This window comes from Conger conger, chromosome 13 (assembly GCF_963514075.1).
Source record: "Conger conger chromosome 13, fConCon1.1, whole genome shotgun sequence".
Taxonomy (NCBI): Eukaryota; Metazoa; Chordata; class Actinopteri; order Anguilliformes; family Congridae; genus Conger; species Conger conger.
Genome location: NC_083772.1, coordinates 32,809,997 through 32,882,085, shown reverse-complemented (window position 1 = coordinate 32,882,085; position 72,089 = coordinate 32,809,997). Strand labels below are relative to the sequence as shown.

The window sequence follows — 72,089 nt, the reverse complement described above, 5'->3', positions numbered from 1 at the left end:
ACTTACATGTGGAGATTTCCGGCAATTGGGCTGAAATATTACATGGGTGGCTGCATCCCAACTCCCTCTCTCATCGAGTTGACGAACATACCATATTCTCTTTGTTCCTTTCTTTTTTTGCTGTCCTAAATAAATTAAACTTCAAACATTCACCTGTCAAAGTTTCTGCTCCTTTACCACAGCCATTGTTGCTTTCTATATTTGGCGCAGCAAACATTGTCACGACTTTGGCTTAATTTGCCTTCTTATCAAGTATAAGCATTTATCAAGGTTTAGCATTGTTTACTGCAGTCACAAGGTTTAGATGATTTATGCTTTTCCTTCAGGGTAATCTACGTATAATGATTTCTCCTCCAGTCATATTTAATGCAACGTGTTGCATACCCTCATGCTTCTGTCACATGCAGGCTTAAAAGTGATCGGCACATTTTGAAACCCATCTAGATATTTATTATTATCTTCATGTTCATTACAGTTTTAGACTTACAGTATACTGAAGGTCATATAAATACTGCTGTCATGTAAATATGTCCTTTGTAGTAGCCTTTAATATTAGTGTCAACCAAATGTTTGGGTACATTTCAGATTACAGGAATGCAGCAATTACTATTACTCATGTGAGCCATTCAAAAGATTAAATGGATACTGGGTCATTCATAATGTGTAATTAACATAGTTACTGTCATGCAGGATTTGCAGCAGGCTTGAGACAGCAGGCTTGAACTTTATTTAAAAGTATGGTAGTTTGAGTGTCAGAGTGGCTGCCTGTTAAAGTGTATAAATTATAAGTGTTTGGCTATAAAGGGATCTCCCTGAAGGGCAGATATCTCCCTGCTGAAAATTCCAACAAAGACCAGCTGGGATTCTATGCTTGTTTAAGATTGTTTAAGCTGGTCTGTGGCTGGTTAAAGCTGGGCTCTAGCAGGGCACAGTTGGTTAAGCTGGGAAAGTAAGCTGGTGGTAAACTGGTGGACTAGCTGACTATAGTAGGCTGGACAGCTGATGTGCAATTAAAAGTTCCGAAAACACATCTTAAACCAGCTTGACCATCTTAGGTTGGTTTAAAATGGAATTTTCAGGTGGGCTGGTTCCAGTAAGATCATGGGATGAAAGGTATGATTAAGAAATGTGCCTCTCAATGGATGAAATAGTCACATTGTACTGATGGCTGTAATTCATTGAAACTTCCTTACTGTCATGAAGCAAATCTCATATCAAAGACTACAATGCTGCTAATTTGACATTCACTAGAATTCCTTTGACATCATCATCTGTCTTATCAAATGAAAAAAAAAATGTGCAAAGAAAATATCTTTTCCATAGTTTAAATCTTTATATGGTTACCATGTGTCAAATGACTGACTTTGCCAGGGTCAGAACTGCCATGGACTCGGAGTCCTGGCCATCAGTGTAATCTGATAGGAATGGGTTTATTGAGGTGGAAGCAGGAGACTCTGGAGGAGTTGCATGCTCGTGCATAATGGCCTTGGCAGTGGTGCTGCATTTTATGATCCCCATATAAACTAAATCCAGTGTTTACAAAGAGAAAAGGACAGAGCCCACGTAAGGGAATTAGGGTCCGTTTCCAGATACTTCCAGAAACAGACACAGGCCAATCAATTGAGCCTAACAGAAGAAACCTAAACCTGAATCAACTATAAATGGCAGGTATTGACACGTTGAGTACAAAACATACTTTTTTACAGCTTATCTCCTTTGACAGCTACTCGTATCAGAGGATGAGCTGAAATAGGTTCCTGGCTGAGAGATCTGGTTAACTCAAACTGCCGTTGTGCAACTTCATAATCACCAGACAGGTGTTGAAACGTTTGTAGCTAGTGGTAATTTGTACTTTTTGACTTGGCTCAGGATCATGATCGCAGTGTTCTTGACCTCAAAAAGGCTGGGATCAAGTGTTCTAAGAAGGGGATTTGAGTGTATCAACCTGCTGGTAAGAAAAGGGTAATTTTCAGAAATGCACTCACCCCTCAAATCGTTAATTGAGTGCTTTCTCAATGGTATGGCATTGCCACAACATGGCAACAACATTGTGAAAACGTGTTGTGTTAGCTGGGTACACCTATAGTACTGTGCAAAAGTTTTTTCGGCAGGTGTGAAAAAAATGCTTCAAAATAAGAATGCTTTCAAAAATAGAAATCGTTTTTTTTTTAATCAATTAACAAAATGCATGAACAGAAGAAGTGAATGAGCAGAAGAAAAGTCTAAATCAAATCAATATTTGGTGTGACCACCCTTTGCCTTCAAAACAGCATCAATTCTTCTAGGTATGCTTGCACACAGTTTTTGAACAAACTTGGCAGGTAGGTTGTTCTAAACATCTTGGAGAACTAGCCACAGTTCTGTGGATTTAGGCAGCCTGAAATGCTTGTGTTTCTTCATGTAATCCCAGACAGACTCGATGATGTTGAGATCAGGGCTCTGTGGGGGCCATACCATCACTTCCAGGACTCCTTGTTCTTCTTCATGCTGAAAATAGTTCTTAATGACATTGGCTGTATGTTTGAGGTTGTTGTCCTGCTGCAGAATAAATCTGGGGCCAATCAGATGCCTCCCTGATGGTATTGCATGATGGATAAGTATCTGCCTGTACTTCTAAGCATTGAGGAGACTGACCAAATCCCAAACTCCATTTGCAGAAATGCAGCCCCAAACTTGCAAGGAACCTCCACCATGCTTCAGTGTTGCCTGCAGACACTCATTCTTGTATCGCTCTCCAGCCCTTTGGTGAACAAACTTTGTAGCCTTCTGCTACAGCCATATATTTCAATAATATTTCAAATTTTGACTCAGTCCAGAGAACCTGCTGCCATTTTTCTGCACCCCAGTTCCTGTGTTTTTGTGCATAGTTGTGTCGCTTGGCCTTGTTTCCACGTCGGAGGTATGGCTTTTTGGCTGCAATTCTTCCATGAAGACCACTTCTGACGAGATTTCTCCGCACAGTAGATGGGTGTACCTGGATCCCACTGGTTTCTGCCAATTCTGAGCTGATGGCACTGCTGGACATCTTCTGATTGCGAAGGGAAGTAAGCATGATGTGTCTTTCATCAGCTGAACTAAGTTGCTTTGGCCAACCACTGCGTCTACGGACCTCAACGTTGCCTGTTTCTTTGTGCTTCTTCAACAGAGCTTGGACAGCACATCTGGAAACCCCTGTCTGCCTTGAAATGTTATTGCCTGGGAGAGACCTTGCTGATGCAGTATAACTATCTTGTGTCTTGTTGCTGTGCTCAGTCTTGCCATGGTGTATGACTTCTGACATTAAACTGTCTTCAGCAACCTCACCTTGGAAGCAGAGTTTAGCTGTTCATCACCCAGTTTTAACCCTCTGTAAGGCTGGAAATCTGGCATTATCACTCAGGGCTGGTCAGCTTGCTGGCTTCCTCTGGTATTGTGGAATATGTGGCTGTAAAGTAATTTAACTCAGGAGCATGCACCATTAACCCCCACTATCTCCGCACCCATACGGGCAGGAGCCTGTGGGGGAAGACTCAGGCCTCCAGCCGTAAAACTCGTTACGACGGGGCAACATCCTTTACGGCACGGGAAGGTTTCAGAGGGCACGGCCTGTTGGGCCCATTATTCCCTTCGAACCCCCCTTTATTGCTCTCTCCCTCTTTACTCAGTCACTAAATGATGTGTACAGCATTGGATGTTTCATGACAAAGTCAGTTTAGATAATATTCATGTTTGGTATTATTCTGATTGTTTCAGTGCGACTGGTGCAATGGTTTCATTTCTGCAACAGCAAACCCGGGACATCATAACCAACCAGAAGAAATGTGTGGAGCTCTGCCCCAGTGAAAGCCATGTGCCTCAACCCCCCTGCGCTTCCTGGGGAGGCGTGGCTCCAAATTACAGATGGGTGACCCATTTTTAGGGTTAACATCAAAGGCCAGATTTTGGATTTAAGGACAGCAAACTAAGCAATCTGGGAGAATGCAATCAGCCTCCCGTGCACACAGTGCACGTAATTTCTATGTACAGGGTGTCTGTAGCCAGACTCCCGTATGTAGCTTTTATTACCAGGTATTACTTTTAAGACTCCGTAATTTGGTTTCCGTTGTAATGTTTTTTGATTTGGAACTAGTATGTAATTACGTGTATGTAACCTGCCTGGTAAAATAAATTGTTAAAACTTGATCTGTGTGGTTTCGCTTACTGACACTCAAAGTTATACAGGGAATGCTTGGTGTACCCCCTCAAACTGGTCTAGGGAGGATGAATATTTCCACTTAATGTATCACGGCGTATAGCACCCGTAGACCTATGTTGGTAAATCCCTCGCCTCCGCATGGTAGTTCATTCATGTCGAGCACAGCCGTAGCTAGGTTGGTCTGCTTGGGTCCCTAGGCTGTAAACAGATATACCCAAGAGTAGCTATTCCTGCGACCTCTGATGACTACAGATAGCTAGTCAGTTCGTGAGACTTGCACATTACGCGCGATGTGACATGCGGTGGTACCAGCAGAGGACTGTTCGGAGAGTAAATCTCAGTACAGGATTCCTATAGCGATCAAGTCAAAATTATAAATCTATTGCCCCTAATTCTGGGTCAGCCCGGACCAGCGGAAGGCAGAGTGGTACTACTGCCTTTGTATCATGGTTTGTTTATTGGCTGATCTAGACTGTCTGCATAGGGGCCACTAATTTTTAACCCTATTAGTATTCTTTCAGCAAGACCAGAAGGACGAGCACGCTGATACCTTCAGCCCTCGCTAAATTCCGTCGTTGGGTTTACACCTCCTACACAGCTGTTTCTGTTTCAGTTTCAGTTAATGATTGTGTTTCAACCTACATATTAAACCGATGATCATTAGCTCCTGTTTGGTATAATTGGTTAATCACACACCTGACTATATGCCTACAAAATCCCTGACTTTGCAAGTGTACCTAGAAGAATTGATGCTGATTTTAAGGCAAAGGGTGGTCACACCGAATATTGATTTGATTTACATTTTTCTTCTGTTCACTCACTTTGCATTTTGTTAATTGATAAAAATAAACAAATAACATTTCTATTTTTGAAAGCATTCTTACTTTACAGCATTTTTTCACACCTGCCTAAAACCTTTGCACAGCACTCTATCTCCATGACACCTCTCATGTACCACACGTCCCAGCATGACCCTCTCTTTCACAATGCAGCCCATTGTGAGTTAGTGCCGGTCCATCTGTGCGGCAGTAAAATTTTACATTTCCTTTAACACTACTCCCCAACCCAAACCTTCAGAGTGAGGGCATGTTCAGATTCATGGTGCTATAGATGAATCCTCAGTTCAACTAAAACAAAAGGATAGGTGGCATTTACAAAGATATGAGTTTGTAGCCATCGGCTCCCAATGGGCCAGAACTGCTTGGCAGCCTTTACAGAATGAGGCAAAGGGAAACCAAAAGGACCTAAGTGTCCTTTCCTGAGTTCCCTCAGTACTTATTTGACTCTTCATGGTGATAACAAAATAAACACTCAGGAATTGTAAGAGAAGCAATCCAAGGTAAAATTAATACTTTTAGGCCAAAACTTTCAAAGATTCACACTCTACAAACCGCAAATGTTATGGGGAAAGCTCTGTGATTTCAGCTCAAATACAGACTTGTTGACTGTTCTCTCCAAATCAGGGGATTTCAGACTTTGTCTTGGGGACCTGCTGTGTATGCTGGTGTAGAATGGACACTCAAATGGTCCATCATCCTGCTCTCTGATTGGCTAAAACTTGTTTCCAATGGCCAAACAAGGTTCAGGAATTGACACAGTCAGCTGTGGAATGCTTCTTTTAAGGATGAGCTGGCATGGCCAACCTGGAAGGGTTTTTTTGGGCTTCATTCCTAGCCACCTGTAGTCAGCATTGCCTCTATCTGACCAAAAATGTACAGCTCGCACTGGGAAAGTCCACTGGTGTAGTTTTACTCAGGCTAACAGTGTTGTGATGAGAAAAATGACAACATCATAGTGCCCAGGCTGGGTATGAAGCTAAGCCATTCACTATGAGAAGCACTACACTGAGATTACATTCCGTCAGAGTGGGCCTTTGGCATCCTTGCAGGAGTCTGTTACTGGAAACAAACACAGAACACTCCTCAGCTCATTGCCACTTCATCCAGTCATATAAACTGTTATCACAATGGAGACAGAGTGCTTGGGAAGAAGGCTGGAGCCTGCGATTATTTGGATGGTGCTCCAGAGTGGAACGGGCAACCTTCCCGTTTCTGTTTGTTTGGTTTTTGTTTACTTTCCGTTTTTATGGCCACAACACGTTAGGCAATCAGGCCGTGTTGGGAGACATTAACCATGACATCGGCATGCCCATTGACGTTGGTGGTGTGGGCACGCCCCCCTAATAAGTCTCACCATTACGCTTGGATCTGATTGGAGGCTTTAGCCTAAATGGAATAACGCAATGACAGGAGGTATAGGTCACGGAGCTGTAAAACAGGTCTTTATGAAAGCCAGGCCTGTGTTTAAGCACATAGTGTAATTCAGGGTCTCCCATTACTGGTGCTAAATAACAGGCACCCCGCTGATTTACTGAGACTTGCCTTTCATTATCCCACTGTTTAAAGCATTGTTCACATGGCAGCAGGAACACACCATAGTTCTGCTGACGCAAACAGAACATCCAGAAACCAAGAGAGGTGAGAGTATGACATCCCCCCTGCCTCCAGGTCTCACCCAGTGTAATAATGGGGGCTCCTGCAGTGTATCCTGAGCTGTGGGTAGTGCAAGTTTAACACCACTAAAACTCATGGTCATTTCTACCTCCAAGGCTGATACAAAACTAAAATATGCACAGCTTCACACATACACAAAAGCATGCTTAGACTCACAGAAATACACACTGAAACACACCAACATTCAACACAGTCAGATAAACACAGACAGTGTGAATGGAAAGGCTATGCCTGGACTTTTACAGTCGTCTGTGTCATATTATCCTTTGCCAGAAACATTTGCAGAAAAAAGCCATAAATGACATCCATGAACAATAAAGCCTTCAGGAATTTATATTTTGTGTGTTGAAAAGTAAGAATTAGACTGGCAGAAAAGATTGAATCATTAATATGATTGCCATATGAGTAAGACAATGTATCACGTTAAAAGAACGGTGACTATAAAAATTGACCCTGTGTCAATTCCGCAAACACAAAGCTGTATAAATGTGGTCATGCCAATTGCTCCAGACAAGGGCGATCTAACACGTTCAAAAACAATAAACCATTCTGTGCAAGACCTGCTGCTTTGCCATTCAAGTACAATGAGTGAGGTGTGCAGCACCAGATGCTTTCCTCTACACAGCTGAAGAGAGAAATATTAAGTACTGGCAACCCACAGGAGGGTTTGGTTTTACAATTAATTGAGCCAATGTCTTTCTCCAGCTCCATCTGCTGAAGGTATAAAGTATAACTTTACCTGATGATAAGCATCTGATATTAAACTCTCATTACCTCGTTATGCAGCTGAAGCACAGTCAAAGTTCCACTCAGCTCCCTGCTCTAGGATGATATTGCGATCTCTCACTCTAATTTCATGTACTTCTAAAGTCTAAACTCCAGTGCAGTTGCATCCAAGTCCCTGCCATTCACATACTGTAGGTTACATTACATTGCATTAATGACATTTGGCAGACGCTCTTATCCAGAGCAACGTACAATTGATTAGCCTAAGCAGGAGACAATCCTCCACTGGAGCAATGCAGGGTTAAGGGCCTTGCTCAAGGACCCAACGGCTGTGCAGATTGTGGCTACACGGGGATCGAACCACAGACCTTGCGGGTCCCAATCATGTACCTTAACCACTATGCAAAGAATGTCTAAAGAGCTATGTACAGTTTCTGTCAATAAGTATTTGGAAATGAACATACAGTACTGTAAGAGAAAGTATTGAGTTGGCTGTGTCAACCCAGTTTTGATTGGGATGCCATGGAATATGGTACCCCCAATAATGTAGCCAATGTGCACTTGCAGAAGAAAATAATAACATTCCATCTTTAACAGCACGGATTTGCCTCATTTGAAGTAGGAAATCACACACAGACAGACGTGATCAGTCTAACTCGTTTGCCTTGGAGCCCCTTGCTGTGACATCGTGATGGAGCAGAGATGACTTATATCCTGCACTAACATTCTGTTAACCCCAACAGTAACATTCCCTTGCTGCTTTCTACTGGATTTTCTCAGTTTCAAAGTAAGCACTCTTCCAAAGCTTGCAGTTTACAGTGCAAAGAGAAGACCTGCAGAAGTAAATGTGACTTTATTTTAGTTTATAGTCTGACAACCTTGCTGAAAAACAGCTAGGTTAGGTTGACCAGTTCAGCCCAGCTCCCAGCTGAACATGGTTTTACCAGCTCAAGCTATGTGTTGCAAAGCTGGTTGACTAACTGGACCAGCGTATGATCATCTTGGCCATGCTGGTTGATCAGCTCATACCCAGCTAGACCAGCTCAAATTTCAAGCTGGTCAAGCTGGCATAGCTGGAGTTCACACCAGGAAAGCAGTTTGTTGTTTGATCAGCCAAGAATGGCACAGAAAAGCACCTATTCTTGAAGAACACAGTTTTCTAGGGTTTTCTTGAGGCATAAGAAGACAGCTCCTCCCAAACAGTTGTTCAGTCTGACGCATTTTGGTGAGGCAGACATCGTCCATTAACCTGTCAGATTACTCTTAAGGGGTTAGATCATTTTAAAGCTAATCTGATATTTGTACTTCCCTTTAGGGCCTTTCAGCGCACTTATCCCTGGTTATGGGTATGCATTTTGCACTTTGTTATACGTCGCTCTGGATAAGAGCTTCTGCCAAATGCCATTAATGTAATGTAATGTAATATTTTGTTGATAACTATGTTTATTAAGGTGTGCAGCTGTGTGATTCAGTCAAAATGATGTAATCCCATTCGAAAACTGATTAGCAGTGGCTGTATAAGGAGAAATGACGTCTGTAAATTTGTGGAAGTTTTTATCTTACTTGCTGGGAAGTATTTGACATCACATTTTAAATATGGTGCTGTAAGGTTGAGAAATTCTGCTATAATTATATCAGGATGGCAGAAATGAGACATTGCAAACAGACAGACAAAACAATGCGGAGGTTTATGAATGAAAAATTGTGTTCCTAACTCATTTTAGTCTCGTGGGCTTATTTCTTGTGGGAAAAAAAGAATCATTTCATTTGTACATTACGTTTATGACTCACTTTCTAGCAACAGGATTTGTGAAACTGTATTTGTCATCACACAAGGATTTTTCTGATGCAGTGTTGATCAAAACCATGTGTGATGTGTGACTGTGTGTTATACAGAGAGGGTGTTACTGCATATTTTTCAGTGTGACGTGCTACCATATGTCATGTACAGGGTGATATGTTTCCATATATTCTGTACAATCTTAAGAGTTACCATATACAATTTAATGTGTTGCCGTTTATGCTATAGGTCACATGCTCACTCTTTGAAGCATTTTCATTGCCTCCAAAAACTTTATTTCAAGTTAATGCAAAAGGCCTATCCCAGGTTTGTTTAAGGGCTCAATTAATTACAAATAACTTACAGAAAAACCTTTATGTGCATGTCACAAATGTGCTGCCAACAAAATTAACAGCAACTATTTGGCAAGTGATGTGAAATCCAGAGCAGATTTCAATTACAGCCAGCTGAAACAAACAAAGACCTAAACACATTCCCCTGCCTGGGAGACAATACTAGACCAGGGCAAGTGTACCCTTAGTGGCTTAATCCTAACCTCTTTAAATCAGTGTTCTCCAGCTGGATAATCTTCCATGCAGCATCAACTGAGTGTTTGGCTTCCTGATATATGCCCTTACTGGCCTTTACTGACACCCCCTTTGAGCTTCATACAGTTGTCTTTATTTCTAACACATGCACGCCGACATGTCTGTACAGAAATGTGACTCATGAGACCTCAGTCATAATCGCGCGATAAAAACAACAGAAAGAGCCAGTGGAACTGTGTCATGCTTTATACATTTTTAATAAAAGAAGTCCCCCCCACACCCAACCAGCCATCCCCCCCCCCCCCCCCGCCATCACATTCCACAGCAAAAACACAGCCTCAGATATTGCTCAACAGCAGAGCTCTAAACTTAGTGGATCTCAGAAGAAGAGGCACGGTTGAAAACTAACAGTTCATCAGACAGTGTGCCTATAAAACGCAGGGCTGGAGGGATTGGGAGCCTTATAAGGCAATAATGTGGAGCCGCGCAGAGCCCGGCCCCTGGCAGGTACAGAGAGAGGCCCCTCTGAAGGACCTGGCACGTCCACAGCTGCAGACACACAGCAGGTCGACAGGTCAGGGCCGTGCGTCTGCCTTCCCCTTATTTATATTTTTTTACGCAACGCGTCAATCCGTCCATCATGACTGTGAATATGAATGCATTTTCTTAATGCAATGACAGCAAGAGAACTTCTGGTGCTTTTTGCTACATGTACAATCATATTGTTTTGTTTTGCATATTGTATTTGCCATTATATAACTGTTTTTATACACGATTTCCAATAACTTACACATCATGAGTAGTAATACTACTATTAGTAATATTAAAGGCATTTCAGATTCCGTGGGTTGGCTTCCTTTTTTAGAATGTTTTGGATACATTCTTACAACCAGACCAGAGCTGCAGACCTTAATGCAAGGCCCAGAGGCAATCCCAGGCTAGACACTGTATCAAGGCATCAAAAAGCCAAATAAGGATGCTGGCGTATATCAAAAGAGGTTATTAGTCTTAGTCACATGTTAGCAGTATCTTATCCAGTTCTGGACAGCACACTGTAACGAGGACATACGACCGTTTCTCTCTAAAAAGCGCTGGCTTGTGTTTTGCTTTTGCCAGAACTAAAGCACATGATTCAACTGATTGATTAGTCATGGCCTTCAGTGAAGACCTTGCTGAGTTGAGTCAGATTTTTTTGTGCTTTCAATATTTTATTGCTTATTAAATCAGCACCACTTGGTGTATGACTTCCAAACTTCTAAGACAAGTGGATATTTTGGTTAGGAAAAGCCACAACCAAGTCAAATGGATAATTTATAAAAACAATTATACAATGCCGAAGTTGGGCATGGCCAGAAAATTACCAAAAAGTGTTTGATATTTCAACAAAGTAGGCCTATAATACCTTTTCTACGACGTTTAATTTTGATTGGAAACGTCCTACCTTACCATTTACCTGGTTGAACACTTTTTGATGCATGTGGCTGTTCTTAACCCAGGTTTGACTAGTATTGCAAATTTGGATACTATACATCAAGTGACGCTGATGTAGGAGACCATCAAATTATGTTTTATTGTGAATTAAGCGTCTCTTTGAAATTATCAAAACATGCCAAGACATAGCAGTAACAACAATTGTTTGTACATATGTAGGCATATTATACCTTTTGAACTACATAAAACTTCATTTTGATAGAAACCTTTCTGTCCAAACCCAACTTTGGCATTGTATAATGTTTGACATTTCTTTTAGAATTTCATTTTCCTTGTAGCTGTTCCGGACCAAAATATCTACTAGGCTTAGAAGTTTGGAAGTCATACACCAAGTGGTGCTGTTATAGTAATCCATCAAATATTGAAAAAGAAATTGCCAAGTGGTAAGATTTACCATTTATGAATCCAAACATTTCTAGAAACATGTTTTCACTTTATCATGATGGGTTATTGAGTGTAGATTGATGGACAAAAATCATACTTTTATCCATTTAAAATTAAATCTACAACACAATAAATTGTGCAAAAGGTTAAGGGGTCTGAATACTTTCCGAAGCCACTGTATGTGACTTATAACAAGCTCTGGGCCAGGATGATGTATGTATTCATAAGATAATCAAAAACTGCAACAAAGATAAAGACACATTTCAACCAATATGGGAAGAAAAATGTAAAGTTGTTTCCTGATTTACCTGAACGGGAAATCAGCATCAACACCTGGAGCATAACAGAATACAATTTTGCAAAAAAAAAAAAATACAAACAAATTCTCACAACATAGAAAACAGCATCACCAAAGGCAGTTGGCTAAGTATAACCAATGATGGCACACCACCCAAAAGCACAAAAGAAAATTAGGATAATCAGCCTAAATATATTAGGCACAATTTCCAGTTGGGTAGCTTCTGCTGCTTATCGTGTTTTTACAGTTCATTTAAATGTTTGTGATGAATTTAATCTAGTGGAGTCTACCCTAAATCTAGTATTGCATAATGCGATGTCAATGAGGTGCAAAATAGGTTAGTTCATTTGAACATATCAGTTTTTGTTGGATGCCTGAAAGTGAAAATATGAGAGCAAATATGAAAATATTGACCAGCAGCTGGAGATCCAAAATATTGACCCTAACAAAGCCCAAAGCACCGTGGTTTTGTGAAAACTGTTTTATTGTGGCTCAAATCAATTCAAGGTAAAAAAAAACAGACTGGAGTTGCCTCGTCAAAAAACTTTCATAAGCAGGACAGACCCTCTGGATTGGAAGGATTTGTAGGCCTAAACCATAATAACTTCCCACATAATGAAACTTCACCTACCTCAATCCTTGGCACCATTATCCCACACTTATATCACCACCACAAATGTACTCACAGGCAGGTATGCCACCAGTAAACCAACAAATAAACAAATGGTACACTTAAAGCATTCCATATTATTATTAATAATCAATAGGTATTGCTGTTACAAATAATATCTATGCACTCTTCTCCTCACTCACTCATGTATAAGATTTGTATAAGATGATCTAATCCATTATGCCATTAATGTTACGTAATGTATGCATTTTCCGGTTGTCACTTTCAGTGAGACTACTCGTGGACTGATCAATGAAAGGAAGCAGGCGTGTGCTCCCAAGCTTCTGTCTGTGGCTCAAATGTAAAATGTAGTGATGCATCCTTCGGCCCAAAACAAATCCAGGTCATGTCATGTCATGACTGCCGTCTGTAGCCCAAGAAATGGTTGCTAATTTGCCACGACATCAGCTGAACACTGGGCATTTCATGTATCAGACTCACTACCCACTTCTCCGGTACATCAAGCCCCTGCATACAGACGTTAGGGCAGCTCAGCAGGCCATTTGGCCCATCTGAAGCTGTGACTGTGCGCGCCAGTCTCGGGTAAAGGAAGGGAAATAGATGGAAAAATATGGTGTCACTGAATAAATCAAGAAGTGAGATTAAGATGCTGTGAGACGGGTATGGTCAGAACCCTGTTCTTCCCACTCAATCTACTCTTCAGTCCTACGGTGGAGACAGGTGGAGATGCCTTGGCTGCCAGAGAAACCCAGCTGGCCATTTGAGACATCCATCAGAAACTCTGTCTCCAGTGAAAATGATCTATTATTTGGGGTACTACAGAGAAAGAGCCACACAAATCTGGACGATAGGAGGAAATTATTGAAGGCGCCTCACTTCACGTTTCCAAATAAATACCATATACATTCAGTCACACTTGCTGCCTTTATATTCCTGTGTTATTATGTTTGACGTGCGCTATGACATGATGTAAGTAATAAAATAAGATGATGTATTCCATTATCTTCATCCAAGTTTCATCATTACGCAAGTATCCAATCCAAGTTCAAAGATGTTTTCTCATAACAAATTAAATGCAAGAAAGCAGTCTCTGAAGTCTGTTTTTGACGTGGAGGTTTTTTTAAATATAATTGAGGAGCACTTGTTCTACCAGATGATGGTCTTGTGCTGGCGTATGGTACAGGGAGTGCTGGGATTTGAGTTACAGCGAGCGCTGGGATTTGAGTTACAGCAAGCGCTGGGATTTGAGTTACAGCAAGCAGTGTGAAGGCATGTTGCTCGTTACTTCACCGTAGGAAAGTAGCCGTTCAAATTTCTGCCGTTCCTCGGATGATGGAAGCACCTGACCACAAAAGCATAACAATTTATACTTCATTTTTTTAAAGTAAATATGGTCGGCGTGACTGGCGTAATGCCGGGGGAACGCACACCACCGGCGAGGGTGATGGGACAGCTCCTCAGCCAGACGTTCACACCAAAAACCTGCACCTATCCCACGGCCGCCATGTGTGGCACGTGAGGGGGCAACAGTTCAAAGCAGGAGGTATTTTACTGTCATAGAAAAAATGTTCACGTTGCAGAATCTTTTCCGCGGATGATTTTGCTGTAACTTGTTAGTTAAAATCACTTACCTCCCACCCCCCAGTGGTATGGGCGCTGGCGCCCACAGAACTTGGACTCATCACATATCCACAATTCATTAAAATAAACTGGATAAAAACACCGCAAATTAGCACGCAGAGCTTTCAGGAGAAGCTAACAAGGCAATGTTCTCTTATCTCCTCTCCCTTTAGCTCAGGGAAATGGAACCTCCGCATCCCCCAGAGTGGTATGCAGAAGAGCAATACTACAACAGTGGCATGCAGAAGAGCATCTTTGAACACACAACGCATCATACCTCTTAAGTGGATAGGCTACAGCAGCATGAGTCTAATAAATAACTTTTTGTTTGAGCAGTATTAGGAAAATCAACCTTCATAATCTGAACATAGATGATGCTCCAAAATCAACACAACTTGCAACTGACACCACTCCCTCTTTTTTGAGCCAATATCTCCATAACCTCCAATGAGGCTAATGTTTTGCTTTTCTCTATTGAATATATGAAGATCATTTACACAAAGTTTAAGCAAAATTGGAGTGGCTGGTTGATTTCCCACAGAATGATCTTGATTTATTTATTAATAAATGCAGAGAGAGAGAGGGGGGGGTAGAGAGAGCGAGCGAAAGAGAGAAAGAGAGAGAGAGAGAGAGAGAGAGAGAGCAGGTGTGGTGCATGCTGAGGAATGAGTCATAGCTCAGGCGCATTTCCTGTTAAGAGCCCACCTCTTTACCGTCAGTCTCCCTCAGCCCTGCTATTCCTGGACAGCAGACACAACACAGCTGTTCGCATTTCCACAGCATTATAGCAGGGTCATTTAGCTGTGAAACAATGACAGGAACAACTGCAGTCACACAAACTCCAGTCACAGAGAGCTTCCAATGAAAGAATTCTTTCACAATGTGATTCACAAGAATATTTGATATTCAGTACAGCGGATAAACCTAGAATGAATTGGCAAAATATTTAAAAATGAACAAAAGATGAGCATGACAGTCCTTTAGTATGGAATTTGAAGTGTGGATGGGCCCCACAATCAGGTATTGAATCCAGACCATTCTAGTGCTGAGACTGTCCACTATCTCTGCTGGTGGACTACCATAGCGTTACCCTGGGAATAGTTGCATCGAGTTAGCCATGCTAGTCATGCATTACAGTGAGTGTGCACGGGATACAAATGAATAGTTGAGACTCATTAAATAGTAATACCTTTTAGAAAGATGGTCTTTTATATCCATTTACATACGATTTTCTGAGAAAGAAGAAATCCCAGTCCATAGGGTCAACTTTGCATATAGAGCAGGTAAAATGAAGGAAAAGCCGTGATCACTGCATCTTCTTACCTCTTCTCACCTGTATAGACATGTGCACTGCGAACCCCTGCCACAGCCCAAGTGTCCTGCATCAGGCCACCAGCCAATTATGTAATATTTACGTTTGCTCACATGGTTATCCTCGCTTCCTGTTCCCGCCCCTCCGGGAATCAGATGTATGCTGAGCGGAATGCGTGCTGTTGCCTGGAAACGTGCCATCTCCTTTCCGGTTTTGGCAGAATGGAAGGTTTTCCAGGCAGAGTTTTCCACTATGGCCAAAAAACTAAATTCTGAGCTGTAGTGGAAAGAATTAAATACACAATTGAATTATTGAGCCCAACAAAAATAGGTAGAAACAAGTATGCATACTCACTTTAAACCAGAGGTACTGTATGGCAATCAGCAGGGCCAATCAACTTTCAACTTGATCCAGGGAACTGTACTGAAAATGGAAGGCATTCGACTCTCATAGCAGTATTCATTAGGACCCGCTATTGACGAATTCATATTTCAGAGGATAATAATACGATACGTGCAACATAAAAGAAAACAGCTCATATACTCTTCACAGACAGACTTCTACTGAATATGTAGGTATTTCTAGCAGCAGTTATAGCAGCTGCAGTCAGTAATAGCCACCTCAAAAAAAGAAAAGAAAAATGACCTTTTTATATGTGTGAGAATGCAATGAGGAATGCAATGTCATTATTCCGAGCTTTTATAACGTATTAAGAATGCATCATGGACATTCAGTTCCTGCGTCAAAGTGTTAAGACTCATCTCTAAAGGTTATACTGTACATGGATTTGAAGTCTGCCTCCATCAACTGACCTACATTCAGGACGTCATGGCAATTTGTGCACGCATACACGCACGCACGCACACACGCACACAAGCACACACTTTGTCTGTGCGTATTCCTCTTTATCCTTTTTTATTTTCTGTACAGCATTTCCCTCTAGAATTTGGCAATATTTTTTTGTATTCCTGTGGGTTTTTCGTAGTAATGCCAAGCTTTGGCACAAGAGCAAAGGGAAGGTTGGACTGCACAGGTCAATTTATAATTCTGATGATATGGTTCATATGTGGATCTAAGTGAGTAATAGTGTGCTGTGGGAAACTGCCATGTTTTTAACTTCAGAAGCCAAAAGGAGAAGCCATGCTTCTTTTGAAGGCTTTACTTTTATTTTGTTTTTAATCATTTTCCACTCACAGGTGGATACTGGTGGTTTTCTACCCCAAAGATAGAAGCTGGTGAACCAGCAGTTCCCATCTCTTCAGCTGTGGTCCCTTACACAGGTCTGCAAGCAAGGCAAAAATTCAGGTAAAAAAAATCATTTCAGGTTAAAAGACAAGACCAGAAAAAAATAGAACAATTTAGTGCTGAATTATCAAATCTAAGAGCATGCTTGGAGATTGAATTGGTGAGGAAATGGACTGTGATTGATGTTTGTCCTGAATTCATCATTCTGTCTGTATTTCTAATTGGAGAGAAGGAGGAGGCGAGGGTTAATATTTATAGCTGGTCTTAAAAAGGTAATCCATCTGTAAAGTAATGGCTTTAAAAAGTTAAGCTACACCAGTGGTGACCTAATTTCCATCTAAAATAAGGCTAATACAGAGTCCGGGGCCAAAGAACACTGAATCACAAGCAGGTGCATTGAGTCGGCTCAAATGCTCAATAAATCTTCCACAGTATTCCACACCTCTGCCCACAGTCCGGGCTCCATATCACACTGCCTTACAGAGCAGGCTAGACTACACCACTACACCATGCTGATCATTCTGCCATTTTGTTCAGCATTGCATTACATCTACACCATGGACATATGGCTGTCAATGTGTTCAGTGATTTACGCACCTACACTGTGTAAATGTTTCTGCTGGTCTACTGGGAAGCGCTTTAATCTTTGGGTAGTTTTGAAGGCAGAATGGGTCTGTTACAATGTTTGATACTTTGACTGTGGGTGAGGGTTTTTCAATGGGACAAAGCAACTGCCAACATTGCCGACACAACAATTTCAACAACCTTAAAAGTTGTAGTATCCATTTTATGTTGTACTCAATAATGAGTACTTAATGTTGTAGTGTACCATCTAGCCAACAAATGATAGCTAAATAGTGATGATTTATTTTTTACTAATTACACTGCTAGTGTTATACTATCATTAGCTCAGTTAATGGAGCAAACCAAGATGAACCTACATGAAAACTTACATATCTCCAGTCTGTTTCGGTGCCTCCTTGATAACACTGCACTTTCATGGTATATTGAATATATTAAGAACTTAAAATAACTACATTTTATTATTGTTTTAGTAGGGGCTGCAGATTAAGGTTTCTGGTCTCTGGCATGAGATCATTATGTAAGGTAGGCATTATTTAAGCAACAGTGGCTGACAGACACACACTTCAGACACACAGAGCGCAGGTCTGAATGGGAAAAAAACAGCACACAAGTTATTCACTCAGGTGGTAAACAAAGCAAGTGCCTGAAATTAATTTATAATAAGGTCAGACTTGTAAATGTCACGAGCCTCGGTGGCTGCAGCCTTCCAAAGAACAGGCAGCAACGTTAGCGTGAAAGGAGAGAGGTTTTACGAGCCTTTCTCCCTCAGCAGGGCCTTCACCTAAGGCTGCGTGTGTGGGCGACGTCGGTGGGAGAAGGCCTTTTCCTAAGACCCCTGTTGCAAGCACTTTATTAAAGCTGACAGCGTGGCTCTGGGACAAACCAGAGAAATGTGATCAACATCCGTCAGAGCTTTCATGAGCGGTGCGGAAAAACGTTCACCCGACGGGGGAAAATACATGGAATTTTCCAACGGAGAGGCGGAGGGGTCACGCAAGGGTGCGTGTTAGATATACATGTTTTATACGCGCATGTTACAGCCTCCGGGCCGGAGAGGGACAGAAGGCCTGAACAAAGCAGCAGACTCGTGAAGTTCATATTTAGTGAGGAAAATTACAATTTTATTTCATGGATACTGTTTGATACGGAGAACCATTGAAACATTCTTCGGCAGGAATTCCTGGGATATGTGTGTAACATTTATGTAAAGTAAGAGTTAGAATTTTATTTTATGGGTGTTTCCTATGACAATCGAGTCAGTTGGGTCTCACATTCAGCACACTATTAGCAAAGCTAATACAATTTTTTCAAGAGATATCTTCACTACTGCCAGATAAAAAAAATGCACCTGCTTAGACCACATAATGACTTCCAGAAACAGGATTGTGGGCTCACCCCACACCTCCACACCCCTAAAGCAGTCAGACGTAGTTCACTAATCAGGGCTATCATCTGACTAAGTATGGTGAGAAAACAGACAGCTTAACATTTCCCCTTTCCATTCCATTTTCCATTTATTATTTGTATTATTAACCACAACCCAAAGCAAAGCTATGCAGTGACGCATTATAAATATTGCACACTGTGCTATAATGTAAAGCAGGTTGTTATTGTTATCGATATCAGCCAATATGGCCAGACAAATTTACATTACGTTATTGGCATTTGGCAGACGCTCTTATCCAGAGCGATGTACAACAAAGTGCATACCTATAACCAGGGCTAAGTGTGCAGAAAGACCCTAGAGGGAAGTACAATTTCAATTGCTACCCGTACAACAAAGATAAGAACCAGGGTCTATTTTTATTATTATTATTTTTTTAAAACAACAAAGCAAAAGTGACCAAACTTAACTATCCAAATACTGCTTACCTAGCCAACTAAAAATACCAAAACACAAAGTAAATCACAAAGACAACAATTAAGGATCACAGGGAGGTAGGGAGGGATGGGGAGAGGTGCGTCTTCAGTTTGCGTTTGAAGGTGGGGAGAGATTCTACAGTTTTGACCTCAACAGGGAGTTCATTCCACCACCGTGGAGTCAGAACAGACAGTAGTCGTGAGCGTGAGGTGGAGGTTCGGAGAGGGGGAGGTGCCAAGCAGCCTGTGGAGGCTGAACGAAGAGGTCTGGCTGGGGTGTAGGGTCTGATGATTTTTTGTAGGTAAGCTGGGGAAGACCCCTTAACTGCTTGGAAGGCTAGCACCAATGTTTTGAATTTGAGGCGAGCCATGACAGGCAGCCAGTGGAGGGAAGTAAGCAGGGGGGTGACGTGTGAGTATTTGGGAAGGTTGAAGACCAGACGAGCTGCTGCATTCTGGATAAGTTGGAGGGGTCTGATGGCGGACGCTGGGAGGCCAGCCAAGAGGGAATTTCAGTAGTCCAGGCGGGACAGAACCATCGCTTGGACCAGGAGCTGGGTCAAGTAGGGGGTGAGAAAGGGGCGGATTCTCCGTATGTTGTATAGGAAGAACCTGCATGACCGGGTCACCGCCGCAATGTTATCGGAAAGGGACAGTCTGCTGTCCATCACCACACCGAGGTTCCTTGCACTGGGTGATGGCGTGAGTGTGGTATCCCCAAGGGAAATGGAGAGATCCAGGTGGGGAGAGGTATTAGCAGGAATGAATATTTCAGTCTTGCCTGGGTTGAGCTTTAGATAGTGGTTATCCATCCAGCTCTGGATGTCACTCAGGCAAGCAGAGATACGGGCAGAAACCAGTGTATCAGATGGTGGGAACGAGATGAAGAGTTGGGTATCATCCGCATAGCAGTGGTACGATAGCCCATGTGCAGTGATCACAGGGCCAAGGGAACGAGTGTAAAGAGAAAAAAGAAGCGGGCCTAGGACTGAGCCCTGGGGAACTCCTGTGGCAAGGGGCCGAGGTGTCGATACCGTACCAGCCCAGGCAACCTGGAAGGAGCGACCAAAGAGGTAGGACTCAATCCAGTCCAGGGCTGTGCCACGGATGCCCGTTGCTGACAGGGCGGACAGGAGGACGGAGTGATCCACAGTGTCGAAGGCAGTAGAGATCTAGAAGAATGAGGACAGAGGAGAGGGAGGCTGCTCGTGCGGCATGGAGCGACTCACTGACGGAGAGGAGCGCGGTCTCTGTCGAGTGGCCCGATCTGAAGCCAGACTGATGGGGGTCTAGCAGGTGTTGGTTATTGATATCATTCCAGAGATTCCACGTTGTGCATCCCTGATATACAGGCTCATGCTTCATTACTGACTCACTGCAGCTCAGCGCCCATGATATCTTTATTCCCATAGTTCCTATATTTGTAGAAAACTGAAAACATAAAGCTAAACTAGGTGGGCAGCAGATGTATGTCACCATCTAATACCTACTGTCTGCAAATTCTTATTTCATTTATTTGACATGGTCAATGCACATTAAATAGACAGCCGAAATGAATCCTTTTTACACAGTGGCAAGATCACAGAGAACTGAATCACAGGATTCAATTAATAACTTTATTTACATTTTTTGTACAAAACACCCCCTTTTTTAACTTGCGATTTCAAAAACACAATGGGTGGCCAAGCTTTAAAAGCATCCAACAACTTTAAAGAAAAACAAAAATATACTTATTTTCTGAATGATCACTTAAAAAATGCTCTAAAACAACACATCTAGTTCAGCAACCGTGTCCAGAATCAGTCAATATTTTCTCACAAGCTTTCATTCAATAATAATATTGTAACTGCAATACTATATTTTTTTTATAAAAAGCAATTTGAATAAACTACTGATTTAAATATCAAAAGCAACACAATGCAAACTATGTTATAAACTTCATGAATCTCTACACAATACCATACATATATACACACTAGAGTAAGGTGATCACTGTATAAGGCTCAGACATTTGACTATTTTTCTGCCATTCACATTGAGAACAAGAATGTCCAAAAATACATATTCAAACGACAAATTGAAATACAAAAGATCACAAAAATATATGGTGACAGTTGGGTTTTTTTCTTTTTCATAAACACTACAGACCAGAAAAAATGTGCATCATAGATATAAAAACCTGATAATGTACCATCTTCAGAAGAAATATGAAAAACAACTGCACACACCAGAAGCGACATCTTACAAAACCCATGGAAAGAGCAAAGCCCTCAGGCTAATCCACTGTGGAAAAAGTCAGACACTGGATAAACAGGGGTGTGATTGCAGGCTCAGAGATATTGCCTTGTCTCATCCCAGAACACCTGCTGCTTATCAGAAAACTGAAGACAGCAAAGCACGTGCGCTTAGAAGCACAAACCCAAAGCACACTTCACCATTTCAGAAAACTCCACAGTAAACATTTTGTTGTTTAGTTTTTTTTTCTTCTCTAAAGGATGTGATAAATTTCACAGGATGAGTGAATTTGCAGCAATTTTCCTATTCTCATTTTTAGTCACATCATAATATCTCACAGTACATTCTTCACCATTCATAAACAGTCGGTAACGGACCCCCTAACTTTATTTATTGCACACAAGAAAGTCCACGGAAATATTCTGGGCACTTTGACACTATTATCTTAAGTATTACCACACAGCAGCATTTTGTTATATAAAATAATAATACAACAGTAACTATAATGCCACACAACACCAGTCACACATACAAATACACATACTTATATAATTATTCATACATGTATGCATCATATATACAAACATGCATATATTTGTGAACAGTTTGCATGATAGATTGTTTCACTTGCATTTTGTTTGCAATCCCATATCGCTACAGAGAACACACAACACTTGTATTTCATTGATCATGCACTATTTCTGCATAATTAAGGATTGTTTCTGAATGACTATGGAACATTTCTAGGTTATCTGATGGATAAGTACACAAAGGTCTCTGTGACCCAGGTAATCTCCAACAGACAGTTTCACCACACTTCCTGGCTCATTTCAACATCTGTGTCGGTTTTAACACCCCCAGAACATTTCAACTCATAATCTAAGACAGAGTTGAAGATCCATTTTATCAACAAATGTAGTGAAATATTGTTCATTTTAGATTGTATTTAAGAACATATCATTATCTGCATGATTTTAAGAGTGCTGTACGCACATACACGACTAGGCTGATGTGTTTCATACATATGAAATATATAGTGGGGAGGATTTTATAAATCTTTAACCCAGATCATAAAGGTAATGATATGATAGTTTTTTTCCTCACTGTACAGCAGGATTAAACATTTCAGGGGTGGATGGCCTCAGGATCTCATAAGGAAATATTCCTTCTCCCCCAAATTAATTTCTTTGGCTTATATAAATTATCCTAATTGTGGTCTCGAGTGGTAAATATTTTAATAGAACAGCATTTGAGCATTGATGTCACACACCGTGTGAGATCCTACCGGTGTCCAGCTCTATCACACACACAGGCATACAGGACTCATCCTCCCAGAGTTCCCAGCATGTACTTAAACTACTTCCTGAAATGTCATTTGTGGTAGTGATGGGCTGTAGTCACAGTAATTCACATCACCACATCACTGGAATCACTGCACTGTGGAACCTCAAATAAATTGGGGGGGGGGGGTTATGCATACATGTTTGCCGATTTCAGACTTTTTGGTCCATTTCTAAGCCACATAATCAAAAATATATACATTATGCTCAGTCCAGTAATATCCACTATTGCTATTTTGACTGCAAGCTGATTAAAATACCCTGCTTGAGTCCTATTGGCCGAAAGCCACAGTCAGCCAGGCAACCCCTCCCTCAAAAGGTGCCAAACGCATGATAGTCAGACCATGTAATACATCATTCATACAGCCAGTATAGGACACATTTACCCAAAAAACCTGTGCCATTTCCAAGACTGTCCAAGAGTCTGGCTTTTAGATAAGACCAAATATGCTTGAGCATCCACTGCTCACCTCCCTTCCAAGATCCACACATTACAATACCCCACAGACAGCCATCCACGGACAGCACAGAGCACAGGCCAGACCTCAGCAAACCTCAATGCAGCCACCACTGTCCAACTCCGAATAAAACGAATACATTTGTGTTTTCTTACCGTATAAAGACAAGGCAGGTTCAAGTGTAACATTAAAATGAATGCTTTATACTGACATATACTTTTTAAGTAACATGATTCAGATTTATAGGGAGAACATACACACGTGAGCGCAGACATACAAACTGACGCACACTAAAACTCACATCGAACATCAGAACATCCAAGCGCATAAGCCCAGACTACAAGCTGTCACGACGGGATCAGATTCTAGTAACAGTTAACACCAACTGTTTTCAACCACGGCACTTAAAAATCAAACATCATAAGCACAGTTCGTGTTAGTTGTATAAAATACGAATGTAATTAATTTAGTACAAAGAAAAAGAAAGCTTTGTTGTTCAGAGGCTGAACGGAAAGCCGTCAGGTTGTGACCTCTTGGTGCTTGTGAAAATCGCGGAAGGGAATTCAGGCACTTTCCGTCGGTGGGGTGGGGCGGGGTCAGAGTCTACTCGATCGTAATGGAAGACAGCTCCTGATTCCTGGAATTATCCTCCTCCAAAGTGTCCGGAGACCCGCTGCTGCCGCCGGCTTTCCTCTCATCCGACAGCAGCGCCCCCGCCCCGCCCGCCCCCGCCTCCTCCTCTTCCTCCTCCTCCTCCTCCTCGCGGTCGGTCAGGGGGCCGAGCAGGAAGGCACTGTCGCAGTTCTGGGTGGAGGAGACCTGGGAGATGACGGGCATCTGGACGGAGGGGCTGCTGTGGAAGCTCTGGTCGGCCAGCTCGTACTGCCCCAGGGCCTCCTCCTGCACCTGGCTCAGGTAGTCGGGCAGGAGGAAGTCACTGAGCGGGGGAGAGAGACAGAGAGAGAGAGAGAGAGAAGGGGGTAAAACCACTTTCTGAACCGCTGCAGCACTACACACAGGCACCACCTATCTGAGGGGCCTTTCCAGGCCGCAAAAAATAGTCTTGTGATGAGACTTAAAATCTAATTTTTTATTCTCTCAGTTAGAAAATAATAGCTTGCTGTAAGTTACTTTTTGCTTGATTTTTGAGTGAATTTGTCTCACCCCATTGGCGAATCGTGAAATGAGTCAAACCGTCTCAACTCGTTGCCAATCTTTTAGTCTTATTTCGAAATACGATTTTAAGCGTGAATATAAGACTAAAACTCTTGTTAAGATTTTTTTTTGGATTTTGCTGTACAAAGTGTAAACAGGCTTCGTAAGTGTGCTTTGGAAATGAGGGTAATCTGGCCAAACGGAGGGAAAGCTGAAAACCCGTCGCTCTGCTTTCTCAATCCCACAAGAAACTCTGGAGCCGCCGTCACGTAATATCAGCTTAAATAAATCACCATGAGAAAATAAAAATGACGTGAAGAGAGAGGCTTCACGCTGCAGCGGGTTCGGCTTCTTCAAATCTAGATGGCCCAAGAAGTTTCCATACCATGTAATGGCGTCAGGCATAGACATCACACTTATAAAAATCCCAAAGTTAACAGCCCATTTCAGCCGCACCAGCTTGGGCGGCCTTGAGTTGATTAAGAAGTGGAAAAGTTGGGAATATAAAAGCAGATTTCTGTTTCATGTAGAATTAGATTAAGTGCTGTGAGAAAACATCTGAAGACTTTCCAAGAGGACAAAAAAGTTTTAAAAATCTTAACGTGGAAAGTAGGGAAAAAAACAATAATACCAATTACTCCTACCCCTCCAGCTCAAGCAAACTTTGTTAAAATGAATTATAGAAAGCCCGTCTTCCAAAATTATTACAAATTCTGCGAGCCGGTATAAACCGAGCTTGACGTTCCAACGGGGGAGTCTAAAATAGAAAAAGTAACCTTAACACTCAATTTCCCTTAATTAGGGCTAAATTACCCAATAACGTCAGCTGAAACCCAATACTGTTTTCCCAGCGATCTGGAGCACGGCATAAGTGGCAGGGCAGACAGCTGGCAGGGCAGTGCAGACATTCTCCAACAGTAGTCCTGTTCACACTCCCTACTGGGGCCAGCCACTGTACCACAGCTCCTATATCACAGCTGTGGCCCTGCCGCTCTACCACAGACTCATTCTGCAACCATTACCGCAATCCGTCTTAATTACTCTCCATTTCAAAGCCCTACTAATACACTACATCTATAACCAGAGAGAATACACCACAGGCAGAGCCCTGGGACTGCACCATAAATACAGGTAAATACAGGCCCTGGCATCTTCACACAATTCTCCTCGAGAACCATCCGAAAGTTAAAGAGTCCACCATTTTGGGTTCTGATTATTTCATAAAATGTAAATACTCACAGTAACTGCGCATGACGCAGGTCATAAGTATGTACAGTACAGCCTACACATCCAACTTACAGTAAGAGATATTTTTTCTTCATGTAGCCTTTCCCTTATTACCAGTTCATGAGCAGTCTTAACTTCCTTTAATACTCAGAAGTTAATAAATGTTCTTGTTTTCCTCACTTTGGAGAATTTTTCTGGAAAATGCTCACTGTAAAGCATTGTGCAAACTTCACTGCCATTAAATAAAATACATACTAGTTAAATAGATTTAACATATGGCTAATATGTCACACCAATCACACTAAAGAGACAACAAAATGGCCTCCATCATTCCCTGGACCACAAATGAAGTAATGCTCAAAGCACCAGGATACAGTGTTGAACCCTTTCACTATTCTCTACACCATATAAATTAGCATTCATCATTTTTTCCGCATAAATGCACACTCTGAATGCCAGAAAAACATCTGCTCTCTGGGACAAGCCTGCACTAAGCTGTGGTGGTTCTGTTCCGTATTAACCCAGTTATAAATAAAGAGGGCATTAAACACATCACTCAGCACACCAACTATTTGGTTCATGATACAATTTTAAGCACAACTGCAGTCTATGAGTTGTCATTCAGTGTGGGTTCAAGGTTGTTAAACTTGTTTTCCCGGACTGGAGGAAGCGTTGGGTCTGAGTTGGAACAGACAGATGTTTTGAATTTTTTTTGTTTGCGACATTTGTGATAAAAGAACAAGCCCAACAAGATGCCTCCTTCTATTGAGTCCAAAGACCCTAAAAAGGCTGATTTAGTGTCAGCCACAGGCCAGGTATGATTGTTATTCCAGACTTCAAACATTAATTCATGCAGCGGTCACAACAACAACTTCTTAAAGGGGAATACCAGCACAAAACAACATTTGGCTCATTTAACAGATAAAGGTGTAAATGATTCAGCCTCTATATGTGGCTGGCCAAAAAGAGAATTTCCTGTGTATGTCACATCTTGACTTCAATCCTATTTCTGTTGCTCTCCATCAACTCCACTGATCAAAAAGACAGAGAAAAGCCCTGTATAAATAAATCTAATTGCAGCCATTCGTTCACTAGAACACTATAACAGCACAAACCTATTGCTGCAAAATGCAATACCTTCATATAGTATTAGCCAATGCATGTGCTCCATTTCATGTGAACATTCAAAAGAAGATAAAGTATGTGCTTAGAGGACCAGTGGTCTCGTGAAAATGTGAGAGGTAACACGTTCTATGAAGAACACTTATGCACATGTACATAAACATTCACAAAAACAGGTCAATACAGATGTTTAAAGAATGTCATCGCCCATGGAATTCAACATCTATAAGCGTGTCATGAATGTATGTTATGAAGTATTATGAAAGGTATACAGTGCAGTTTGTAAGCACTTGGACAGTGACATATTTTTGGTTGTTTTCACTGTACACCAGCAAATAAACAGTTCAAATAAAACATTCATTTTCAAGACTTTCAGTTTTAATTTGAGGGTTTTTACATCCATATTGGCTGAACTGTGTGGGAATTACAGCCTTATTTATACAGTCCCCCCAATTTTAGGGGACCAAAAGTAATTGGAAAAATGAACATAAACAATGTCATCACATTCAATATTTTGTTGTGATTCTTTGCAGTCAATTACTGCCTGAAGTCTACAACCCATAGACATCACCAGACGCTGGGTATCTTCCCTGGTGAAGCTTTGCCAGGTCTGTACTGCAGCCATCTTCAGTTCCTGCTTATTTTGGGGGCAATCTGCCTTCAGTCTTGGGCAAGTGAAATGCACGCTCAATTTGATTGAGGTCAGGTGATTGACTTGGCCAATCAAGAACATTCCACTTTGTGGCCCGTAAAAAACTTCTTGGTTGCTTTGGCTGTATGTTTTGGATCATTGTCCTCCTGCATGATGAATTGACGAAGAATTGATTGAGGAATTTGCTTGGATCTGAGCAGACAAGATGTTTCTGTATACTTTGGCATTCATCCTGCTCAATAAACACAAGTGAGCCAGTTCCAGTGGCAGCCATATATGCCCAAGCCATAACACCTCCACCATGTTTGACAGATGAGGTGGCACGATTTGGATCACTGTTCCTTTTTTTCTCTACACTTTCCTCTTTCCATCACTCTGGTACAGGTTGATCTTCATCTCATCTATCCATAAAATGTTTTTCCAGAACTCCACAGACTTTTTAATGTACATTTTAGCAAGCTGTTTTTTTTTTTTTTGCATCTTGTGGTGAATCCTCTGAGGTTATGCTGGAGTAGTCTTCTCTTGATGGTCGTCTTCAACACATCTATGCCAACATTCCAGGGGTGTTCTTGATCCGTTGAACAGTTGTCCAATTACTTTTGGTCCCCTGAAATCGTGAGGGACCAGGTATACAAATAGCTACAATTCCTATACTGTTCAGCCAACACCTAAAATGAAAGCTAAAAGTGTGCACTTCAATGTCATAGTCATTGTTTTATTTCAAACTCAAACTCAATGTGCCTGAGTAGAGAGCCAAAACACCAAGAAATGTGTCACTGTCCAAATATTTACAGACTGCACTGTAACTCATAACCAATATTAATACAGTTTATTTTGTTTCCAGGACCTGCCGTCTGCTTAATGCAGTGAATCTGTAGCGTTAGCTGAAGGTGGCGTGGATTGCGGTCAGTGGTTTGTGTGGACTGTGTTCAGCGGTTTGTGTGGAATTGTGGTAACTTGCCAAACTTCTCACCTGCTCTGGAAGTAGTTTGCTAGCTCTGACGCCTCATGGTTCAGACTCCTCAGGTGTACGATTAAATTGCCGGAGTTGGTAAACATGGCGGCGCAGGTTTTGCACTCGTAAATCCGTGGCTTGCGGATTATGTGGCGGGAGACCCTCATGTGGTGCTTATACTCGCCGAAGGAGGTGAAAGTGGCGCTACAAATCTGGCACCGGAAACAGCGTTTACCTTCGTGCTTCAGACGGTGCATCTTTAGGGAGTACGCCCTGGTGAACTTTTTTCCGCAACGATCACACTGGAAGGGCTTAATCCCTGCGGGGGGAGGAGAGAGCGTGGATTAACATGCAGCAGCAACTGAACAGAGATGCTGAAGCAATGCTTCAATCACTATTCCCTCAGATTTGTACATTTAAAATTAATAATTAAATAATTACATACTTAAAAACTTAATTGAAATGTAATTAAAATTATTCACATGAATGCAACGTGTTTGTGTGTGCTCACGTGTTTGTGTGTGCTCACGTGTATGTGTGTACACCTTTTTGAAAATGATACAGCATGCATCCCCTTCATTCCCCTTCAAAAAAAAAAGAGATGGTGAGACCAGGAAACTTGGCTAATAATAAATAAATATACGCAGAAAATGTATCTGGCTTTCTCCCACAGTGCAAAGACATGTAGGCCCCAGGGCTCGCTGGCAAGAGAGATTACATGAAGGTTACATAAATAAAAATCATGCTCTTTGCTACTTGTCATTATATTTCAATATCAATCATCTAACTACATGTACGAGTCCTTGTCCTGGCATGTCGAATCTTGAAACGTTTCCATGTTTCTGTCCCCCAGGTCATTGTAAAGTCAAAGCCTGTGATGTCTAATCACATGTTGTGCTTTAAGGGAATTGTACTGTAATACCAGATTGGAAGACGTCTTACATGACAGAATTACAAAAGAATAACACAACACAAGTTATATTTCATATAGATTACCATTACTGCAACAATATATGGATTGAACCAAGTATGGAAATTATTTTTCCTTTAATGAAGAAGTAACCATGTTACCACTAATACTGTCATGGTTAGATTATGAATGAGGGCCTTATCTTTAAGAACTGCCTGCTTTGGGGCAGCTGGTTGGCTCACCCTGCTAAGGCACTGCCCGATGCTTGGAAGGGCCCCATGGCCTGGTTGTGAGTGCCAGGTCAGACTGCGGCTGGCAGTGCCTCAAGGCGACCCACACATGGCAGGGAGGGGAGGGCTACGGTCTGCCAGAGCGCCAGGGCGCTGAGTGCACATGACGAGCCCCTGACCGTTATCTGTGAGAGCCTAACTGCACTGGAACAGAAAGCAGCCAATGGCAACCTGCGTCTCGGAAGAAAGCCCACGCTAACGTCCCCTAGACCAATAGCAGAGGCTGTAACAATGATATACAGTCCCCACCCATAGGAAGGAGTCAGAGCAGGGCGCTCATGCTCAACTTCGCTAAACTGCCACACATTATATAAAGCACACATCCTAAATGGGGGACCGACACGAGCGAAATGAAGTTGGCCCAACAGAAGTGTTTCCATGAAAGCGGTGCCTAAGGAATACGTAAAAAAGGGTCCTGCAGGTTATTTACGGCCCTCATAAACGTGCCATGACGGAAAGATTAAGCCCTTTTTATTTTCTTCTTTCTTTCTTTCAATAAAAAAAAATAAATATATTTCTCCGGCTCATTCCAGCCACATGTGCGCTGCATTTCCATGGGGTTCATTGCGTAGAGACAGATAAAAATCATTTCAAAGATATGCGCTGGTCCCGATTCAGCGGCATACAGTAAGCGGGCGGATCAGGGGAGATATTAAACAGACATGGCTACTTGTCTCTATCCAGATGATCGGATGCAGCAAGACTGGCTATGCAGTAGGGTCAACAAACACTGTAACACCAGCCAAACCCAGTGCCTCCCGCTGATGTAAAATACACAGGACAAAACGGCACAGAAGCACAATAACTAAAGTATTGCGTAAACTGAAGTAATGACGTCTCTCAGGTTGATTACAGTAAACAGTATCAGTTTGCTATATCCGGTGAACGCCTGCCCTGTCTTGTCTCCTCTTAGCGTCAGTGTTGTCTGAATGTAGCTTAACTGTGGCCCCACTTTGAGTATGAAATCTGCCCTGTTCTCATCCCCTCACATAAACACACGTGACATTGTCAGCTGATTCGCTCTTTGTTTGAAAGCTCGAAACTGCTCAGATCCTTCTCCGTCCAGCTGTCACCTAAGCCTGAGCCTAGACTAACGGCTGGGGTTCCGTTACTATATCCCATAGGCTCGACTCAACCCCCATGCCCAACACACACTGCCTCACACTAACCCAGGCTCCTCCCCTGCCTCTACCATAGAGCCCACCGCACGGCCCACAGCCTGAACCCGCACACCCTTATTCAAAAGGTCCACCGTCACTCCGCATATTCAGCATTTGAGCATGTGTGAAGTATAACGATCAGTTTACTTTCTCCCTAAACTTATTGTCTGTGTGAAGCCACACAGGCAGTTCGGTTGCCAAACCAACCTTCCTGGAGATGCCAAGTGTATGACTCAATCATTAAAGCAGTCATCTGTTCCATTAATTAGGCAGGCCCGAGATAAGGAGGGGTGGGTGAGAGCATGGAGAAACATGAGCATAAATCATGCAGAAGGCATTTTCCAGGCAGGGCAGTGCTCTCCACAGTGACAGAGCCAGAGCCAGCAGGGTGCCTACCTGAGTGGATGAGCATGTGCTGCTTGAGGTTCTGAACGCGGGTGAACCTCACCCCGCAGGTGGGGCACTGAAAGGGCCGGTCCGGGCCGTTAGCCCCCGGTCTGCTGGAGGGGCTTATGTACAGATGATAAGGGTACTGAACGTTTTCCAACCTGGAAGAAACCACACAGGAGGGGAATCAAGGCAACGATCTCAAATCGAAGCCAGGAGGTTGCACCACAGCTACTCTTGTATTTTGTAGTAATGAGACTGAGATATAGAATTTGAACTACTGCCTTTTGTTCTGCTGTTACAGCCATTTAAATTCTGCCTAGTCTCGCGATGAAAAAGGTGTCACGGCACAGTAGAGGTTCATAGCTTTGTAAACACAACTTATAAATATTTGTTTATTTGTAGGTGGGGATAATTTTGTGTGCAGAATTTCTATCTTGTCTCAGAAAAGCCTAAAGGCCCAACTGCTAAAGATGCCATCTGCCTGTCCTAAACAGTGCAGTTCTGTACAAGCCAAGGGGGCAAGACGCAGGCACTTTGTGCAGGACCGTTCCTCCAATTAACAGCAAAAAGCTGCGACACACAAAGCAATGAAACGGTCAGAAGATTACCTGTCATCATCTTCAGCGTGGGCGCCCGTGTGGGATGTACCCTGTATCGAAGACAGCCCCTCAGCGACGCCCTCGTCCACAGACCCTAAAACCCAAAAAATAGCGTTTCTGTTTCTGTTATAGGATCATAAAACAGCGCAAACTGGGAAAATGTGCTTAACACACAGCTTTGTTACGGGGCTTTAGCTTTAATAGTTATTCCTGCTCTGCAGTGGGGCAGAGGTACGCATCTCCGCACATGTGGACTGGAGTGCTCATTGCTGTTGTACATTTTACGTTTCCTTTGGGAAATACTGCCAGCGTAGAATAAATGAGTATTAGTCTAAACTGGACTGGGGAAAAACGTGAAAAAAGGAATAGATGGTAAAAATAATTATACTGATTTTATGAGACAAGCCATCTGCTATTTTAAACTGGCCCAAATGTACTATATCCTCAAGGTACACGTTCATAAATGTCACCCAGGGTCATGCTACAACCTTGCTTGGTTGCACATTAAAATGGGAGCCGCTCGGTGGCTCATGCTGATATACCCTGCATTTGAGTGGACTGTAGTCAGTTCTGGGTTAATTTATGGACAGTAAAAGAGCAGGAGTGGGTTACAGTAAAAGATCTGGAGTGGGGTTACAGAAAAGATCTGGAGTGGGGTTACAGTAAAACAGCAGGAGAAGGGTTACAGTAAAAGATCTGGAGTGGGGTTACAGTAAAACAGCAGGAGAGGGGTTACAGTAAAAGAGCGGGAGAGGGGTTACAGTAAAAGAGCAGGAGTGGGTTACAGTAAAAGAGCAGGAGTGGGTTACAGTAAAAGATCTGGAGTGGGGTTACAGTAAAACAGCAGGAGTAGGGTTACAGTAAAAGATCTGGAGTGGGGTTACAGTAAAACAGCAGGAGAGGGGTTACAGTAAAAGAGCGGGAGAGGGGTTACAGTAAAAGTGCAGGAGTGGGGTTACTGTAAAAGAGTTGGAGAGGGGTTACAGTAAAAGTGCAGCAGTGGGGTTACTGTAAAAGAGCGGGAGAGGGGTTACAGTAAAAGTGCAGGAGTGGGGTTCCTGTAAAAGAGTTGGAGAGTGGCTATGTTACCCACCGATAGAGGAGGACTGCGGGCTGATCAGGAGGTCCTCCTGGGCCTGCTCGCTCCCGGGGACCGTCTGCTGGTCACTCAGGGAGCTGTGCGAGGCGCTGACGGGCTGCGAGGCCTCCTCCTGCGCCTCCTCCTGCGCCTCCTCGTCGCTCAGACGCTCCACCTTCACGTGCACGTCCTCCTCCTCCTCCTTGGAGCCCTCGCAGGTGAGGTACTCGGCCAGGCGGCGGGCGGCGGCGGACGGCCCGGCCTGCTCCAGGCCCTCCGGGAGCTTGGCCTTGTCCAGGTGGAAGCGGCGGTCCAGGCCGAAGGGGAAGGTCCAGGGGAAGGCCAGCGAGGAGTCGGCGGTTTGGGCCGAGCCCTCGGGGAAGGAGGGCGAGGGGTTGGCCACGGGCGGGGACTTGAGCGGGCTTTCGGGGGACATGACCACGAAGGCCTTGCGCTTGCGGCGGGACTGGCGGCAGACGGGCGCGGCCCGTTCCAGCACGCTGCACTCGGAAGAGACGGGTGACAGGCTGCTGCCGTCCAGCGGGGTCAGGGTGCAGGCGGGCGTGGCCTCGGAGGCGGAGTCCCGCGGCTTCTCCTGCCCGGCAGCCCCTCCCCCCGCCCCGCCCGCATTCCACAGGATGCTGGACTTCATGAACTCGGAGCAGGTGCTGGCCACGGCGAACATCTGCATGTAGCTGGCGGCTGCCAGCACGTCGATGATGTTCTCGGTGTTGATGGAGAGGGTGGAGGTGTAGGCGTACTCCAGCAGGGGGGTGAAGCCGCTCACCGTCACGTGGTGGAGGTCGAGGACGTCGTGGTGCTCGTCCGGCCGGCCCAGCAGCTTGGAGCGGAAGAAGTCGCTGCAGCAGGCCAGCACTGCCTTGTGGGCCATGAACACCTTGTCCTGGACGCGTACCGTGACATCGCACAGCTGCCCCGCACTGCGCAGGGCGTTCAGCTTCTCCAGCACCTCCTGGCTGTGCGTGGGCGAGCTGTGCGTGAAGGTCTTTACGCCCATCTTACCGGCTCTGCCCGCTCCAGGGGGTGAGCAGGGTTACCTACAAACACAAATCACGTCAGTCAATGCCTCCATATTTCAACTGAAAGTGGCAAGTTTTAAGACAACACAAAGATGATGCAAAACCTTTCCATTTTGCTGGGTTTCACTGCGATTGCACATTAGGACCTTTGATGGCTTCCCAGTAGATCATATTTTACATGAAAGCCTTTATTTCACAAGCCAGGAACAAAGCTACCATTGAAAAAAGGTAAGCTGTCTTGATAGGCCAAGGCATTGTGTCATTACTGTGGTTAGGCTGGTTGCTGAAACAGTTGAGGAAGTGAAAAATAAACGTAGAGGGAGAATGAGCAGCAGGGCATGACTCAACGCTGGTGCGGAGTCAAACAGGCCACATACATGTCCTGACAATGCACTGTCAAAAAATCAGGGACAAAGAGCTTCATTAACCAGGTCCCTGGCCCGTGTCTCGATCAGAATCAGGGAGTACCAATAGGATTGGCTGCACATGTATGCATACACACACACATACACACAGTAACATGGCCAAGACAAGCATCAGGTCTTACATTTGGAAGCTACTGAGGCCCAGATTGATTTCAGGTCTGTTGTCGCTTGGCAGGAGTGTGCAGGAACACACGATAACACTTTAACACTTCTCACATGAAGAGGCAGTCATTGAACAAGCTGTAAAAGGGAGGAGGCCATGCTGTGTGTGATGGAGTGAGTCACCTCTGACACAAGCCCTGCCTGCCTCCACCTCCTTCCAATCTGCAGGCCACCAGCTGAGTCCCTCTGAAGAGCCCACCTCATACACAGCTGCTGCAGTGGCTCCTGCATGATGAGACCCCACCAACAAGCCCTCCCTGGACTCCTTTGTGGCCAATTAGGCACCAAGGTTAGAGCGGCTGGCTACAGTCAAGAGGCTTGAATCTTATTCACTCTCCTGCCAAGTCTCGGATTCCCCTGAGCATTCTTCTGACAGAACCATATTCATTATTTCATTCCAGCACCTCTGAGATCTTGTCTTAGACAGCAGGTTGCATCACGGTTTGCGTCTTTAAGATTCTGGTTGCACAGCAAAAGATGAAGTGAAGCAGCAGCCTCTAGGCAGTGCCTGCTTAGCTAAAAGCAGTGTTCAGTAGTCATTCATATTTTCAGCTAGTTAGCAACGTTTAGATATGCTCTCAATTTCATTAGGCATTTTTATAGTAGTTCCTGTAAAATGTTAGCAAACTATGAACACTACTTACTTGGTAGTAACACAACTCCATACTGTAAATAATTAATGAATCTAGAAAATCGAGAATCCAGGTTGGCAAAAGTCAATATAGTCAACCTAGCAGCTGAAGCACTAGACAGCTACCTTCATCTCTTGGGCCTCCACTTGACCTGTGAGGACCCAATCAAAAAACCCTGCAAAATAATCATGTGCTGTTTCCAATGAATGGGGTTTTCAATGAATGGCTACCAAGACAGCGTATACTTGAAGGCTAACAAAGCAACAGCACTTCTTCCTTAGTACTACTCCAATAGTACTCAATTACACCACAGCTTTTCAGAAATTTCTTAATACTCAGAACAGGTTACAGAAACCTGAGCTCAGCAAATGCTCTTAGCGCTAAATAGAAAGCAACTTCAAGAAAATAAGCATTTTATTTTCATAGTTTTGTGGGTATCATGAATCAAGTTATTACCTTGATCATGAATCATGCTGCTCTGAACCATGAATATCATGAATCAAGTTACTCTTCTGGCAGCAAAAAATAAAATGAATACAATGACAGATAAAATCTATGTAGGATACTATTGGGGTTGTACTAGCAGCAGCCAAAAAGAACTAAAAACCACTGATTAACTGTAGTAACTTAGCCAATATGCAGAAATATCAGCTTCTGAATGATATATCAGTCCCGGGATTACCACATCACGTACATGATTAAACCTGTGCCTAAGTTTCATTTGAAGCTTTCCGAAGCCGCATCATCCAGGCCTTTTCGTTTCTCAATGCAGCAAATAACTCAACAGAAATGGAGGGAGAGTGGGAACCCAAATGCCAAGTTATGTAAGAATAATCAAAGCAGATGGACCCTAAAAGAAGCCAAGCTCTTGTGGAGACTAGCACAGGACACTGGATGCATGAGATTTTCCATCAAACTCTGAAGGGGCTGGCCATGCTAAACTATAGCCACAGCTGTCAGACACACTGAGGCAAGTGGATAGTTACAACTCACTTCAGCAACAATGTTGACTGCATATACAAGAAAAATACAAACCTTTCATTCCAGGATTCAGAAGCCAAAATTTCAGTCAATCCCAAGAGCAACTCACCAAAGCTCCCCATTAGTAAATGTTATACTTTAGACTCAAAACAGACAGGAGGTGAATCAAGGCAATAGAGCTTCAGATGCTGGAAGGGGGGGTGGAACTATGCTTACCAGCCAGGGAACACGATTGCCACTAGTTCATTTGCTACATATGCACACAATTTCAAAGAAATGCAGAAAAATAAAATTCCATCTCGCATTTTTTTTTTTTTTTTAAGCAGACTATCATAACCAGCTGCCCTTTAATCAAAATGTGGATGTATCATAACAGCATAACAGCACGGGCCTGGCAGCCCAGGTTTACTAAAAGGGCACTATAAGGTTGTATCGATTTCATTGAGTGGATAGGGGCAGTGCTTGTAAGAGATGCTAAGGTAGGCCTGATTTTAGGAACTGACTGGGGCATTCTGCCATAAATCAATCACTTTCTGACCTCATTCTCTTAGATTTGAACAAACTTTTTTATACAACTCAACCCATATGAGAGTGTTAGAATGTGGTTTCATTGCTGAACCATTCATGAGACAGCAGCCCTCCAAGATCACCCATATTGGACCCACCACTCTACCAAAGACACATGAATCTTCTGCAAAAATAAATATAACAGTATGGTTCTGTTATTATCGGAAAGCTTAAAAATAATGTTATCCACAATTCAATACTTTTGGTCCAAAATAAACAAGGTTGTAGTTATCCAAATAACCAATAGGCATCTGGCAAATAGTAAAGCACCAGTCTCTTTTGTTTGTGAACTCTCCTTCCAAGCTCTACATCATAAACAGGACACAGTGTTTTTTCCCTGCAAGACCTTGCTCACATCTTCAGATCTATAGGAAGGTTTCTCATTCTCTCAAGCCTCCTCTGGAAGGGTACTCCTTTCTGAGTCTGGAGTGGCCAGTAAGCTATGCGACGTGGGCTTTTCATGACATGATACAATGTTTTAAATGCCATGCGAGTTCTTTGAAGAGACCAGGACTGTGGATATGTAGTGAGGATTTGAATTTGTTCACTCCTGCTTTCAATGGAACCCATCTTGTAGCTGATACATAACTTCCAGGTGTCCCCCAATGCTGTGAGAACCTGATTAACTTCATCTATTTCATAATGTGTCAGAATATCTGTTTGTTCTGGAATGGGAAATATCTCATCCTCATATTGTGGCTGTTCTGTGTTTGGAGAGTGACAGGCAGATGCTTTCACACAGGGCTAACCAAGTGACCTGTGTTCTTCCATCCGCTTTTTAGACACTTTTCTGCATTTGGTGTGCTGTTGTCCAACATGTTTCTGAAAACAGTCACAGACTTGATACTGCACTGTGCAGCAGCAAGAAAGTTGCTTGATGTGGCATTTAGATTTTTTGATATCTTGATTTGATATATAAATGAAATAATGCCTCTTTTAACTCTAATATAAATATATGTGGCACTATAACTAACTACCCACACAATAAATAAGAACTAATGCTGCTTCAAATTTGTTAATTACAAATCCATTTCTTTATCCATTAAAAACTTAATATATTCTTTCATTTCTATTTTTGAAACACACCCATTGAAAACACATGAGGCACCACCTCATCCTGGTTAATCAAACCACATTCTACCACTCTAGTTAATGTGCAGGAGAAAATGCCATTCAAATCTAAAAGGGTGAGTTCAGAAAGTGATATGATTTCTGATGGAATGCTTTACTACACAAAATAAATAAATAAACTCACTTTTGATGTTCTCTGCCAACATGGAAAGCATGCTGATAAATGTATTTCTGTTACATATTCATGTCCTGGGAAAATAATAACCAAGCACACACAAAGAAGTTTTATTCTACATGAGCAATGCAGCCATGGACGGTCCTGAATACTGGCCTCACACAAAGACCCAGAGGACCCCACATCACCTATCACACAAGCCTGTCCTGCTGAGGGCCTATTCCTTCATTCTCTTTCAAAGTGCTCACCTGTCACATTTCCTTAGTGTTCTTAGGAAGCTGCTTGAGACCAACTCTACCTAACGGCCCAGTACGTGGTCTGTCACAGTGCACAGTACAGACTCAATACCATGCAAGAGTAAGTGATATAACAAAATGAAACACACACAATGAAATACAGGGAAATGTAATGCAAATCAGTACATAGTTTTTTAATTTTTATTAATGATGCACAATTATTGTGTCTTAATTTAAAACTACACACATGAAATGTACATTGGTGTATCATTTTTGATCAAGTGCATTGCTTTTCATAATGTTAACTTCTCCATAGCCTGCCCTCTGAAGGTGCCTGTTTTAGCAAGCTGTTTCTGCTGCATGTTTGGCAGAAATCCATACAAATAACAACAGTGTATAAATCAATAACAGGTCGCATGCAGATGTTGAGAATAGCACTCTACAAGCTAGTAACACAAGTTTGCTCGCCCCTGTTTTTGTGTAAGGGAAAGTGGGGGCGGAGCAACCTGCTCTTCTGGTTTGTTTATAATGACTTCCCAGAGCGCAACAACTGTGACTCGCGGTATCAACTGCCGTAAACACGTGCTTTTTAACAAGCCAGTGAGCTAACGGTGCATTAACGTTACAACTTAACAGTTAGGTTAATCATACCATGCACACCAGGGAATAGAGATTTGCCATTAAGTTAACATCCTAGTAAGGTCTCAAATGAGCTATTTAATAAACCTGGCAAAAGGGTTATTTAGCCAACAAACTAGCTAACTGCTACTTAAATGCTGGTCAGTCGTCTATCAGTGTAATGATGAAGCTCATTTGAAATCAACAAAGCAATTTTGGCAAACAAACTCGAAATAATTCAGCTAGCCAGGCTGGCCACAATCGCATATTTGTGACTCGAAACGCGTACATTTGCCACTGTTAAAAATAGATCAATTTGGCCTATGTAGCACGGCCGGCTAGCTTATTATAAAGTTAGCTTGTTGGCCAGTTAAATCGGTAGGCTACTTTTTTAACGTTACCTCTTAACATAGCAACGCCATACACGCATTCTCCATTAGCTAAACACAAATAAGTTCGCTGTCGAACCACAATTCATTCTCGGCATTTAAGTTACCTTGCACAAGAGACAGTGGAGTGATCCGGCCTGTCGTCTAACTGAAAGCCTCAGGTTTGTAGACCGAATATGACCCGGGTAAACACACCACGGTCGGCCGTGAAGCACACAGGTTTAGCTGGTAGGGCTGCTCACCGCGGCAAATGAAAGTCCCATTCTCTCATTTGTAGCGACTGGGAGACACTAGAATCCAATACTGTTTTGCCGGACGACTAATTTGTTTGATGCTATCTTCAATAGCACTACTGTTTGAAAGTTCACTGTACAATCCCTTCCGCTGTGTCTTGCTCCTTTGTCCCCACACTGTCTGAATATTTTGCACTTTATTATTGTCCCACAATGCAACGCGCAGCACTGTTCAATGGAGTACCACCAAGAGGAGAGAGGCCAGTCTGTGCAGGCAACACAGTTCTGTCCAAGCGACGGACAAGGCAGGCATACTTACATTTATGGATTTATTATTATTATTATTATTATTATTATTATTATTATTGGACATTTTATTATTTTATTATAATTGATGTTGGCAGTCGCAAAACTTTATTTTGTTTATTATAGAGTTTTGCGATTCTTCTCCAATACAGTTCACTTGTGGGTGGTAAATTGGAGGAAGGAAGGTGGGGCGGTAAGGCAGTCCAGAAAACGCCCATACAATCCTCACTTGGTTTTCAATACAGATTTTATGTCTTGACTTGACATGTGCGTTATTGTTATTGACATTATTTTGAACAGATATTTGGTGGAGGTGTGGTGCATCCCTCAGCTATTTCCAGCCTCTTTACAGTCACTTGTAATCTCCTGATTACATACTCTGAAGCAACAAAATGTGAAAGCTACATACATTGAGCACTTTATGCAGCATTTATGACTTATTTTTTAGACGTATTAAGTCTCTGCTGCTGTAGCCTATCCACTTAGAGGTTTGATGCTTTGTGTGTTCAGAGATGCTTTTCTGCATACCACTGTTCTAATGCATGGTTATTTACATTACTTTCACCTTCCTGTCAGCTTCGACCTGTCTGGCCCTTCTGCTCTGACCTCTCTCATTAACAACGCATTTCTTCCCGCAGAACTGCTGCTCACTGGATGTTTTTTGCTTTTCACACCATTCTCTGCAAACTCTAGTGACTGTTGTGCATAAAAATCCCAGAAGATCAGCAGTTTCTGAGATACTCAAACCACCCTGTCTGGCAACAAACATTCCACGGTCAACGTAACTTAGGTCACATTTCTTCCCCAATCTGACATTTGGTCTTAAAAGCAGTTGAACCTCTTGACCATGTCTGCATACCTTTATGCATTTAGTTGCTGCCACATGATAGGCTGATTAAATAATTTTATTAACAAGCTAGTTTACAGGTCTACCTAATAAAGTGATCACTGAGTGTATGTACTGTGCTTGAATAATTCTGCAAGGCAAGTTGAAAAGTGATATTATTCCCATAAAACAACATAAACAACATTATATAAATTATGCAAAAAATAGAAAAGCAGTAATGCAAAATAGTAATGCAATTTGGACATAGCACATTTGTGATGGTCTCACCTAACCCAAGCAATTACAGGAACATTTGCAGGCACAGCTGAAGCTCTTCACATAGTTTGTTATAGCTGTTCCTGACAGGGTTCTGGACTAATCTATTATATGATAGATCACAGAGAGGCTTTGGAGAGAGTCCATGTGGTGAATGACTCCATAGATGAACAAATGCAAAGCTCTTATCTAAAAAAGCACGTAGGCATATGCTGACATTGTCATGTCTCCAGCATCACGGTCTGTTGTTTAGGATTACAGAACTGTGAAAAAATGATTTGGCCCTTCTTCCTGATATCCTTTATTTTTGCATATCTGTCACTGAATGGTTTCAGATCTTTAGACAAAAAGTTATACTAGACAAAGAGAAACTGAGTAAACACGAAACATATTTTTTAAATTATAATATTATTTATTTAATGAAAAAGCTGTCAATCACCCATATTTGCGTTGCTTAAGCCAGTGTTGCTATTTCTGTGAGTGGAAAAAAGACAAATGGGAGAGAAGTATGTTAATAGAGGCATCTTTATTCATTCATTTATTTTTTTATACCATTTTGTTAATTACATATAATTCTGGAAAACAGCAGCACTAAAAATCATACTGTTATAATTTGATGTCCAAATGTATAAATTTTACAAAAATAAATAGCTTTGAAAGGAAGCTATAATAATGCAATAGTACAGTCCTTCACTGAAGGGATACAATGCCATTACATTTTTTTTGTTTTTTTTGTTTTCATTTGTCTTTTGTACACAACCGGAATGCTACATCACACAGTTAAATATCAAGATATCTGACGTACAAAACGTTGACATAAAAGAGCATAGGTTTCCTTTAGAATCTTGAATTACACATCTTTTTAAAAAGCACAAAGTATTACTTATAAAACCTGTTGGACTCTCTGTGTGGCAGAAAGTTAGCTGCTAGACAACTGAAGTAGGACAGCCAATAAGCATGTTCCTTTTTTACACTGATTCTCTTTGGTTGCATTCCAATGTATCTCTAACCATACTCCTCCCAAAGATGAAAGGCCTCATTTACTGACACTTAAACAAGGGGTAAGTAACTCTACTGACCAGAGGAAATGGTGGGAAAACCCACTGCCTCTGTCACACTGGGGTGCATTAGATCAGACTCCTAACCGGCACGGCACGGAGCAAGTCATATCCTAAGCTATGATTCTTCTTACACAAGTGTAAAAAAACTCCAAATATAATTTCATACTCTTCTACGAATGAGAACCGGAATAATTTCAGTTCCTGATTTGTTTATAAACTATCGTACAACTGCATCTGATGCGATTTTCTCACAAAGGGGAAGTTTCCTGAAAGTGAAGGGTAAATACTATCCATTGCAAATTGTGACGGGTTCATACGACCTCCAGCCACTGAAGACAGGCACAGGAAGTCGGCACTGTACATTGTCAAACAACAGAGAAACCATGACATTCGTTTTAATAAGGGGAGGAAAAGAGCACTTATGTTTTGAAAGTCTCTCTAAATGTTTTTTCCCTTCTCCCTTTTCACAAGGAGAAAAAGAAAGAAACACAAAAGCCCCCCCCCAAGTAAAAGCACAGTATGGTGTGCATTACATGAAGCACTGGAAAGGCCCTTTGCCCAACCCTATTTCTGACAACCTTTGCCTGGAGGAAATATGTGTGCACATCTGTACTTCATATAAAAACAAAATCATTGTAGCTAGTATCTCTTGTCATTTCATGACAACAGGTTCTATTTGCCCCCAGTTTATTAATGGTAAACTGCATGAGACTTTAGCTTACAGGATGAAATTCATTTCTTTTCTTGCAGTACCTTATATTTTATATATATATATGACTACAGTAAAAATATATAAAAATGTAGAAATAGACTTGGGCACTCCTTCAGAACATTTTATAAAAAGGTTTTTCTGATGGTATTCATGGCATTGTGACTAAAATAGTCTTATCTTCACAATGGTAGTGAAGATAATAGTTTTAGCAGTATTGAAACATGTTCTTGTAATAGCCTTAAAAGTATGGCTCTATAAATGAATGTCAGTACACTGCAAAAGCAATTTAATGATCCCATGCTGGATCTGTTTCTAAAATTCTCTGATGATCTGACCTAAATGTTGAGTCATTGCTGACAGTAGAAATGTTTAATGAGATAAATTGGAAACATATGATTTTATACATGCTGTTTTCCCTTATGAAACAGCTTCACTGATTATATTCAAACTGTAAGTCGTTAACGTATGAGGTGCACTATATACACTGAGGTTGGCTCTGTGCGGCATTTCAACAGACAGAAAGGATTTAAACAGTTGAGAGTTTAGATTGTTTAAATTATTCAAAGGGCATAGTTTTATATTAAATGTGTGTTGCTCATGCACGTTTCCTTTCAAACAGTAATTGTTAAAACATTAAAGAAAAGCTCTCTTCCTCGCTGTTTGCTTGCAATGCTAAGGGTATACCACACTAAAACTGAAATTGGAATTGGTGAGAAAGGTCAAGCAGGAGGAGAGTTTTACTCTGAATCCATGTTTCTGTTCAGTCGTTGGCCTGAGCTGTAGAACAAGATGTCTGTCAGCAGGTATCATGCAAAGGTAGCTTCCCTTTGTGAATAAAAAAAATATGCATACAGTATCTTCACCTAACATCTACAAGATCACAATTTCACATCCTCTGAGGTAGATCTCTATTGGGTAAAAACTTCAATAGTGGTTATTAAAAAAACAACAACAATAAAACTCAATGACAAACTTAAGTTAATCTTTCGAACAGGCTAATGCTCTGTGGCGATGATGGGGTCAGTTAGTGCACTTTTCTCATCCTAGCTTCACTGCTTTTCTCCCAAGCACGGTCGGGGTGGCTGGTTAGTAGTTCGCTACTCTACTCCACCATGTTCTCTCTCTCTCTCTCCCTCCTTCTCTTTCTCACACACACACACACTCTCTCTCCCTCTCTTTCTCACACACACTATCTCTCTCACACACACTCTTTCTCCCTCTCTCTCTCACACACACACAAACTCTCACTCTCTATCTGTCTCCCTCTCTCTCACGCTCTTTCTCACATGCAAACACACTCTCTCTCTCTCACACACACACACACACACACACACATACACACACACTCTTTCTCTCTCTCTCTATATCTGTCTCTCTCTCTCCACCAGCTCTGCACAGCCGCTGGGGCCTCAGCACTCTTGGGAAAGGCACTCTCCGGAGACGGGTTTTGGTTTCTTGGCCGGGTCGCACTTGTCAGGCTCCACCACCTTCCCCATGTAGTCAATGCAGACCACGCTGCGATGGCGCTCGCCCGGGCCGGAGGACCAGGGTCCCATCTGCCAGAGCGGGCAGGGCAGGTCCGCGCACGGCCGGATGTCCGTGGGCTTCAGGGCCCGGTCACACAGGCCGGAGGGGAAGCCGTCCTCCTCCCTGCACTCCACGCTCCGCCGGGACCACCCCGAGCCACAGCTCTTGGAGCACTCCGACCACTCTCCCAGAGTCCAGCGGGGCACGCCGAAGGGCTGGAGGACGTGCAGGGAGGCCTTCTTCTCCTTGGCCTTGGTGAAGACCACGTCCTTGGGGATGAAGAAGGTGTATTTGACCCTGGGTGGGGAGGCCTCACCGGCCGTGCCCAGCAGCTGGATGGTGATGGCCTCCTGCAGCTGGCTGAAGCTCTGGATGCGCTCCAGCGTGGTGGAGGAGCCGCTGTACTTCAGCACCGCGCCCTTTACCGGCACGTCCTGCTCCACCGTGGACACGGAGAAGTTCCCGTTCAGGATGTAGGCCCCGCTCTCGCGCCGCACCGCCAGGTAGTTGCCGTCGTGCTTGATGCCCCGGTTGCTGCGCTGCTTGATGTCGATGTTGGTGGCCCCCACGGGAATGGTCACGATGTCGCCGTAGCCATAGCTGCAGAAACAACAACAAACTCGGCTTGAATATGCCCCGCCGCTTCTTCGAATAAAATGTTCACGATGAATTTTTAATAGCACATACAGCACTAGTGTGGGAAGGTTAACTCTATGAAAGAAACATACAGCCCAGCCACTGCATTCTATTAGCTAAATCTACCAAAGGTGGTCAGCTGTAATGAACACGTGATGATCCGTGTAACCATAAATACAACAAAAAAGGTTGAAGTTTGTCTATCTTTTGTGATAAATTGCTAAGCAGTTTGCTGAAGTGTCTGTACATGCGCGCGTGTAAGCAGTGTTTTGTGCGAGTGCATTTCATAAATGGCCGAAGCTCCTACTTACAGAGCTTTGTTCATGGAGCCTGTGATCTTCCTGCAGCTCAAGCCATTTCCCCCACACACGCCACACTTGTCCAGCTTCTTGCTGGAGCCGATCTCCAGGTCGCAACCTGCTTTGACACACTGGCCCTGCACGCAGACGGAGGTGGTGTCTGGACCACATGTGGTGCCGTCGATGACCTGGAGGACATATAAAGCAGATGCTGTGAGTTCTGCTGCTGGAATGTTCTGTTCAGAACTCGCCAGGGCACCGTGGAGCACATACAGCTTTCTAACATGGCGGCTCTAAAGATAAACCATGGAATTTCTATGTTTCTTTTGGGGGGGATTCATGGTTTAATCCAACAAGTAAATCAGACAAGAGAGAAAAAACAGAGTGAGGGGAGAAGTGAAAACATTACATAAAAGGACACTGAGAACTCTGAACTATGACCGTATGAATAATGAGCCAGCCTGCGGTGAATAGTGTGGAATAAGGGTGAGGCTAAGACCAGGCTTAGGACCCACCTTGGCCTCGAACACTTTGAACTCGCTGCTTCCTTTCGCGCGGCAGAAGAGTTTGCACCTGTCCCGGGGTGATACGCCTGCGTATTTGGGGATCCACTCCTTCATGTTCCCATGGAAGTCCAGGTAATTCAAGCTGTTGTACTTCTCACACTGCTCTTCTCTGAAGCTCTTTCCTGCAACCAAGAGACAAATGAAGCAAAATGTATCCCGCGTCTGCCAGGATGAGACGGAAGCAGTCAAACTACGGATGTAGGCTTGTCAGAGTGATACTGTACTATTCTGACACCCTCTAAAACACAGTTGATACTTCCCTTTGAACTGATGATTGGTATCAACCTGTATTCATACATTTTCCTTGATTGTGTGCCAATGATCTGAATAATCAATTGGCAGGTAAACACAGAGCATCTTTATATCATGTTAGAGAGATTAAATAAAAAATTGAGAAAAATCACAGGTACAGTACAGTTACGAAAAAATATACACCAGTCTTAACTACTGCTTTAGCTTTGAGCACAACCTACAACAGCAAATGCTGCCCTTCAAGATTATTTAAATTACGAAAATGTGCACATTGCAGGTGAATAATCTTGTTGTGTGAACGCTGAAAACAAAAAGCACATATATCCACAATTTCAAATAATGTCAACAAAATGTGTCATTTTGGCTAATTGAGGAGAAGTAGGTATTTATGATGGTATTGAGTATTAAGCGAAAAATAACAAAAATATGCTTATCTTAACAACATCAAAGCAGTATGATGGTATGGAGATAACTACACTGGGGTAGGCTCATGCACCTAAAAAAACAAATACCATGACAGGCCTAGGATGTGTATTACTGAGAAGTTACTGAGATGATGATTATTGTGTAATAAGTTATAAAGTAATAGGTTTACTCACAGTAACATGACTTATTATGTCATTACTTAACTTCATTACTTAACTGTATGAAAGATTAAGTGCTGGTTGGTAAGTGCAGAAGCTTAAGAGCAAAGATACAGGGCAATTAATCAGTACTGCTTCTGTGTGCGTGTGTGTGTATGTGTGTCTGTGTGTGTGTGTCTGCGTGTATGTGTGTGTGTCTGCGTGAGTGTGTGTGTCTGTGTGTCAGTGTGTGCATGTGTGTGTCTGCCTGTGTGTCTGTGTGTGTGTGTCTGCGGGTCTGCGTGTGTTTGTGTGTGTGTTTGCTTGCCTGTGTGTGTTGATGTGTTTTTGTGTACATGTGCGCTCTGTTGTTTACCGTTGTCGGGGCAGGGCTGAGTGTTGCAGGACTGGTATTTCACTCTCTGTCCCTCACAGTACTTCCCTCCATGCTGAGGTTCAGGGTCGCTGCACTCTCTGTGAGAGAACTCCACCCCCCCTCCACACGTCCGTGAGCACAGCCCCCATTGCCCCCATGGCCCCCAGTTCCCATCAACCACCACCTGTAGCACCAAAACAGAGAACCACACTGTTACACTGAAGCCAGCGGCATTACAGAGAGCCTGTTACACTGAACCCACACTGTTACACTGAAGCCAGCGGCATTACAGAGAGCCTGTTACACTGAAGCCACACTGTTACACTGAAGCCAACACTGTTATAGAGAGCCTGTAACACTGAACCCACACTGTTACACTGAAGCCAACACTGTTATAGAGAGCCTGTAACACTGAAGCCAACTTTGAGCACAGTGACAGAGCCCTAGAGAGGCTGTTACAGTGAGCACAGTGACAGAGCCCTAGAGAGGCTGTTACAGTGAGCACAGTGACAGAGAGGTCGTTACAGTGAGCACAGTGGCAGAGAGGCTGTTACAGTGAGCACAGTGACAGAGAGGCCGTTACAGTGAGCACAGTGGCAGAGAGGCTGTTACAGTGAGCACAGTGACAGAGAGGCCATTACAGTGAGCACAGTGACAGAACCCTAGAGACGCCGTGTCCATCTCCCCGGACACTGTGGTTCAGCCGGCACGCGCCTGCCATCTCCCGCATTCCTGACCCGTGTGTCAGCGCTTGCGAAATCCGCGGCGTGCCGGGAGAACACACACTCAACACGTGTGTTTCCGTGGGTATTTCTTTTTTTTTCTCCAAAAAGTTGTCAGACTGCCAGCACATCTGAAATCATAGACTCCCTTCGTACTGAAGCCCCGCTGGAGGGTCTGTTTTTAAAGCGCTTCACAGAGCGCAGTCCTGGAGACAGTCAGACCAACATTTGGCAAGCAGACCGGGGCATTGATTATTTTCAGCTGAGGCACACGAGACCTGGCAGGTCCATAAAAAGGTCAGCGCATACTTCATTAAGGCGGTTCCACGCTGTGCACCCACACATACACACACAGAGAGGGACGGACCAGACGCGAAACACGCCGTCAAATGAAACGTTTAAGCGAACACTTTACACGGTCATCATAATCATAGCCCCTGTCTAACGTCTGACGTGAGGAGAGCTTTATTGCCTGTATCAGGTGGTGGTGGGGGAGGGGCTCACCTTGGGCCGCAAGGCATCGTGGGTCGCCAGGCATTCGCCGTTCAGGCAGGTGCCATTGAAGCCACAGGACGTGCCATCCGCCCACGGCAGGCTGCCGTTCTTGGTGGTGCAGAGCAGCTGTCCCTCCTCCTGGCACCACAGCTGGCTGCAGACCTCCGAGTCTGTGGTGTTGGGGCAGAGCGTGAACTCCTCCCCGAAGGTCTGCTGGCACTGACGGTCCAAGTCGTAGGTCAGGCCCAGCAGCTGGGTGGGAAGTGGCAGGGTCTTATCCGGTTTGTCCAGCAGGCAGTCCCCTGTGGTGAAGGAGAGGGGGGGTGTCCCACATTAAATCAGTGGGCAGAGAGATGATGTGCAATGAAAGAATGCTTGACTCATCTGGCAGGCATTCTGGGAATCCATAACATCAGCACACATCTGGAGGACTTCTCCGAGAGGGCAAAAACAGCGGAAATCAGAAACTGCACTGAGAGAGCACCGATAAGAGCAAAATCCAAATATACTCAGTGAGCAACTTATCAGGTAGACATGTACACCAACTTGTCAATGCAAATATTTTATCAGCCAATTATGTGGCAGCAACTAAATGCATAAAAGCATGTGGATGTGGTCAAGAGGTTCAGCTGCTGTTCAAACTAAATGTCAGAATGGGAAAGAGATGTGATTAAAGTGACTTTGGCCGTGTAATGAATGTTGGTGCTAGACAGGGTGGTTTGAGAATCTCAGAAACTGCTGATCTCCTGAAGGGCCAGACTGGTCAAAGCTGACAGAAAGGTGGCAGTAATGTAAATAACCACACATTACAACAGTGGTATACAGAAGAGCATCTCTGAATGCTCAACGCATCAAATCTTTAAGTGGATAGGTTACAGCAGCAGAGACTCAAGAAGTTAAAAAAAATACAGCAGCAGAAGCCCAATAAAAATAAGTCTAATAAATACTTAATAAAGTGCGCACTGAGTCTATAACCCCTCAACCTGCAGTTCTTGAAAATCATTTCAAATGCACTGTATAATAATCCCCTGATATTTTCCCACTGTTTCTCGGTGCTATTATTATTTTACATATATACTGTACATATTCATATTTAGTGGAACATATTCAAAAATAACATCAAGGAAAAGTGCTGGTTTAACATGCAAATAAGGGAGATTTCATTATAAGCTAGGTCTATTAATTTTCAGCATCTGACCAATTCAAGTTATATACCCAAAGCTTCAAACAAACACTTTCAAGGCACACTTTCAGTTTACACACAAAACAGTTCCTTCATTTGCAGACTTTTTTTTTTTTTGAGTAATGAACCTAATAATCCTCCTTTGATTAGTACTGGCTGTATTTTGGCACGAGTCTCAAGTACATTGCACAACATCGCAGTTCGCTTTGTGCTCATTGTTCGACTGATAAAGAAAAGATGTTCTTGGCTGTGAGGCGACGCAGTGAGGGAAAGCAGTTGTTAAATCAGGAATGCTCCAAAAATCGCCGGCTGGTGACTCAGACCCAGACTGAGGCTTAGAGCGAAGACAGTCCCGAGTCTCTGACGGCATATAAATCCACCGAGATGTCACTGTTTCACAACGCACAACCCCTTTCTTTGGATCCGCGTCTGCATTGCTCCACAAAGGAGTTAACCCTTGTGGTCCGCAGAGACACGCTTCACATACCGCCAGGTTTTTCCGTACACCCGCCCCACAATAGCAAGGTCACCCCCGGCCCCCTCCCCCACCCCACTGACCGTCAGACGCAGTCTCTGAATGACAGACCCGGTCTTATCTGCTTGGACTGTCTAAGTCCAGTGTGATTACCGTAACCACAGAGCGCGGTAGCTGGAAACCAGAGAGCAGCAGACACACCGCGGAGACCATTAACGTTAATCTCCCTGCAGAATTAAATCGTGTGGTTTTCCATAGTCCATAATTTGCGGTTCGGGAGCAAGCTGAAGCAGGAAAGGTATTGTAAAAGAAAATATGCATTTGAAAAATAGAACTGGAGGATTTCTCTTAAATCTTACAATCGCCCAAAAAGCCCTCCACTTCACTTACTGTTTGGCAGGAACGAGACAAAAACAAGCAGGCTACGAGCTTTGTGGTGAGAAGGCTTGATGTAATAAAGAGTACACACTGTACAGTATGTGTCAAGTGTGTCAAAGTGGCTCTTTTAAATAGTAACCCGTTTTACTATTAAAACAAGAAAATGAAGATGTAGGCATGACAGGTAAATGTTTCACAGTGTAGATATCCTTAATGAACACTACAACACATAATGGTTGGGTTACATATTGACAGACATGTACTAAGACGAGTAAAGACTAAACCGGACTCTGTTTTGCTATGTCATAATTACAACGAACATATCACGTGCCAGTGCCAGTGCCAGCTGTGGCCAGGAGTCCAATATTAGCCACAGCTCTGACAGCAAAGGTCTCAAGTGGCAGGTTATTCCCACCTCACTGAATGCGGGAATGTCACGTACCGTGTCCGTTGTCGAAGAACTGTGTGACGTACAGGGCGCTGCAGGGGGACCAGGGCCGGGTCTTGTTGAGGTGAATGAACACGGGCGCCATCATGTGATGATCCCTCAGAGCCCCGAACAGCTGCTCGCAGTTCTTGGAGTTGTCGTGGGGCATGCTGAGCACGTGGCCTGCAGACGGGAAAACAGAGCTGTCCATCATGTCTCGTCTCCGGCCGCCCCGCGAGGGCTTTGTCTGCTTCCATCTCCGACTGCGCACATCGCTTCTCACCAAGCGGAGATGTTGCTGACTACACTGGGGTGTTTCTGCGGCCTGCTCAATTCTGACTACACTGGGGTGCTGTGTATAGTTTGGGTAATTACCAAGCAAATAATATCCATTGAGGCTGTCAAATGGACAGATTAAAGGAATCAACAGATTTTAAGTGGTTACATCCAATCCACTCCAATAAACAGTATAATCTATAAAAATGAATTCCTGTGGATTTAATCAGTTTAGTCTGGGTGTTCAGAGAATGAGCTTCAAAAGCCAAGTTTACACAGCAGGGATGACTATGACGCGATAAAAATGATTTGAGAAGGCTCTATAATGAGACATGGTTTATGTTATGACATGTTATGATCTGCAAAAGTCTTTAAAACTGCAGTGCAATCATTCAGAACAAATCTTTTGAAACAACATAACCTACTGTACCGACCTTGTAAACCTATATACTATGATCTAGTAGCCGCTCGCATTAATCCCAATCATCCATGAACAAGAGTGGAAACTCTAGTAGTATGACATATGAATATAAATATGTTGTACGTAGATATGAAAAAAATATCATTTATTTTATTGATATACACACCTAACTCATGGGCTGCTGTGAAGGCTGCCTGCACCCCATTGTCCTCAATGATGGAGCAGCTCCTTTTGGGGTCACACATGGTCCCCACTTCTGCCATCCCTAACGTGTCACAGCTCCGGTGTCCGCAGATATCCTGCAAATTAGGGGAGACGTTTCAGACTATGAGCGCATCTTCAGACACTGCTCCATTTTTTCCAGACAAACTCCTTTTTCCCTCCCTCCATTTCTCTTTTTTTCTAAAGCAAAGGTCTTTCCAGCAAAACATATTGTCAGCGTTTCCATCGTAAAATGCTGCAAATAAATATTCTTGGCAGAGACTCTGCTGGCTCATGAAGTGAGAAAAACCCCATTAGCTGTGTGGTATCCAAAATGTGCTGAAAACAAGCCTGTTGGAGCTTTCTGTATGAGTGTGGAGTTCTCTGTCACTGAGGCTAAGGTCTCCTAGGATCGGGACATCCCTATGATTCAAACCACATCTGAACCCAGGAGGGCCATTAGAAGCAGCATGTGCATACCCTGTTTAACAGAAGTAGTGCTTGCCACAGACAGAGTGCAGACACTGCACTCCACCCCCTTGTCTTATCCCCGTGGAAACCCAGCACACATTTTTTAGACAGTTCATGCGCAGGCCACGTATCAGAGCAATCTCCAACCTGCAGTCTTTTCTGACTTCTGTCTCCTCGACAGACTTTATCTGTAACGCTGCTAAAATCAGTCTCTGAACAGCTATATACTCCTTGAGACGATCATTATTTCTTAGCAGGTAGACCTGACCTGGCTACTGAAGATATCGTGGTGGTTTGACCTGGTCACATCTGATCCCTGCTGAATTCAGGCACTGGCTTTCCCCTTTTTGAGCTCAGTGAGGGTGTCAGCCTGTTCTCTACCTCAATCACTATACAGGAAGTAACCTAACTAACCCCTGGAAGTGATGTCATGATGGTTGTCCATCCTGGGCTCTCACCTCTCTGGTGAAGAAGATGGCCGTGTCGTAGTGCTCTGGGTGTCTGTGGCTGGCTGTGTTGAACATCTGCTGCCAGGAGCAGAAGTTTCGCAGAGTCATCCCCCCATTGCTGGAGACGGACGGCCCCACCTCTTCGTCCTCCACCACCACCATCTTCACCACCACCATGTTGATAGAGTTCTTGATGCTGGGATGCCGGTATATCTGCGCCGCCACCGACATCAGAGTCAGGATGTAGTGCTACGGAGAGAGCGAGTGCGTTACCCAAGAGCCTCTGCTCCTGCTCTGCGGGAACGTGAGCAGAACGAGGACGCCTAGCGAAGGTTCACACCACCGCTAGCTGCAGTGGCAAAGTCAATGACAGATGACTTCCTATTTTTTTATTTGGCTTTTTTTCACTGGCTCACCAGCGGTACCTCCCAATGTAATGTGTGTTATACCTGCATTTACTGACCAGGAGCACTGAAACTGAAGCATACACACTCCTCCAATGCACACTCACAAGTGCATATTTTACATGCCACAGCTCACACAGTTCTACATGAGGCATTTTAGTGCTGAGTAGAGGAGAGGTGTATCTCTTAGTGACAACAGCCAGTGGCCTATATGAGTGTGTTGTATATCTGAGACAGGCAGCACAAACCAAGTGCTGTTTTTGTTTTCAGAACCTCACACTCTTCCAGATAAAGCCCCGCACACAGCCACTTTGACCATCAGATAAGCAGCTGACAGACCATGGAGCATGTGCCAAAACTAGCACATTAGAAGCCCTGTGGACATTGGCTATCTTCAACAGTAGACACAGTGTTCCAGTGACTAAAACACAACACATCATTTAGTGTATGTGCACAGGTGACTCGCACTATGTTCACAACCTCCTGAGTGGCTGTCCAGCCCCGAACTGTGGCTGAATCTGGGTAACAGAGCTAAGCAGGAGAGTCAACCCCCAAACCACAAGCCCGTGGGATTCAAATATCCAAATGTTTTTGGTTGTTTCTTCCCTCTAATTAAATTGGTGGTAGAGCCACAAAAACAAATTGTGGGTTCTTTTTTCATTTCCACATGGCATGAGTTAGAGCTCTATGGATGCTAATATGCACTGTTTTGTTCTGCAGTGTCCAGAGAGGGTTGGTCTAATTTATGGTCTGGTGCCCTTTCAAGTTCGCAATGCTGTCGCTGTGAAATGTTTGATAAGTGGATGACTGAAATATTATATCCCCATGTTTTCTGCATTTCATCTCCAAATATGAACTGCCGATAAGCAGTTCCATTTTGTCATGGGGCAGGAATTTTAATTCTGGCAGAAAAAGGGAATAAAGGGGAAATTCATCCGACAAAAAAGTGACCTCTAAATCTTCCCCTCTTTCTTCTTTAAGGATAGAAAAAAGTGTCCTACATTCCATCTCCAGACAAATTATTTGAAAAGTTAAAAGAGCACATATGGCTGTGACTGGTCTATTTTTAAATTACTGGACAAAAGCATGCTGTGGTCTCTTTCGGTTAACTGGACAAGGAGAGACAAAGCTGTGGGCAGAAGTCCAAGAATTTTAAGAAGTGTCCTTTCCCTCATCCAAGCCACTGCCAGACAGCTCCTTCTTACAGTGACAAATGAAATCAATGGTCTCTCTATCCACAGGAGAGTACTGAAAAACAAACATTGCAGCACCCTCTCCACTCCCAAATAACAGCTGTGCATAATAGAACTCTGATAGAACATTATACAAAAGTTTCTAAAATATGAAAATAAAATTGTCCCAGTGTAGAAGTGAACCAGAAACATCCTCTGTTTACCTTTTTTAATAATAATAAATAAAACATATGCTTACGCTATGGGTGTATACTTATCTTATAGTTTAACGTGACTTGCATGTGCATTCTTTAATTACTTTTATTTTTTTACATTCAAAAGTTAGTTGCAGTCTTTGTGAGAATGTTACAACTACTGTTTATGTAAGAAATCACAAGGGTTTGTGCCCATGGAGAATCTGACTGCTAGTTCTTCTACAGTCTAAAGTTGATCTTGTGATTGCTATCCTGCAGCAAGTTTCAAACAGCAATATTTTAATTGACATTTTACATTTTGATTTATTTAATTTGGTGTATCTTGTAAAACTCCTGTGGAAACTCGTTTCCCTACTCGAAATGTAGGGAAACGGCAAAAACAGTAATTTCCAAAATCACTTTGTCCGTGTTGATCCATGCAATTTCAGTTCGTATCAGGGTCCTAGACAGAAACAGCATACCACGTGGCGTTTGTAAACTAAACCAGTGTTGTCTGCTCAGTAGATTTTACACATTGCGTTTCGGCTTTGCGCTGAAACAAACATTTTATAAATGCCATGTAGGCTGTAAGAGTTTAATTAACATTGGACACTGTACTGTATAGCACATTAAAATATTTCATATATAGCCTACAATACTAACATCCTGAAACTTTGTCTTGTCTGTTCTTACAGAAGCTGGACAATATTTCTGCAATGGGTGAGCTATAATATCTCTGTGTAGGTAGACACCAAGCTTGCAACAACGTTGACAATGTATGTAATGACTCAAGACTTAATTTTCTCCCACACGTGTCAGGCTCACACTGCGGTGTAGCCTCGCGTTCAACAGCCTTGTAATGTTATCGGAAATGGTGATTCGACTCCTTTGCTGTTTGCTCACGCCCACACTCGGAACTCATGCATTTAACGTATCAATCCTTGGAGTCGTACGCCGTCTTGATCAAATTAACCATAAACCGCAATTCTTGGAAATACTTGGTGGCTATGTTGTCATGGCATTGCTTGATGCCGACTCCAAACACCTGGAATACAATTTTATCCCGGGCATGATACTATTCCTGAATAGAAATTTGGGATTTTTTTTTTTTTACAGATATGTTTCAGTTTTCTCGCCTCAAATCACTTTGTGTCTCATGTCGGTCATGATCTTTAATATGATTTGTGGCAACACTAAAAAAATGAATAACCTGCGTTTTTATTTTAAAAAGCTATACTTAATAGGCTACTACTATTACTACTACTGCTACTACTACTACTACAACAACTACTACTACTACTACTACTACTACTACTAATAATAATAATAATAATAATAATAATAATAATAATAATAATAATAGGCCTTATAATAATAGCCTAATAATATGTCATTGCCTCGTGAAATATATAGACTAGAAATAACTTGAAAAGAGTTTGTGTCTTCTGAAATAAAATGCACCCAACATATAATAGAAAATATGTAAAGGACAGAATTCTGACAAATAACGCCGTAGAGCATAGGGCATTGTAGTTAGGCTAAAGTAATTCATGAACATTTAGGTAAGGTACAGTGTTTTATATTACAATCACTGGGTGTAATCAGGCGCTATGCAAATACCTTTATCTCGTCTCCGTAGAAATGTGTCATTGAGGCATCTGCAACCACTAAAGTTTCAACGTATCTTGGTGCCGATACAAAACGTCTTTTTCTCGCCATCCCTGGTGAATAAACGTCTGCCTCGGGTAAAAGGTCTTTTATTTGGCTCCCATCTTCCACATTATCAAATATGATTTTGTGGTCGTTTTCCGTGTCCGGAAAAACCCTTCTTCTGATTACATGTACCTGGGAGATAGATTTCTCCAGTTTCTCAGTGCTGAAAGTCTTGGGCTCAATCAGATACTCATCTCCTTCCGTTATAAAAGATCCCTGAATCCCATAGCATAGACTGACAGCCACAACAGAGTCCTGGTTTGAGTCTACTGTCCCCGAGTAGAAGCAACTTCTCAGATCTTCTTCGGCCTCCTCGGTGGAGTTAATATTTCTGAGAGGGTCCGTGTTTGGATGAGGCACTTTTCCATCCGGAGCGTCCGTACCGTTGATTAGAGTTGAAAGATACTTTGCTTTAATACGCTGAATCTTTAGAGTTGGAGCTAAAAAACTGTCGTCCGGTGTCAAATTTAAGGTGAAGTCCTTACCAAAGGCTACAAGTTTCAAAGTAGGTTGCTCATCGCTCCTTTTCCAAAAGCGACCGCCGTTTCTCCCCCTTATCCTAACAGGTACGATTTCCTCCGATTCGAACAACTCTGAGAGTGCAACGCTGGTAATGTAAAGGATTAATAAAGCTGTATGTAGTTTAGAAGGCATTGTATAAGCTACAATATAAATTGCATACACAATGGGAAAATAAGTTATTGAAAAAATAAGCTGAATGGAAAAGCCCCTTCCTCCGATAGTCTACGTCTTCCTTTAAGTAAAGCGCGTTTCGATATAGTCTACAACAAATATATTGGTATTTGCAATGTTTATGAGTACATAGGCTACAAAGTATATCAAGAATAATATAATCTATCTTTCAAACTGGGTTCGTTCACGTTGGTTTATAGTATTTCTTTCTTTAATTCGAACAACTATTCAGTATATTAAAACAAAAAACGGCAATCCTACACGAGTTCTTCCGAAGAAATGTGGCACAATTGTTGTACAGCCAGTCTTGATTTAGAGTTCTCAAACATAATTGTTAAAGTTATCCTGAAGCTAATGTTGTGTAGGAGCTAAAACCCTGATCTGTCCACTCCGCAGCACCAGCGAAGGCTGCTAGTAGCGGTGGTATTTATACTTTCTTGCCATTCTTAGACATAAGAGGTTTATTTTTGATATCCCTTGCCGCTTCAATCTCTCCTCCCCCTCGCGCCGCTTGAAAAACCCCTGGATCAAACGGACCCAATGAGAGTGTACTAACACTCCCCCTTCTTAAATATGTCCACTTTGACTCCCAGACAGCTATTATTAACTCAGTACACAGCACATGCTAGGGTGCCGCGAGTTACCCATAGTATACATAGTTTTAAGACCAGTTAGCTATTTGTACGGCGCAGCACGGCTTAAAAACTGAAGGGGAAATAGCTTACTGATGTAGGCTACACTAGTGGGAGCAGATACATTCAAGTCACCAAACAGCTTTAAAACTTTGCATTTTGCGAGTTTTACGTTTACATACATAAATCAATGCCGTGAAGGTTTATCACCGATTGGTGCTAGGTTTGTGTATGTATGAGTGCGTGTGCGAGATTATGTAAAATGAAATAAAGGTCATATCCGTCTTAGGTTTTCAATGCATTCTGATATGAATTGCATAGACAAAAACGGGTGACGCTGATCGATAAATCACACTAAAAAATATCTGCCCGTGGTATGAGGTCAAGTGGGTCTTTCACGAATTAAGGGTTAATTTCTTGACAAAATTGAGGCATATGGACGTAAAGTGGACGAAGAGCCAACAATTTTGCCCAATAATTCCACTGTACTATATTTTTTTCGTTACTTGGGCAATCATTTGAATTATTTGAACTGGGTTTTATGAATGTGACACATTAATTACCAGTGAAACCACAGCCCAGTGGCGTTTACAACTATGAAGCAAACTTAATTTATTGCTCAGTAAAGCAATGAGAATCGGGCATTGAGTGGGAGTAAAGGGAGACGTTTTTTTTAAATTAACATGTTTTTCTGCAAATCTTTCTCTCCCTCTCTCGCTCTCTCTCTCTCCCTCTTTTATTGAATATTGAATGAAATTACTCAATGGAATACAACTGACAAACTAGAAACTAATACATACGAGATAATCGTGCAACGTAAGAGAACATATTAACACACATCCCAGACCCGTTTTTTTCTCAGAAACTCGTATTTTTGTTATTAATTCTGGTGAGAGTGTATTAAACGTATACTATAAATTGCCCCGCGTTTTACGTCATTTAATAGTCCCAGTGGGACTTTTTGTAACGGGATAATGGCTTTCCGTAAGTAAGTTTCCGCTCACCATTCACATTTATTTTAATAACTGAAAATGTTCATATCACGAGTAAAAACAAATTCAATTTTTAACCTTAAAGTCTTAGTCTAATCAATCAGATCATGGGAAGATTTCTGACATATTGTATGTAGACAGCGCCATAAATGTAGGCATAATCTTTACACTTCTCTTTCATAGAAAAGTCTATGTAATTCCTATTAAACGGCTACCACACGCCGACATGTTCTGCTATTCTTCACATACTCATCGTATTCCCAAAATGTTGTCCACACAATTAAGCTATGAAAAGAAAACACAGAAATTAGCCAGAGCACTATTCCTGCGGTAATGTCAGATATTAAAATAAAAATAAAAAAATCCCAAATATTTCATTTAATTTCGTGGCAGTATTCAATAAAGTCCTTGCCTGCGCATCATATCGGTAACTTTCATTTTCGTACCACAAGGAGGCGGAGTTGTTACACGCAGATTAAAAGGCGTGTGCGTGCTCCTTTGCACGTGTGTGCAGGCTGTGGTCTGTTATGTGTCACATTGTTATTTAATTGGGTGTTTTGTAAACCTGAATGCTGTATTTCTGGGTTTAAATGTACTGTTCGCACACTGCAGGTACACCCACATGTTACAGCAAAGAGCCTGCGCCTCCAAACAGTGCATTGTGTGGCTGCAACTCATTATATAAAGTATGCAGATATGGAAAACATTGAAAGCATGAAAGAGGCTTGGTTGTTGTTCAACCAAACATTAGAATAGGATTTAAGTGACTTTGACTGTGGTATTGTTTGTGTCAGATGTGGTGGTTCCAGCATTTTAGAGACAGCTGCCCTCTTGGGCTTTTCACATAGTGAAGTCCCTAGAGTTTACAGAGAATGCTCACAAATGCTCAAAATAAGCTGTTTACAGTGGTGCAGGATATCTTTGAACGAGCAATGTGTTGAATCTTGAAGCACATGATCACAAAGACTAGAGGATTGAAGATGAGAAAAATATTGCCTGGTCTGCTTCGACATGCAGTTGGTGGGTCAGTACTTGGAGTAAACAATGTGAATCCATGAATCTATCCCGCTGTGTGGCAATAGAACAGGGTGGTGGTGATGGAGTAATGGTAAAGGGAATGCTTTCTTGGCACACATTAATATCAATTGAGCAAGCATTGTTGCTGATCATGTGCATCCCTTTATTGTCATAATCTATCCTTGTTCAAATTGATACTTCCAGCAGAATAATGTGTCATGTCACCAAGCATGCAATGTCTTTATCTAGTACCACGAGTAGGCTATGCCAGGGAATTCAGTTCACTCTGATGGATTGTGCAGTCCCCAGATTTCAGCCCAATACTGAACTTTTGGGATGAGACGGAAAGGGTGTTCGCAACATGAATGTGTGGTGGAAGAATTTGCAGGAATCGTTTGATGCTAACGAGACAGGATGAATCAAAATCCCTATGAAATATGCAAATGTAAGCTGTTTAAGGCAACGGTAGTCTGTCCAGTATTACATCCTAATAAAGTGGCCACTGTGTGCTGTGTGTGTACATACATACACTCCCCCCCCACACACACACACACTCACACACTCACACATACACATACACACACACACACACACACACACACACTCACACATCGCAGGGCAGCAAACATTTTTGTTCACCAGGTGGCGATATTGATCTACAATGTAGGTCATGTTGCCTATGTATTGTAACACAAAATGACCACATAAATTGGTTGGGTTAGTGCAAAGAAGAATGCAGTGTAGGGGATTGTTTTTTGCTTAATTAAATATATATATATATATATATATATATATATATATATATATATATATATATATATACACATATTAGAGCAAATATTTTTAATCCAGTAAGACTATAGACCATCGGTACAGTTCTAGGACATTCCTGGCGATGACAGTTCAGTCTTGAAAAATGCTTTTTTTTAATACAAAGTTTAATTTTAACTCAAAGGCTGGTGAATGTAGCATTTCTTCTCATTTACATTTTTCATCGGCTAATTGTCCTGTAGAAATGGTCTATAATATTGTCTACACTAACTGCATATGGCAGCAGTGATATGCAATTAATGTCTGGAAAGAAATGAATACAAGAAGTACAAGTGCATGGTATACATAGAATATACAACGTTACATTAAAAGTTATTGTGGCTGATGCGTTCATAATAGGTAGGGGCATGTTGGAACACAGCATTCCACAGCGTGCTCCAGCTGCACTAGCTGTACTTCTGCATGGCTAACAGTCTCTGCTTGCTCGTGACATGTGCCAAAACAATACTGCCTTATAACAGACACGACTGTGATTTAAATGATGTATATTTGGAGTGGATATGAAAAACATTACTTTCATGGTGCTAAAACACAGATTTGTGTTAAGTCTTGATAAGTGTTAATTAAGTTTTCAAATTGTCCTGCCACTCACACACGAGAGGCGGGTTTCTATAATGCATAGGTAAAAACAAACCCTTCAGTCTTGCGCAAATGTAACTATCCAAAATACACATGTTTCAACATGCCCCGTGTTGGTTTGTGCCCCGTTCTCTCCCACTTAGAATCCCGGTGCGATGTAGCCTTCCTGTATTGCAGACAAAAACAGCAGACGCGCACACACGGGTCACTCGACATTTACATATGCTATTACAGTAAAAGTACCTTTACGCTTAAATAGAAGCATTGGCCTCTCAAACAATTAACGCTGTTGGATATATATACTACTGCATCTGTTCAACCCAAATAAGGCAAGTTTGCTTGGCAAAATGTTTTCTATACTACTCAACAGCCAGATGTACAGCTTGAACAAGTTCTTAAATTCCCAATATTGCTCGCTATAGGATATAATTAGGATTGAATAATTAGCCTACGTTCAGTCTTTAACAGGGATATTTGTGTAGAGCGGTGTTGTTCTCAGATGAACACATTCAGCAAATCTGAATGAAAACATCTAGGCTACATTCAGTTTATTGATGGATTCATGGAGATGCTTGTCATAATTCTGTTTGCATATTATTTTTTTATTTTTTTTGGCGACACTGACGGAAACGAACGGAAATAGTTATTTCCTTGTATTGTGGAATCCATAAAGATTACCAGTGTTACGCAATGACCAGATCAAGTATGGATAATTTCCCCGTTAAGCTGTAGATCCTATACTAAAATGGTTTAAATGTCTGGATGCGGTCTGGGCACTCAGTGGATTTGCTGCAGAGGAAGAGCGCAGCCCTAGTAAGTGGGAGGGACCCCTTCTCGTGCAGCATGTTTGAGAATAATAATAATATTCAGAGAGCTACAAGTGGCTGCGGTCTAAAACATAAAACAGGGGGGCATGTCCAATGAGGTCGTCCAGCACCTCCCCTAAACTCTGGTCGCTATTCCTCAATGTTTACACATGACGCAAAAGCATAAAACCCTCAGAAAGAGAGACCGCTTTCAACAGACAGGTTGAAGATGGATATGGATCTTATACTGGGGACGTGTGTAATTAGAGGACGCACCACTGCAGTTCTGTAAGCTACAGTGCCTTAGATTACTTTCGCTTGCACACGCTGCATCAGCACCACGGATGATACCGAACTCTCAGAATCTATGTATATGCTGTATATATATATCTCATCTTTTGATAATTGCACATATTTTAGTAACAAACATGTTTATGTTTATTGGCACACTAGCATTTTTTCTGGACATCGTATTATACGCAAAATTGAGCCTTTCTATGGAAAATGATTTTTGTATCCCCATTCTACTAGAAGATAACATTTCTGCAGAACACAATTTCTTTAGTAACGCGGAGGAAGCAAGTCAGCAGCGGGTTGTTTTTAAAATCAACGCTTTCAACCAGGAATTTTACATCAAACTATTCCCAGATTCCAGTTTTCTTGCGCCTACCTTTTCTGCGCACAGTGGCACACCAACGCCTCATTCCACAACATCTGATCTGAGCCGCTGCTTCTTCTCTGGTGATGTAAATTCTGATCGGAATTCTTACGCTGCTCTGAGTCTGTGTAAAGGCTTGCACGGTGCATTTGGTTATAAGGGGTCGGAGTACTTCATCGCCCCAATAGGTAATGTCTCCACAGAAGAAACCCTCAGGAGCGCGGAGAGAGCGCATGTCATTCGCCGCAGAAGTAATTCTCACCTCGGCGACTCCACTTCCAGGTGCGGCGTGAGTTCCGGTCTGAACCGCAACATGTTAGAATCTTTGGAGAAATACAAAACCATGAATGGACACAGTAAAGGGAACATGACTCAGACTGCGTTAAAGCGCATTGGCAGATCAAAACGCTTTGCATCCATTCCCCGGTACGTGGAGGCCCTCGTCGTTGCAGATGAGTCCATGGCTAAGTTCCATGGCGACGACCTGAAACATTACCTGCTGACTCTCGTGTCGGTTGCTGCCAAACTTTACAAGCACCCCAGCATACTCAACTCCATAAACATCGTGGTGGTGAAGTTTATTGTTATTAATGAAGCTGACAAAGGACCGAAGATATCTGGTAACGCAGCACTGACGTTGCGCAATTTTTGCACGTGGCAGAAAAAGTTAAACAAACACAACGACAAGCACCCCGAATATTGGGATACCGCTATCTTGTTCACCAAGCAGGTAAGGCGGAACAAATTTCATCTGGGGAGACGGATAGGAGTAGTAAAATGTGAAGTTTCTCATATTTATGCGCTCAGATGAAAAGTCACGAGCCACATGATAGTTAAGATGATTAAGTGAGTTTTATTCAGGTTAAATTAAGCATTTAACCTAAATAAGTCCAGGAAACTTTGCTATTTTGAAAATGTACCTCATGCAATCATGGAAATTTTTGTAATTTGGGAATGTAGTTTATGAAATCACACTGGCTATATTGCAGTAGTTGCAACAATGACAGCAGGTGTTCCATAGAATGTTGACCAAGTTAGAGAATTGCCAGAATGCTGCCACTCTTGTGATGCATTTCCAATTTTTCTGTTGAGTCCATCCACCTGTCACTAGGCTGTTGATTAATGTAATATAATTTAATATAGCTATTACATAACGCAAGCTGTATTATGCAAACCTTTGAAGGCACATTCATTTATTTATTTGGCAAGTTGGTTGGTGCAGTTTTAAGTGATAGACTGGAATTTGTATTGTATATGACCCATTGAGGCATCACATGTAACGTCAGATGTTCCTGTTTTCAGAAAGACGGGGTGATTTTGAAACGTCAGACTGGCCCTCCCCTTTCGTGCTGGGCAATCACGTTGACCCTGTAGCGTTTGCATCACCGGCTCACACGGTCCAAATTAACCTGCCTCACGCCATTACAAAGGTCCTGCCAGAACGGCTCCTGCGGGAGCTGCTCTGTGTTCGAATCACTCCCTAAATTCCGCAGACATTACCGCTCCGACAGCCCCGACCCTGCCCTCCCTGCTCCCTGAGGCTCCCTGCAACACCCCCCCGCATGCTGCCTGACTGAGGCATAATTCACAGTCTGCTCCAAATCCGTGACATTCACAGTTTTGCCATGAGCCGAAGCGCGTCGATGCATTCTGCCGGTATTAAAGTGAAAATGTGAAAACAAGATTTTCAAACACCACTGGCCAGGATGTAGGCGATCGCTGTTGGCTTAGCTGCAGAAGATGATTACTATTGTAGTTTGGAGTGATGACATTACATGAGCCAAAATGGATGCAGATTACTGTGACACTTTCCTGCACGTGGGTGGATAACTCTACCCTCAGACACGCTGTGCGGGGTGTGTATCCGGGCTGGGCCCTGTGCCCACACTGTGTTGTGAGTTTATTATGTTTAGCGACAGCAGTGCGCGCCGTTGGTACAGTGTACACTGGCTTCATTAAGGATGGGCCCCCCTGCCGGGGCTCCAGGGCGCCGCAGTGCAGAAGCAGTGCGTGAAACGGACACACCTGCTGCTCACTCAGCAGCTAGAGCCAAACTCAATATTAGCACATCGTGAACTCCAGCTCCGAGCACTCGCTAAGAACCCAGTTACTTATTTAGGAACACAGAATGTCAACCGCACTCCCGACCGCAGCTGCAGGTGATTTCTCAAATGCGGGAGGAACCCTGTACACCTGTGCGCTGGGGCTAACCTGTCTCAGCCTGCGTGATTCATTTAACTTTGTGTTTTTTTTATTATTTGGATCATGAGTAATAGGCTTCAGGTCAGGGCTTCAGCAATCTGTGGGCGCAAAGGGAAGTATCGATTTCTGCTAGATCTTCCCACTTTCCGCTGGGAGCTGTTCGTGCTGCCCTGAGCTCTGAGTCTCTGTCTGTTTTTCATTAACCTGCACTCCTCTGAGGCAGAGCGCTTAACAGAGTGGGATAGGCTAACATGCTACCCAGCTGAAACCTTCAGCATTTCTGCTCTTGTTCGACCCGGGTCAGAGGAAGTGTCTACTGTTATGACAATTCCTGCTGACATGGAGAAAAAAAAAAAAAAACACAGTACTTGTACTGGCAGAGTTAATGTACTGAGTACATGGACTGACTGAGGGTATGGACTCATTCAGTCCATGCAGTATGCAAAAAAAGAGGAATTATTTTAAATAAAATGTGAAATTTTATTTTAAATGATAACTGCCACATTAACCTTTATCCAAAGCACTGTACAATATATGCTTATCATTCACCCATTCACACACACCAATGGCGATTGAGTGCACGGCACCAACCAGCTCATCAGAGAGGATTTTGGGGGTTAGGTGTCTTGCTTCGGGACACTACTACACACTCAGTGTGGGATCGAACCGGCAACCTTCCAACTGCCAGATGACTGCTCTGCTCCTGAGCCAATGTCGCTGTATCCAAAGGGAGCGACCCTTGGAGGTCTCACTCTGGAGATGATGTTCCATTTCCAATGGCAGAGTGACTTGTGAAAAGCCAAATTAACCTTACAAACTTCACCTGCTTAACTAGCCCTCCTGGAAAAAGTCTTGGTCCTATAGCAGTTCATTTGTTGGTCTTGTAGCAGTTAAGTCCTGGTCTTATAGCAGTTTTTTTGTTGGTCCTATAGCGGTTAATTTATTGGTCCTATAGCAGTTCATTTGTTGGTCCTATAGCAGTTGAGTCCTGGTCCTTTAGCAATTCATTTGTTGGTCCTATAGCAGTTGAGTCCTGATCCTATAGCAGTTCATTTGTTGGGTCTGCCCTGCGTCTTTCCTTAATGACCTCACATTCCTTTGTGGCGCATTAGTTGTGCACTATTAACTGAGGTTTTACAAGACCGGGCAATGGGGTGTGCCGGGTCCGGCTGCCATTCTGCATCATACTCTAGGCTGTTGTTAAAAACTGAAATGAGATTGACATACAGAGAGCCACATAAACACAACTGTCTGAACTTTTATGTCAACCACCAAATCAAAGAGAACAATAGAAGACATCCACAGCATGTTCTAATAAAAAAAAAAAACTATTAACGGGGACTACATAGCCAGAAAATCTTTTTGTATTTGCATCAAAATGACATCAACATCCAATTCTTTCTTCAGAATTGGTGCAGCCAAAGTCAAACCACAGCACAGAGATTTTGATCGTTGTTTTTGATCATTATTTCTTTATTTTAGTTGATGGTTTTTGCCAAAACGGTCTACATTACGTTTTTATCAGACACCAAGATTATGTAATTGTAGTTCAAGATATTTAGACTCATGCCATCATTTTGGAAAGGTATTTATGGAGTGGGTTTTCATGGCTAGTCATGTGACCTTTGGCTGGACTGATCTCCTCTGACTTCCCTACTGAAGGGAGCAGCCATCTCTTCCTCACACCCCACATGACGTCACACCCCTAACACCCCACTGTGTTGCAGTGTCAATCAGGCCATCTGGCTTAAATTCCAACTTGGAGTCCAGCTGAAAAATGCAAGAATCCGGTATACATTCCATCTTGGACCATTTTTTGGCTATTTCTCTTTTGTTCACTTGTGAAGCCTCATCCCTGGTTTCAATCAAGATTTTTTTCCTTAACAATGAGCATTGACAGATAAATGGGAACCTCGTTTCTTTTTTTGCTGAACTCACTGAACTGTGTGAAGAAAAAACTGGCATTTTATTGTGAGTTAAAGACAAGTGTTCCCATGGGCAGGGATTTCAAAGGAATATGACATTTACTGAAACAAACAACATGTCCTTGCACATGATAAAGGCAAAACTACCAAGATAAATCATTCGGATTGCCCTGAGGTTCAATGTAACTGTACAATCGAAAAATTAAACTGACGAGAAAAAGAAAATGTCACTAATTCTCTTTGATATTTCATCTTTTTAATTTTAAGAATTCTTAGAGGTGTAATTTGCTCATTAAAAGCATTGTATTCTGCGCCTGGTCCCTTCACTGAAAAGATTATGCTGAGACAGTGAAGCATTAGCAGCCTTTGTGTGACTGGAAGTTATTCAGTTATTCAGACAACAGTCCATTCTGTAAATGTATCAGTAGACCGACATGAGATATAAGCACATGCAATCTACTGGTAAACCGGTCCTTTTTTAGGACCAGTTGAAGACAAAGTTGAACACCTCATGAAGACAAAGGCCTTATCTGTAAATTCCATAATGATGGAATAAGGCAACTTTACTTAAAGAGTACAGTAAACAAACAGTCCCTTAGTCAGACATAACTTTAATGGGTCAGCTTTTTCTCAATTGACTTTACAGTAAAAGTGAAACATTTCATATTTGTAGCATGCACACTTTATTAAAAATAGACTGTTGTATTGCTGTTTACTGTAAAAAATTGACCACCAAAAAACCACCACCACCATGCATACACACACACACACACACACACACACACGCATACATGCACACATCTGGATTTGGTTTTCATGTCCTATGTAAACAATATGTTTAGCACCTAGAGATTTCGGCATGGATACGAAAGGTCTAAAGTCTAAGATGAAAGCATGTGGGGGAAAGGAAATGTTGAGCTTCTAAGTAAAATAAATAGATGAAAGTACTTCAGGGATTTGCAGACTTTTCATTTTGTAAAGCTTTGGAGTATTTGCCAAGGCAAGACTGTATCACTTGCCGTGTCAATTGCATTTATTGTTTAACTGCTGTTATTTGGGATGGGATATCATGGACTTACAATGGGCTAATTTCTGAACGTGTTTTGAAGAAACAGGGCCATCTTGTTGTGGGCATGCCCTACGCAGAGATATTCTCTGTCTGTTTGTGTGTGTAGTGATAAAACCACATGAGGAAGCACACCTTTTCACTGAGGTATGGTGATAAAACCTCACGAGGAAGCACACCTTTTCACTGAGGTGTGGTGATAAAACCTCACGAGGAAGCACACCTTTTCACCGAGGTGTGGTGATAAAACCTCAAGAGGAAGCACACCTTTTCACTGAGGTGTGGTGATAAAACCTCACGAGGAAGCACACCTTTTCACCGAGGTGTGGTGATAAAACCTCACGAGGAAGCACACCTTTTCACTGAGGTGTGGTGATAAAACCTCACGAGGAAGCACACCTTTTCACTGAGGTGTGGTGATAAAACCTCACAAGGAAGCACACCTTTTCACTGAGGTGTGGTGATAAAACCTCACGAGGAAGCACACCTTTTCACTGAGGTGTGGTGATAAAACCTCACGAGGAAGCACACCTTTTCACTGAGGTGTGGTGATAAAACCTCACGAGGAAGCACACCTTTTCACTGAGGTGTGGTGATAAAACCTCACGAGGAAGCACACCTTTTCACTGAGGTGTGGTGATAAAACCTCACGAGGAAGCACACCTTTTCACTGAGGTGTGGTGATAAAACCTCACGAGGAAGCACACCTTTTCACTGAGGTGTGGTGATAAAACCTCAAGAGGAAGCACACCTTTTCACTGAGGTGTGGTGATAAAACCTCACGAGGAAGCACACCTTTTCACTGAGGTGTGGTGATAAAACCTCACAAGGAAGCACACCTTTTCTGTAGTGATAACGTGAGAGGACATCTTTGGGAAGGCATGCATTTGCCTTCCCATTATTCAGAGTGAGGGGTAGCTCCAGTACCCCTCACTCTGAATAATCACTAATTTACCCATGCACCTCATTCTTTCCTTCATTGGAACATTATCAGTTTTTCACATTGGTTATAATTAGAATTATGCCAGTTTACTCATAAGAATCAATAATGCACTAATCTGCTTAAAGATTAAGGACTGGAACACAACCAGCGAAAGCTTCTTGAGCTAAATAACTTAACGGTGCTGTTGTTTTAGGACTTGTGTGGAGCTACGACGTGCGACACCCTGGGCATGGCGGATGTTGGCACCATGTGCGACTCCAAGAGGAGCTGCTCTGTCATTGAGGACGACGGTCTCCCATCATCCTTCACCACAGCCCACGAACTGGGTGAGTCCCCACACCACACTCTGACCCAGTAAACGTAACCCAAAACACCACAAGCACAGGATAATAACACAGTCATTGTAAACGGTTTTTGGTGTTGATGCCAATGGGCTAGCGGGCTATATTGAGAGAACATGCCGTCTGCTATTTTGCAGTACACAGCTTGATCTTTTCGCTCACGATGTATGAAGTATGGTAAGCACTTCCAACTGACTTCATTACCACAGTGGTAACGTGTGGTTATGACAATCCAAAAGGTCAGACGCTGTTAAGATAGCTGGCATGCGCTGCTTGGCTGGTCAGGCTGTGTCCATTGGTGCGAGAATCTTCAGATATGTTCTAGGACTGGACATTAGTTTAAAATTGAGCAAGATTATATTGTAAAATAGTGCATGTTGACTTTAGGCCACTGTTGGGGAAGTGCACTGATGTGCTCTTATCCCTAAATGAACTCCTTGAGTCTTCCACTGCCTGGGACACGTGTGTAAACATGGCTTACTGGGTCACAAACAGCACAGCGCCAGGCAGAAGGGCTGGAGCATGGTTGCTGTTGAGCAGTTTTTGTCACAGTTGGATGCTTTTTATCCTGTCCCATTGAGCCTAATCTTTATAATGATGTATTATTAGGTTAAACTTCAAAGCAATGGATGGTTTTTACAGAGTATCATCTGAGTTTATTGAAAGTCAATAAAGAAATTGTGAATCACTTTAATTTTGACTGAAAGATGACAAAATGTTATTATTTTTCTTAATTGTTATTATTATTATTATTATTATTATTATTATTATTATTATTATAAAAAGTAATGTTTTGATTTTTCTGATAATATCTCAATCTCGAAGAAAAGTGGGCAGTAATCAATGACCAGTCACAAGCTTTCATTTTTTAACCAGCACAGCCACATTCTGTGCGTAATACTCTTTAGGCACATCATCATCGTTAAAGCATTGGCTCCCGCAGTCAGGATGTCACTGAGACAAATGGCTGCTGTCAGGGTGAAATACTAACCTACAGGGCTTCATCTGCTGGGTGCCAAACAGCCAACGCAGACTGCTGACTGGGGCTCTAAGCTGCATTCCAGAAATGCAGAGAGGCCCGCTGCCAATTCAGCAATTTAAAAAAACACAGGGAATTGCCCCACAATGCAGTAGGTTTTGACCAGGCACGTGCATGATAAAGCATATGCGCCCCCCCCCCCTTTTCTTGTTTTTGTAAAAACTGAGAGATTATGGGCTGTGTGCTTTCCCCTCAGGCCATGTCTTCAACATGCCACATGACAATGTGAAGGCCTGTGAGGATGTGTTCGGGAAGCAGAGGGATAATCACATGATGTCTCCCACACTGATCCAGATCGACCGCAACAACCCCTGGTCTTCCTGCAGCGCCGCCATCGTCACCGACTTCCTAGACAGTGGCCACGGTCAGTGAGCCCCATCAACATCCTCCCATTCCCTGTCTTCTTCTTCTTCAGGAAATATTGTTTGTAATAAGCATTAGCTAATACACTAAAGATGACTAATTGCACATAGCTGAGGTAGTAAATTGTTCTGTCAAAGAGCTGCTTTGATTCCACTTTAAGTAAACTGGTGTTTTTGTCAGTTTTGCTTGTTTAATATCCAATTTCAGTATCAACCAGAAGAGGAGCTAAATAAATCTTTACTACCTCTCAGTCATAATTGAAGAAAGTGCTAACAGCCTCCTGAGCTGTGGTTGAGACAAAAGAGAGACAGGTTTTTTAATTTGTGATGCAGGCTGGGAAAAAGACAGAAGGTTTCTAACAGAGGAGGTAATGGTTTTGGAGAAGGTTTCTAACAGAGGAGATGATGGTTTTGGAGAAGGTTTCTAACAGAGGAGATGATGGTTTTGGAGAAGGTTTCTAACAGAGGAGATGATGGTTTTGGAGAAGGTTTCTAACAGAGGAGATGATGGTTTTGGCGAAGGTTTCTAACAGAGGAGATGATGGTTTTGGAGCAGGGTTTTAACAGAGTTGGTTTGGGCTTTTCAACTTGTGGAGTTAGTGAGTAATCATCTGTCAAAGGCTCTTGGCCCTGGTTTTGATTTGCACTTTATTGTATGTCATACGTAAATTACTATAATGTAAGGTAATGTCAACTGATGGTATGCTGGATTAAAAGGTACTGCTTGCGTTTGGCATTCATATGGATATGCTGTTCTGGTTTAATGGTGGTTCTGGTGTTCTCGTTTAATGGTGCTTCTGGTGTTTTGGTTTAAATGTGGTTTTGGTGTTCTGGTTTAGAAGCGGTTCCGGTGTTCTGGTTTAAAGGTGGTTACGGCTGTCTGATCTAAAGTTGGTTGTTGTTTTCTGCTTTAAAGGGGACTGCTTGCTGGACCAGCCTCAGAAGAGCCTGGCCCTCCCTGATGCGCTCCCGGGCAGCACCTACAGCCTGAGCCGGCAGTGCGAGCTGGCCTTTGGAACGGGCTCCAAGCCCTGCCCGTACATGCAGTCCTGCGCCAAGCTGTGGTGCACGGGCAAGGCGCGGGGCCAGCTGGTGTGCCAGACCCGCCACTTCCCCTGGGCCGATGGCACCAGCTGCGGAGACGGCAAGCTGTGCGTCCGAGGAGCCTGCATCGACAAACACAACGCCACAAAGGCCAGGGTGAGCCAGCAGTTCGATAACGGCTCAATATAAACCCCACGCTCCCCTCTGGCACTTTGTGCCTGACATTTGAGTCAGGAATTTTTAAGCAAGCTTCGCATTGCCGTGCACCTCGTGCATTATCACCAGGTGTGCTGCTGCTGAAAGGAACGAGAGTCATGTTGTGCTGCATAAATCCATCTCTCAAACCGTCCAACAGTGAGACTAAATGCCACCGCAGAATTTCACTGTCCTCTATGCCCTCTTTGGTGATATGGAAGCACCTGTAAATTAACACATCAATGGTGAAATGCCATGTTCAAAAGACAGAGAATATATGCATAATACATTTTGTATATACAGTACATTGCCACTTAAATTTAGCAGACGGTCACACATACAGACAAGTGGAGCCATCTGCAGATTCAAACTATGAGGGTCTCCTGTTATAAGTACCCGGGAATTTGGATTGAGGAAAAATGTACTTTTAAACAGCTCATTGGCAAATCAATTAATCCAAAAAATTGGAACTGGACTTTTATTTTCAGAACAAATCTTGTTTTTTTTTTGCAGCCAGGAAGGATCTTGTGCACTTTTATGTCTGTTTTAGATTATGGGGATGTGGTCTATATGCATACCTATTCTACTAGCCTGAAGGTGCTGGATACGGTATATGATGGTGCATTATGATTTATAACTAATGCTCGACCACTTACCCACACTATGCCATGATACAGTGGACCTCTAGATACTAGGAGGCTGCAACATTGGTATGTATTTATATGTAAAGCTGTCATTGGTTTGTGACCCTCTTATTTATGCTCTTATTTGGTAAGACCATTCCAGAGTTACAGTCTCCATTCAAAGTCTTTGTTGATATACACTGTACCAAAAGTGAGAACTGAGATGGGGAAATGGGCCTTTTCTCACAATGCACCTTTGTCCTGGAATGCATTGACCCTTAGACTAGGAGAGATGGTCACTCTTCCTGAGTTTAAGCCTCTGATTGAGCATCATATATGTGACCGCTGTAACCGCTTTTAACTTGGATTTTGAATAATTGTGATTGTGATGTTGTATTGCTGTAATTGTAATTACACATGCCACTTAGTTCACTGCCCTGGCAGGCCACCCTTGCAAAAGAGGTTTTTAAGTGTATGTAAGTTGCTCTAAATA

At 42.7% G+C, this 72,089-nt stretch overlaps 3 protein-coding genes across 3 annotated transcripts in view; 1 reads left to right on the top strand and 2 right to left on the bottom strand.

The window, feature by feature from the left end:
* Positions 1–23,971: 23,971 nt before the first annotated feature.
* On the bottom strand, positions 23,972–39,448 carry zbtb44 (zinc finger and BTB domain containing 44). The gene is made up of 6 exons (XM_061216172.1): positions 39,142–39,448; positions 32,754–33,796; positions 31,670–31,754; positions 31,068–31,219; positions 28,547–28,630; positions 23,972–24,137 (listed from the first exon to the last, which is right to left on the bottom strand). The coding sequence occupies exons 2-6, from the start codon at positions 33,754–33,756 to the stop codon at positions 24,112–24,114; spliced, it is 1,350 nt and encodes a 449-aa protein (XP_061072156.1). The 5' UTR covers positions 33,757–33,796; positions 39,142–39,448; the 3' UTR covers positions 23,972–24,111.
* A 1,736-nt stretch (positions 39,449–41,184) lies between these two features.
* LOC133108433 (A disintegrin and metalloproteinase with thrombospondin motifs 8-like) lies at positions 41,185–56,734 on the bottom strand. Its single transcript, XM_061217954.1, has 9 exons — positions 55,556–56,734; positions 52,175–52,414; positions 51,211–51,343; positions 50,363–50,530; positions 47,894–48,186; positions 46,668–46,851; positions 45,426–45,598; positions 44,923–45,098; positions 41,185–44,575 (listed from the first exon to the last, which is right to left on the bottom strand). Exons 1-9 carry the CDS (start codon positions 56,300–56,302, stop codon positions 43,858–43,860), a joined length of 2,832 nt encoding a protein of 943 aa, XP_061073938.1. The 5' UTR covers positions 56,303–56,734; the 3' UTR covers positions 41,185–43,857.
* Positions 56,735–61,411: 4,677 nt separating this feature from the next.
* The window catches only part of LOC133108526 (A disintegrin and metalloproteinase with thrombospondin motifs 15-like), a 17,454-nt gene continuing 6,776 nt past the window's right edge, over positions 61,412–72,089 (top strand). Inside the window, exons 1-4 of the mRNA XM_061218104.1 lie at positions 61,412–62,586; positions 68,186–68,318; positions 69,569–69,736; positions 70,651–70,934. Coding sequence (XP_061074088.1) covers positions 61,543–62,586; positions 68,186–68,318; positions 69,569–69,736; positions 70,651–70,934 — 1,629 coding nt within the window. The 5' untranslated portion in view covers positions 61,412–61,542. The remainder of the gene's footprint in view (positions 62,587–68,185; positions 68,319–69,568; positions 69,737–70,650; positions 70,935–72,089) is intronic.

Coding starts and splice junctions, on each gene's coding strand:
- zbtb44 (XM_061216172.1), bottom strand. CDS start 33,756: ATGGGCGTAAAGACCTTCACGCACAGCTCGCCCACGCACAGCCAGGAG. Junction 31,755..32,753: donor CCCGCAGTCCTCCTCTATCG/GTGGGTAACATA, acceptor TTTGGGTTTTAG/GGTCTGTGGACGAGGGCGTC. Junction 24,138..28,546: donor GCACCGTCTGAAGCACGAAG/GTAAACGCTGTT, acceptor TCCCCCGCTCAG/TGACTTCCTCCTGCCCGACT.
- LOC133108433 (XM_061217954.1), bottom strand. CDS start 56,302: ATGCCTTCTAAACTACATACAGCTTTATTAATCCTTTACATTACCAGC. Junction 50,531..51,210: donor CACAGCAGCCCATGAGTTAG/GTGTGTATATCA, acceptor TCCCGTCTGCAG/GCCACGTGCTCAGCATGCCC. Junction 44,576..44,922: donor GGCTCCATGAACAAAGCTCT/GTAAGTAGGAGC, acceptor TTGTTTCTGCAG/CTATGGCTACGGCGACATCG.